This window comes from Hakea prostrata, chromosome 11 (assembly GCF_041222555.1).
Source record: "Hakea prostrata isolate BN-2017 chromosome 11, UWA_Hpros_2, whole genome shotgun sequence".
NCBI lineage: Eukaryota > Viridiplantae > Streptophyta > Magnoliopsida > Proteales > Proteaceae > Hakea > Hakea prostrata.
This window is the reverse complement of record NC_142610.1, coordinates 19,294,773-19,365,847: the sequence shown is the minus strand read 5'-3', so window position 1 is coordinate 19,365,847 and position 71,075 is coordinate 19,294,773. Positions and strand designations below refer to the sequence as shown.

General features: G+C 35.9%; 9 protein-coding genes and 1 pseudogene across 9 annotated transcripts in view; 5 read left to right on the top strand and 5 right to left on the bottom strand.

The window, feature by feature from the left end:
* The window catches only part of LOC149000641 (Rubisco methyltransferase family protein), a 3,214-nt gene extending 1,814 nt beyond the window's left edge, over positions 1–1,400 (bottom strand). The window contains exon 1 of the mRNA XM_089141003.1: positions 967–1,400. Coding sequence (XP_088997129.1) covers positions 967–1,360 — 394 coding nt within the window. The 5' untranslated portion in view covers positions 1,361–1,400. The remainder of the gene's footprint in view (positions 1–966) is intronic.
* Positions 1,401–2,195: 795 nt separating this feature from the next.
* EMB2656 (ARM repeat superfamily protein) lies at positions 2,196–8,303 on the bottom strand. The gene is given in 13 exon segments (XM_089140833.1): positions 2,196–2,889; positions 3,145–3,406; positions 3,630–3,914; positions 4,033–4,093; positions 4,192–4,706; positions 4,874–5,037; positions 5,040–5,312; positions 5,404–5,551; positions 6,027–6,115; positions 6,625–6,893; positions 7,117–7,262; positions 7,411–7,614; positions 7,815–8,303. Coding segments are annotated over 13 exon segments (3,147 nt in total). The 5' UTR covers positions 8,205–8,303; the 3' UTR covers positions 2,196–2,548.
* Positions 8,304–20,886: 12,583 nt separating this feature from the next.
* On the bottom strand, positions 20,887–22,718 carry LOC149000639 (EF hand calcium-binding protein family). Its single transcript, XM_089140157.1, has one exon. The coding sequence runs from the start codon at positions 22,441–22,443 to the stop codon at positions 21,880–21,882; it is 564 nt and encodes a 187-aa protein (XP_088996283.1). The 5' UTR covers positions 22,444–22,718; the 3' UTR covers positions 20,887–21,879.
* Positions 22,719–32,635: 9,917 nt separating this feature from the next.
* Positions 32,636–33,067, top strand: LOC149000638 (uncharacterized). Its single transcript, XM_089139199.1, has one exon. It carries the CDS (start codon positions 32,636–32,638, stop codon positions 33,065–33,067), a length of 432 nt encoding a protein of 143 aa, XP_088995325.1.
* Positions 33,068–40,568: 7,501 nt separating this feature from the next.
* LOC149000637 (nudix hydrolase 18, mitochondrial-like) lies at positions 40,569–42,341 on the top strand. Its single transcript, XM_089140964.1, has 5 exons — positions 40,569–40,876; positions 41,110–41,239; positions 41,347–41,430; positions 41,520–41,648; positions 41,748–42,341. Exons 1-5 carry the CDS (start codon positions 40,806–40,808, stop codon positions 41,958–41,960), a joined length of 627 nt encoding a protein of 208 aa, XP_088997090.1. The 5' UTR covers positions 40,569–40,805; the 3' UTR covers positions 41,961–42,341.
* A 6,401-nt stretch (positions 42,342–48,742) lies between these two features.
* On the top strand, positions 48,743–49,396 carry LOC149000636 (zinc-finger homeodomain protein 9-like). Its single transcript, XM_089139198.1, has one exon. It carries the CDS (start codon positions 48,743–48,745, stop codon positions 49,394–49,396), a length of 654 nt encoding a protein of 217 aa, XP_088995324.1.
* A 3,162-nt stretch (positions 49,397–52,558) lies between these two features.
* LOC149000635 (uncharacterized) lies at positions 52,559–54,523 on the top strand. The gene is made up of 8 exons (XM_089140931.1): positions 52,559–52,689; positions 52,793–53,033; positions 53,140–53,344; positions 53,531–53,601; positions 53,692–53,769; positions 53,893–53,980; positions 54,088–54,143; positions 54,259–54,523. Exons 1-8 carry the CDS (start codon positions 52,624–52,626, stop codon positions 54,336–54,338), a joined length of 885 nt encoding a protein of 294 aa, XP_088997057.1. The 5' UTR covers positions 52,559–52,623; the 3' UTR covers positions 54,339–54,523.
* A 38-nt stretch (positions 54,524–54,561) lies between these two features.
* Positions 54,562–56,893, bottom strand: LOC149000634 (1-aminocyclopropane-1-carboxylate oxidase homolog 6-like). The gene is made up of 2 exons (XM_089140930.1): positions 55,974–56,893; positions 54,562–54,963 (listed from the first exon to the last, which is right to left on the bottom strand). The coding sequence occupies exons 1-2, from the start codon at positions 56,832–56,834 to the stop codon at positions 54,715–54,717; spliced, it is 1,110 nt and encodes a 369-aa protein (XP_088997056.1). The 5' UTR covers positions 56,835–56,893; the 3' UTR covers positions 54,562–54,714.
* Positions 56,894–60,882: 3,989 nt separating this feature from the next.
* On the bottom strand, positions 60,883–62,807 carry LOC149000633 (1-aminocyclopropane-1-carboxylate oxidase homolog 3 pseudogene; annotated as a pseudogene).
* A 4,578-nt stretch (positions 62,808–67,385) lies between these two features.
* Positions 67,386–67,948, top strand: LOC149000632 (endochitinase-like). The gene is made up of 2 exons (XM_089139197.1): positions 67,386–67,396; positions 67,561–67,948. Exons 1-2 carry the CDS (start codon positions 67,386–67,388, stop codon positions 67,946–67,948), a joined length of 399 nt encoding a protein of 132 aa, XP_088995323.1.
* The last annotated feature ends 3,127 nt before the right edge of the window (positions 67,949–71,075 follow it).

The window sequence follows — 71,075 nt, the reverse complement described above, 5'->3', positions numbered from 1 at the left end:
TGATAAAGAAACACAAATGCTATTTGCTGAAACCCAAGGACCATCTGTATTTAGCAAAATTAATGTACCTTTTATTGAAGATGTATTAGAGTTTAACACTTCTTTACTTTTTTAGTAACACCAAGAGGAGTTCATAGCAGCATTTGATGCTATTTGTTGAAGCCTGAAGACCATTTGAATTTAGCAAAGACAAATGTTACTTTTAATGAAGAATTTGGTGTATCACATGTTAACACTTATTTATTTTGTTAGTAACAACCAAGAAAGGCTCATGGTAGCACATCTTGCAATTGTTGATCAGAAGTGCTCCAAATCTAATATATGAGATTTTTTTTCTTATAAGTTGCTCTACTGAATTCTGTTAGGAAACTCTGAATTTAATCAGGTAGAATTCAAGTTCTACCTATCCTGCCCACTTTTCCCTAGTGGTCCTAGCAGTAGTTCATCTATTTGGTTTTAGATTTCTGGGACTCTCTGTTGACTGATAGCATCCATCATACAGGCCTCTCAACCTGATTTCAAGTCTGGCTGATGCTTCAACTTAAAGTCAGAAATTTTCACTGTTTGTTCTCTTTACTCGAAAATTTTTCCTCTTTTTGCATTTTGTCCTGTTAGTTTCCCTATCCCCTCCCTTGATTCCTTATTTGAATTCAAGATATCTACCCTGATAACTAAATAAAAAATAACACATTTAGAGAACATGCGTAGCTCAGATAAAGATAATGAATGTATAAGCAGTAGGTTCCAATGTCAAATGCTTGTTTTCGGGCACTCCTGAGTCTATTGGTGTAGTTCCATTGCACTATGATGGTTGTATGGTTTAGGCCTCTTCTGATGTTTGGGCACTTCCACTGTTTGAATTTTGAAATACCCAGCTAGTGGAATCTCGCAAAAATGCAAGTTACCCAGAAAGAAAACGATAAAAACAAAAACTAGGTTTATAAGAAAAGATTTGAAAGACTATACCAGGAACATGATGAGCTAATTCAGCTAAAACGGGCTCAAGACCATCTCTTCCTCCTCCATCTGAATCAATTGAGCGAAAACGAAGTGGCAAATGATTGGGAAGACCGATAAGGTCAGACCCTTTAGGAATATCTTCAGCAGCCACCACACCGAGGCCATAGGAATCTTCATTTGCAATTTTCAACCCATTGTGAACAAAACCCCCTTCCCTCTTGACCCAACTGATCAAATCAGGTGGGTAAGGCACTATTCGAGCCGGATGAAAGGCAGTAGCAGAAGCAGTAGGAGAGGAAGCGTAGGTTAGAGGACGAAACTGGATCAAATGGGTCGATGAGCTGACAAATTCTCTTGCCCTTGACGCCATTAACATCTTAGAAGCAGCAAAGTTAACCATCTTCTTCTTCTTCAGAGTTTCAGGGTAGCGGCTTTGCTTTTAGTGGTAGATGAAACAAGTATTCACCTAAATCTGAACTCACCATAATACCCTTTACATTGATGGTTTACAGCGAGAAGGTTATCGAAGATAGCAAGGCTATTCCTGTAATTATGTCACACCTAAAAAATTAAATTGAAAGGGTAAACCCTTCCCTTACCTTAACCCCTGAAATCGAAACAGAATAACAAAAGGAAAATTTTTTAATTCAAATAGAATAATAATGGGAAATTTTCACCACCTCCCCTTGAATTATCCTCTAAAATAAATGGTATCTTGAGTTATCAATTCAACAGTAAAACATGTTTGAAAGAATTTTTTTTAATAGATATTTTTATATAATTATAGGGGGGAAAAAAAAAAAAAAAAAAAAAAAAAAAAAAGGAGGGGGGGGGGGGGGGGGGGGGGGGGGGGGGGTTTTTTTTTTTTGGGGGTGTAAGGATGAGAATAATATATACCACGGGAAGAGGACAAAGGAGAGGTTAAGCAAACAAAATATCCATGAAACAGAAATCGTGTAAAAAATGAAACAATGAAAGTAAAATACTAATTACAAACAATAGAGGAAGGCAAAAACAAGTTGGATAGGGTTTTTCATTAAAGGGTGTTATTGTCTTTTTGAAATTTTAATTTGGTTACATCCGCGTGCTTTTCAACGGCAAGGCATGTCATTTATATATTTTCTCATAAGAGGTTTAAGATTGATAAATTGAATAACTCAATGAGTGACACTAATTTCACCAAAAGAGATTTTCGTTTCACCTAGTGTGGTAATTCTACATGTCTGCATAGACCACAATGACCAGACAATGTTTGTTCTCCCCTTATCTTTAGGATCGAGTTGCCTATCCTTTTCGAGTTGCAGAAAATGCATATAACACATTGGCAAGCTCTGCTATTCTGATTCATGGGCTCTGAACATTCAGGGCTGAAAGCTACAAGGTAAGGAAATCTAATTGAGGAATCATACCAATACAACCATTTCATGAACAAAAGGTGATCAATCAAACTAGATACAAATAAGACTGCTCCTATCAGAAATAGGATCAGTTACATACTCAAGACAGCTTCATGGTTTTATATGATCCAAATGATTCCCCCAGATTACTGAATGGACAAAGATTAGATGCATTGTTCAAGCAGACCCACTCATTCACTAAACTCATCAGATTCATCTGAAGCCTCTTCAGCTATCACACCAGACCCTTCATCATCGTCTTCATCTTCAATCTCCTGGATCTTTTCTGTTCTTATAGCCATCATCTTATTGAGGGCAGCTGTCTTGCTTGCTCTCTGCGATCGAGAACTTAACATAGAAGGAGTTGGTGGAACAACAGAAGTGGCTGAAGTTACTTCTTCATCAGAAGAAACATCTTCACGCCTAACTTGTTTCCTTGATCGGTGAGGTCTGTTTGAACGTGTTGTTGCCGGTGTTGATGGCATGGAATTTACAGGATCCAAGCCAATGTTGAGGTCCACTTCTAACCTTCCTGAAATAATAGAGAAGTCCAACACCATCATCAATCATCATTATGATACTGGAGAGTACACATTATATGAAGTATTAGCACTGACTATGGTTTTTTAGGTATCATCCATTGCATACACTTGACTGCAATCAAGTTATTGCTAACACTGATATACTACTGGTTCACAAGCTAGTCCTAAGTCTGATGACCATGTTAGGTGACATATTGGTGTCTCTCTTTTATGAAATATATACATCCAAGCAGTCAAAATCTTACCCAGAATTAGATGTGCTTGGTCTTGTGACAAGTCTTCATCTGGATACTCATCCAAACCTTTAAGTTGTGCTCCCATCCGCTTTAAATCCTTCAGTAGCTCTTTATCTGTTGAAACGCATTCGGCCATGCGATTCAGAAATCCTCGCATGCATTTAATTGCCCCCTGTTCTGATGACCGGAAATTGAGCAAAAGAACTATTCTACACAGTGCTGACACGTATGATTTCTCAGCAGCTGTCTTCTTGATGGGGAAGCTCACCATCTCAAAAAAAATCCAAATAAGAAATTAGTAAAATCCCAACATTTTAAAACACCTGCAACTTTGCTCAGGAAAGAATTGCTATGGCATGCAGACATAATAAAATGTAAAGTCAAATAACGGCAAAAGCATAAAATTGTGACCAAAATGCTTGTATTACAAGAGAAAATACTGCCAGAGTCACAAGTCAACTATGTCAAATCAAACATTAATCTAGAAGGACTACCTCTGTAGCAATACGAATTGCAAGCCCTTCCTCCCCACAGTCGAATTCAACTGATGGTGGTTCAGAACCATTGGGGGTTCCTTGTGACTTTCTCCTGCCATTTTCATCCTCCACTTTACTTTCTTTAGGGTACAGTGGAGTTTGCATCATTTGCAGCAAGAAACGTGATGCTTTTGTTGCATGTTTTCTCAAGTTTGACACTACAACAGGATTACCCCCTGTATTTCCATAAATTCCTGGCCACATTGAACGCATGACCGGTATAAAAGCCTGGGAGATGCATTTCTACACATGAAGAAAATGATTTTCAATTAGTATATAGGGAAATCTATAGCCAAGTATTAAGTTGTCTTCACAAAAAAAAAAAAAAAAGAAACTCACACTAGGAAGAGATTTCACTTGCCTTGTGATCAGGTGAGAGAGCAGGGTAGTGCTCAAAGAAGACAGATAAGCATTGCTTCAAACTGGCAAACAGAAACAAAAAATAAAATAAGATTAAATAACTAGTTCAAAAGAAGTATTCAATTTGTGCAAATACAATGCTAGTAAAATGGTAAATCACCTCTGCAACTCTTTTGCTTCATCACTGAAATAAAGGTTGATTAGCTTGGCAAATACTAATGGATGTAATGAAACAGATAAACGTGCATAGTTCTCACTGAGAAGAAGAATCTTTGCAAATCCTTTTCCAAGAACAGCTTGAACTGATTCATGGTCATCTGTTTCTGAGGATTCACCCCAGTCACTCCTGTCAAGTCCAGCATATAGGAGATCAAGTAACTCAATACTTGAATCGGCATTCAGTTCGCAGAAATTAACAGGAGCAAAAGTTCTCTTATCTTCCCGGGATACTGATAACAGATCCTGGCATATGGATTTGTCAACTTCCTGAGGACCGTGCCGCATCCAAAGATCAACAAGTGCTTTACTGGCCATGACACTAACTAGAGTGGGACCTTTAACAAAAGAATGCCTCAACTGCTTTACTATATCTTCACTTGGTTTCCTCTCTGACAAACCGAAAAGACCCAGACATCTTACAGCAATCCTCTGTACATCAAAGTTGACATGCTTTGCCTGCACTTCATAAGAATGCAAAAGACAGTAAGACTCTTCTGGAAATATTGAAACTTGAAAGACAAAGTTGAGACATAACACAGGCTCTAGTATAGGACAATAAGTTAATAAACAAATACTAAGAAATTAAAAAATAAACCCAGAAAACCTTCTGCTTAAATCTTTACCCCAGGAAGCAGTAGAGACTGTAAAAGTTCAACAGGTTCAATAGCCTTCTTTTGCAACAAATGGAAGGACTTCACATTTTCCAAGAGAAGACCGGTTACAGCAAGGCAGTGCATCCACTGCATATAATCAGCAGTTCTCTCCCTGCAAGGCCAAGCAAGTTCTCTACAATCCCAAGAACAACTTCTTCAAATTCCCCAACAGAAGCATGCACCTTCCTTGCCAACTCCGAAACTGCTGTGGCCCACTCCCTGTCACCACCAAGATTGATGCCATCTCCAATGACCACCTTGTTTCCATCATCATCAATTTCATGCTCAAGAGGCAAGTGCAGTAATTCCTGCACGAGGGCAGCACCAGCCTTCCTGTTTGTAGCATCAGAAAAGTCCAGGACGACTCCTAGCAGCAGCAATTGTCGAGATACAAACCGATAATTTGATCCTGCAATGCTAAACACATGCTTCAGCAAATTCAGCCAAATCCACAAGTATTGTCTGTTCTAAGTTAGTAACTACCAAGAATCTTGTCCCACCTGCAGCTAGATGTGCTTTGACTAACTGAATGTAATCAGAAACTGTTGCAGGAAGGATTTGTTCAAGGAGGTCATTGTTATCTGAAGCTTCCGCTGCATACACCACAGCCTCAGTGCCCATTGTAGCTGCAGCATCAGTACCTTTCTCCTATATGACAGTACATCAAACTCAGACAATTAAACAAGGAAAGCTCAGGGTCGAGGAAATCTTAGCAGAAATTACTTGACATGCATTGTCAATGAAAGAATATGAGATGTTGGCATTAAGGAACTAAATAAGATGTTCAGTCATAAACATTGCAAGTTGAAGTTTAGAGATGCATGATGTATCTGATTTGAAAGTGAGTTTTACACTTGGAGAAGAAATTTGCACGTTAAAATAACAGAAACGACTAAGAACATGCAAAACAAAAACCCAGAGAAAAGAAACATATAGTTTTTAGGCCTATGAAAGTAGTCATGGTGCAGTGGAACAACATAATATCTATATTCATTTGCTCTTCAATAACAAAATTACAATGACATACGATCAATACAAGGAAGCTTCCCTCGAAATACTTGTCTCTTAATGGAAAAGAATATACAGAGCTAAGATTTTTAGAATAAACAGTGGCATTACTTACTTGTGCTTCATTCTGCAGATGTCTGCATAAGGTTCTCCAATAAAGAGCAACCTCTGCTTCCATTAGCTGATTGCTTGGAGTGCATTGTCCTGACATAATATACCAAAGAAAATGGTAAGAATGCAAAAAGAAGAGCATCAACAAGAAATAGTAATCCCAGAGAATTTAAATTCAATGAGCAAGCTTTCACAAATCACATATTCCATTTGGTATAAACAGTGAGGTATTTACTTCGTAGTCTAAATTTTTTTTAGGAGCACCAAATCTGGAATTTAATCATCTGCTTTCAGGTGGCAAGTACAGATCATCTACATTAAGTGCCTTCCAAATGGATTTATAAATTATTCAACTAATAAGAAATCATTGCTCAACAGTAGATACTTTTTGGACAAGTCCCTCGATCCAAGTCTTCCAAACAAATGCTGGATCATACTTCTGAGTCCAAAATCTAAGCAACATTCTAACAAGCATATGCTTTCACTAGTTTTCACATAAAAAGTACAATATCACATCAGAAAGAATCTTAACAGAGAAGGTTCCACCTATCAAAATATCTTTAAGTAAGAAGAAAGTAATTTTCTGTACCCTTTCTACCAACCTTCGTTTGTGTCAGAAGTTTTTACAAAGAATTGCCTCATTCTTTGACCATCCTGCACATTAATAATTCCAGCCTTTAAAAGGATCCCCATTACAGCCTCTCCAACTGATTCATAAGTTTCTACATCAAGAAACTTAAGCAGGACTATAGGATCCCCATTGCAACACTTAACAAGCCACTCTTCTTTCAACATCTTCAGACAGTCCTTTTTGACAGACTCAGATCTGTCAGTGAGTCCCCTCTTAAGGATGATGGTCCTAAGCTTGATGCTGAAATATCAAATGAGAGAAAAGGCCAGTTTAGTAAATTAACCATATGAGTGCAAGCTCAGGTTACCATATTTGGTTTCTGGTTGATGATGAAACAATTAACATATTGCCCACGTTACATATGGTTGGAACCTTTACAACTTTACTTAATGTAGATTCAAAAGCAATATCATTTGGTATAATGCTGAAAGGAGGAAAATGAAGTCAGCAAAGTAAGAATTACCTAAGGCTTTGAAGGGGATATTTACTCCCCAAAACAAGGTATGCAGCTCTTCGCACCGACTCACTTACATCAAGCGTACATCCAATGACTGCTACCGATGTTGTATTGGAAGGAGGCAAAGATATAACAATTGTCTTACGAACCTCCTGCACATACTTTAACAGTTAGTCCACAAACAAGGGTGTTCCATTACTTATTTGATAACTAATGCAACATTCAACTAGGGAAAAATAGTTTAAAATCAACTTGAACTACAATACACAACAAATTGTCAAATTGGATATATGCACTTACAGGGTTCTGTTCGAGTGGTAAAGTTTGAACGAACAACTCAACGATATCAGTATTCTCCAAATCATTTGCAAACCGTGCAAGTGCTCTAACTGCAAATGTCCGAACTGCTGGGATCCTATCCCCTACCCTGAGCTTCATGCAATCTATCACCTCATCCCAGAGTTCATTGCTCACTTCTGCATCATCTGGCAACCGCATTATGATCTACAACGTCAAACAACATGTTCAATCAACAGCTGCATACACATTTCTCCCCAAACCAAATAGAAAACAAGAATTAAGATGCTGTCGAAATTCATAAAGTTACCTTCTCTAGTAAATACTACTCTTAATCGAAAATTAAGCAATGATTTGAGCAAAAAGCTAAAATGTAAATTTTAGTCACAGGAAGTAAGAAAAATTACTTCTGAGACTATCTGGCAGGATCGGAACCTGGCGGTCTTGTTGGAGGCAACAGCGGCGATCATAAGGAACCGTAAGAACTCTTCCAGGAAGGAATCACACTCGGAAATGTGCTTGTCATCACGGTAAGCCGAAAATACAGCGACGAAACGAACAATTCGTTCTGCAGAGGCTGATTTTCTTTGGAAACCGAATATAGGATTTAGGGTTTTGGTAAACGCCGGGAAAAAGCATTGATTAGAAGACGAACGTAGGGCTAAGAGCTCTTTCAACTTTCTTGGGTGGATGGCATACGAAGATCGACATTCGTCAAGAACCCTAGCAATCTTCTCCATCAGAAGTTTCTCTTCGCTGTCTTCCATCCAAGTACCTCTCTCTCCCGCCACTGTCATCTCTCTTTACCACTCTCTCCCTCAAATCTCAGCAGATCTGCAAACTCACGAAACGCCTCTCTCTCTCTTTCTCTCTCGCTCTTCTCTCTCTGCAAAATGTTTTTCTTTTCGTTTGAAATTGGGAGGGAAATTTGTCGTTAAAGTTAACGTCACCAGTTTTTTTTTTTTTTTCTTTTAAATTGAATAATTTTTATCTGGGTCCTCTTGAGCTAACCCGAGTTATCTTTAGTCTAAATTAGGTCGAGATAAGGTTAGTAGACTTATTAATGAGATTGGTTCTTTACTTGGTGGTATGGATTGCATCCGATGTATTTATGTGAGACGTGATGTGAATAAGGTTGTCGATTGGATGTCTAAGGTGTTTCTTGATCTTCTATGATAATATATTTAATAATATCCATTCCCTATTATTCATAAATTAATATAATATATTTCTAAAAAATAAGAATACAAATTGCAATAAACTTCTTTGGATCTATGAAAGGGATTGACAAGGCATCATCAATGGTTTCACAAGTCGTGGCAGTGGAGGCATTGGAGCTACATCGAAGCCATAACCCCCCTTTCATTTCCCGTCTTCTAACCCTCTGAAGTATCAGAACTTTGCTCGATCTAAAAAAGAAATTTCAACAAGTCAGCTTACACTTACTTTGTCTACAAAATGAATGGATAGAGCATATATAACCAAAAATTCAATTAATAGAAGATCTTATGGTTGTGTTCTTATTTTAGTAGGGTCTAAATTTAAACTTACAGTCTTCACCATAGGTTAAACTTTTCAATAAAAAAATTAACACTCAAGATTGTGATTTTCTTTCTCATGTTATTAAAGATTGAAAAGGTCTGGTTGATGATGATCATAAAAAATTAAACATTGAATTAGTGGGACTCATTTCTACCATGATAATTTTTTTTAACTGAGATTTGTCCAAGTCAGCTCACACATACTTTGACAACATCTTCAAGTAACTTTATGCATAATTAATAAAATATATGCTTGTGTGGCCAAAAAAATTTCAAATAGAGGAGGTAAGGTAATAAATCTCATATATATGACTTGGTGATTAATTAGTTTGCAAATTTGTGTACTCAATTGCAAATATATCTCATAGTCCTTTGTTTATAATTCACGTAGAATTCAAAAAATTGATATTACTTGTCAAAATTTGATTGAACTAGTTCTCAACCGAACAAACTCATTCAAATCGTACTCATAATTAGTTATAAGGTTGTTGGATATCTCATAAATGCAAATAATATTTTGAACTACAATGTGAAGTGTGAATAAAAATGAAATTATGTCAGCACAAAAAATTTTTAAAATTGTGATGATTATTAAAAATGTGAATCATGTGAGGTTTTTAAAGAGCATTTAATTTATTTTTATTTTTATTTTTTTGGCTAGTGAATTAGAACTACTTTGTTCATTAGCATGGTATGATTATGCATGACTAAAAACAATAAATAATCATACAAAATTCACATAAATAATTGGAAGTGTTAGTGACTGTTGTTATTTTTTTTTTATAGTTATGTTTTTCTTTATCTCTTTTTAAAAAATAATTTTGAGATACTGGAGGTAATTAAAAAGCCGCTCCAATAGGACATATCCCTCCTCAAACGTGTACATGGCAAAAAAATTGTCTTTTTGCAGAGGGTTCAGGCGAATTCATTCGGTTGTATGCATAAGTACACTTTGTCTTTATGGTACAATTTGGTAACCATTTGCACATCATTGTCCTATACATGGTTCGTTTCATCTCTTGGCGGACCTACTCCACGTAAACAAAATTTCATGAAACCAAGTTTGTGCATATTGGAAGTGGGGGGAAAAGATGGACTTAGTCCCATCAAACATGTCATATACACAGAAAGAAACAGCTAAATACATGAGAAATTGGTTAATCAACAAAGGAAAGACGATTGGAGTGAATGTTTTATATTTGGGATGATGCTTTCCAGTAGGCAATAGCCATAATTGGCATCAGATAAACTTTAAGGAAAGCTTGTATGAGGTTTTAAAAAACTTATATAGTATTCAAATTGGTTTTGCTTGCTGGGCTATTATTAAATCAAAACCTTGAATTGTTCTACACCATGATCAAGTGGTATAATTATTTCAACTAATGAAGTCTTAACAACTACTGTGAACAAGAACAGAGCATTCATATAAAGAACACTGACTGATAAAAAATATTCCCATATAAATCTTACTTCTTCAAACTACATGGCTCCAACCTTTCATTCTCTTCCTCAGCTTCCTCCCATTTTATTGTATTCAGATTCTTCATCAAGAATGGATTGCTGAGTGGACCAACTTAACCTTACATCAGCCGCTAGATTCCAATTTTTGCCACCAGGGTTTCGCACATTCTTTCCTACCAAAAACCTTTGGATTTTCTTCATATTCTTTTCATTTTTTTGGTTGAGAAAATTTTGTACACAACTCAGAGATTAGCATTAATTTTAGGGGATAAGTCAAGGGGTGACGTAAAAAATTTCCCTTAAATTTATTTTGCAAGGCCTTCTTAGTTCTAAGCATCACGACCATCGTGAATCATAGTTATTAACAACTTGCACCATTTGAAATTACTACACTTTCCCCATTTGATCAAAAGGACTCGAAGGACTTTTTTTTGTGGGGGGGGGGGCAAAAATATACATCTCAATGAATGGTTTAGATTCTATATTTGTTCTATTAAAATGTAAAATAAATCTTAAGGGAAAAAAAAGAGGAAGCTCAATTCAAAGTAAGCAAAGTTGTTCACAATCTAATTAAAATTTGAGACAAGTAATGGAATTGATATTTTCTGCCCTCATGTCGGACCACATCGCCTCAAGTCTGCCCTTGTTAGATTGGGCAGTGTGGTCTCCACACTCGTGTAAATGTGGGGGAAGGGGGCACGGTTAGTTTGGGGGGCATAGGATATGAACTCCAAAGAACATTACATGGTTACATGTGTGCCATAGAAGATCCCTTATGTTGAAGAGCAAACTATGCAAAATGATTATCAAACCTCATGGATGGGTATAACTTTCACTTCTACAACTAGGTTTTTGTTTTTTTTTCTTTCTTTGGTACATTATATGTCTATGACTCTATTGGCACTCATAATGTCTTTTAAGTAGAGATGAACTTTTTTTTTATTGGCAAAATTTTATATATTGAAGATGGGGGTATTAGATAATATATCATCCAAGGATTGCTCGGTTGATAAGACCAATACCTCTTAGCACAAGGATCGTATTTGTTAGAGCGTGACCAATGCAATGAGTTTGAAATATACATGTGAACAATCCAAGTAGAGAGGGATGCAAGATGTCTTACACACAATGCAACAAACATGGCTCTCCTAGCAAGAGAGTCGGCTACACTATTAGTCGCTCTCTAAGCAAAACTCACACTGCAACTAACACACCCTAAACCTATATGATATTTTGAACTACATGAAGAATAGCAAAAGGGGGAAGGGAGTCTGCATCATTAACCAACCAAACTAGCATCATTAACCACCAAACTAACTCCATAGAGTTAGACTCGACCACTAAGTTTTGGGTTTCTTCCTCTAAAAACAGACACAGTCCATCCCTAAGAGCAAGTGCTGTTAGATCTTATAGGGTTTTCCTCAAAACCATAATCAATAATAAAACCATGCAATAACTAGAATACGATATGATATTTAGAAAGTATTGGACATACCTTACACCAGATGTATGTTGAAGAAGATTAATCCAAACCTTAAAGGCCAAATTTGCAGAGTTACGAAGCCTTCTCCAATCTCCTCGTCTTTCTATGGTACTTTTTTCTTGTGGAGAGAGAAGAGAACAAAAGAATTTAAGTGATTGGAGGGGCCCCCTTTTTGTTTTTTTTAAAAGCAATCACCAACCCAGCCACTCCACAAAGGAGACCTGGTCCATCTTATAGTTATTTATAATAGCAATCCCAAACCCTGCTTAGGAATAAACATAATAAACACATCTCCTTGAAGAATGAAGGAGAACTCTAGTGGGTCAAATATGGTCTATAAACACAATCCATTATGGGGGTGTCAATTTGCAAATCAAACTGTTAAAACCGAACCGAACTAGTCCGTCATAGCCTGAACTGGCCCAAACCGAATCTTAATGGGTTGTGTTTGGGCTGAAGGAGCAAAGCCCGAATAGTTTGGGCTGGTTTGGGCCAGCTTGTTACCTTGCTAGTTTTACTAAGATGTAGTTTTGAAGAGGTTTTAGTAGACTAATTCTATTAAGCCTGTTAGTTTTTCCTTTGGAGATCTAGATCTTAGTTTTCTATTAAGAGATATTTTTGGAGACATAGTTTTATATTTAATAGTATCCATATTTATGAAATATTCATAGGTTCAATTTTGGGTTTCACTTCTCCAATATATTTCAAGTTTAACTTATATCCAATGCCATAGAAGTACATTTGCTTCAAATGCTCTCTATTTTCTACTCAAAATCTATTGTTGAGAGTGACTAACAATAATGCAAAAAGGGCTATAACGGTTTGACAATGTGTTGGTAATGGTCTCAAAACCACCCCAACCCGAATTCAAACCGTTGGCATAAACCGTTAGCTAACCAGAACCCAAACTGCACCAACCAACTTTGTTGATTTCTCATTTGAAGAGCTGCAAAAGGTTGGGAATCAAGGTCTGTGTTTTTGGATTACCATCTTATATATCAATTCTAAATTTATCACACGCATTCTAGACTTAACTCTTGTTTGTTTACTTTATTCCATTTTGTTTTTGAGTGATTCTGTTATTCAAATGTTGATATCATGCCATAGTGTTATGGAGTTATTTATGTGCTTCAGCCACAATCATGACCTCCCACCCTAATCTCTTCCCTCCCCTTAAAAACAAGAAAAAAGAGGTGAATGGATAGAGAGCATGCTCTCATGATTGTTATCTTATTTGGTAATGTTTAAATTTACAGTCTTCCCCCAAAGGGACACATCCCTCCTGAAATGTGTAAATGACAAAATTGCCGCTTGCCAAATGGATTCGGTTGAATTTAATTGGGGTGGTGTGCAAACTGGCACACTGCCTTTGTAGGACAATTCGGTGACCATCTGCACATCTTTGTCCTAAACATGACTCTTTCATCTGTTGCTGGGCCTGCTCCACATAAAAAAAAAACTAATGAAATCAAGTTTCTGCATACTTATTGGGAGTGGGGTGAAAAGATGGACTTAGTTCTATCAAACAATACTATATTCACTGAAAGAATTAACCAAATACATGAGAAATTTGGTTAATCAACAAAGGAAAGACGATTGAAGTGAAGGCTTTATATTTTCAGTGGGGAACATGATATGGTTTTCTATTCACTTTTTCTTGGCTTGTTTAATGACAAATTTTCTTCAGGCTGCGGTTTCAATGGCAGCCAAATTACATAGGGAAGAAACACCAAACAAAATATTAGAGTCATCAGACAGAAGAAAAATAAATAAATTGGATATAATCTGAGACAATAGATCAGCAGGGATTGATGAGCTAAATTAGCACATCCTCATCATAATGACCAGACAGTGTCCACTGATTGATTATGCATTGAGTTTTAATAAACTTCTTTAACTCTTTTGTATCTGATCATAACCATAATTGGCACAAGAACTTTAAGGAAAGCTTGTTTTTTTGGCTTAAAAAATAATTCTAGTATATAAATTGGTTTTGCATGTTGTGCTATTATTAAATCAAAACCTAAGTTGCCTATTCTACACCTTAATTAAGTGGTATAATTATTTCAACTAAGTGAAGTCTTAACAACTACTGCGAACAAGAACAAAGCATTCATATAAAGAAATTAACCTCTCTTTTTTTTAAATAAAAGCTAAGGACCTACCTTGACTCCTCCATCCACCACTAGAAAAATACTTTGTGTACTTCCAGTTATTGCCATATAAAACTATTTTCTATTTCAACAAATATTGTTGTCAGAATAGACAATGGCCAGCAGTTTTTCGTTACTGAGGAAAAGAGAAACAAAATTAAATTGCAAATATCCTTAATTGAATGGATAAGAGGAGAGGTAAGGTAGAATACCGGCATAAAGCTGATTAGAAGTCAACAGATATTGTGAAGAAACTTCTTGGCAGTGATCTTGCAGCTGTTCTTCTCCAGAAGCATCTACTGCAGGCTAGGGGAGAGACTATTTTTTACCGGTTATGTTGTCAATGCTCTGAAATGTTGCTGGAGACGGGAGCTAGCTGCTATTCCTGGGAAAGATCTCCAAGTTGTGAAAAATTGATACTAGCGAGCAACTCAAGAAAAAAATAAAAAATATCAGCCTCAATATTGTACAAATTGTCAAGTTGGCTAATTAGAAGGATAAACTTCTCTTAGACACGATGCACTGACATTAAGCTCCATATATCAGATGAATGGATAGAGAGCATAAAACTAAAAACTCAATTTTTCTTAGATGTAATGGCTGTGTTCTGACCATTTAATGTGTGGGTATGTTTTCTTTTTGGTTTGAGTGTTAGAGTGTTGTAGATTGAAAATGGGAATAAAATATAATGCCAAAATGGACTTTGACATTGCATTTTCTCGCACTTTCAGGTATGTTTCTCGCACTAAATGTTTTGATTGCAGAACCTTCATAGTATCATTCTTTTATCTTATGCTATGTTTTTAGGCATAATAATCAATATTTTTCAGCCGATTCTGTAATTATAAATGTCACACCAAAAGTGAATATCTTTCACGTCAAAAGCCACAATGCAAAAAACTTCTGTATAACTATACACAAGTAATATTAATAGTTTATTATGTTTACCTTTTTTATTGGTTTTCTCCCATGTCTCAATATCATCCAGCATAACCCTACATTCATAAATTTTAATGACATGTAACTGATAATTTCTGACTAATAAGACTCAATTCAACAAAAACTAATCGTGATAAAAATTAATCATCATTTTCTTATGCATCTAAACCTCATGCATGTCATGCATGATAAACATTCATAAATTCACACTTAAAAAAGAAAAAGAAAAAGAGACCACCACTCTATTTGAATAGGCACAAGAGAATAGAACATTGTTTTTATCCACTTAATATTTTTATCTTTACAATCTAAGTTTAAAAACATTGTCCATGACCCATTATCTCCTAAATTTTGTGAAGATTTATGATTGAAAAGAAGAAGAAGTCATGCACGATGGGGAAGGATCTAGTTGTATTTTACCGGCCAAAAAAACAGAGCCTTCCATCGTCTTCAATGGAGATTGAGGAAGAAGGAATTAGGTGGTAAGAAAGAAACCCAATATAGATTATTGCATAAGAACGACCCAAATCAACTGAAATCAAAAGGGTCAATGCCAATTCCAATCCAAATCTACTAAAATCAGCTTGATTCAAACAAGAAACAGAGCAGAATAGTCAGCAGATTCAGTTTTCCATGTTTAAACTTTTGAGTCTTTAGATGCTAAGCTACTTCTTCCCTAGAGAAATTACCTGAAATGCATTTATTTTTTGGAATATTAGTTGGGAAAGATGTGAAATCCATAGCTGAGAGTGATAAGAGTGATTATTCATCCGAAGTGGCTAGTGAAACAACTTGAGCTTATATGGTACTATGCTGTAATGTCACAATTGAGGTTTCTTCTATGAGAGATACTCATGGATTGGAGTGCTGGTGGAGGCCACAATCTTGGGCAGAGTTTGTTTTCTCGAAATAATATAGAAAGATAACAAGTTTTGGACAAATAGGCTCGTTGGTGGTGGTTTCTGTAGGGATGATCAAAAGTGGTAGAACGTGAATTTGCTGATATCTCATTTGAAGAGCTGCAGAAGGTTGGGCATCAAGGTCTTTGTTTTTGAGTGATTCTCTTATTCAAATGTTGATATCATGCGATCAGTGTTTGTGTTTTCCCCAACAAATCGGTTGGTTCATCATAAGTACATTGCTACAACTATGGATACACGATTATAATTGTAAATTATGTTAGTAGGTTTTTCAAAAATAAAAAATAAAAAATCATTAGAATCATTTGATATATGCTTCAGATGCCACAATCATCACCTCTCACCCTCCAAAAAAAAAAAAAAAAAAAAAAAAAAAACGTAAAGATTGGTGGTGTCTTCTATAACCTGGAGGGCGTATATTCATCGGAGGGGGGATTGTTCAACATGTCTTCATTGGCAGCATAATTGATGCAGAGATGAAGGCAATTTTTGAGGGTTTGAGGTTGGCGATGGAGAGGAGTTACTTGCCTCTACAGCTCAAATTTGATTCCCTCAAGGCCATCAACTTGTTGGATCCAAGTTGTGTAGATCAAGGTAAGGTTGATGGCAAATTGATGAGATTGGTTATTTCCTTGGTAGTATGGCTTGCATTCGATGTATCCATGTTAGACGTGATGTGAATAAGGTTGTCGATTGAATGTCTAAGGTGTTTCTTAATCCTCTATGATAATATATGTAATAATTTATATCCCATAAATTAATATAATAAATTTTAAAAAAATTAAAAAATAAAAATTGCAACAAGGATTGGAGTGCTAGGGGAGGCCACAATCCTGGGCAGAGTTCGTTTTCTCAAAATAATATAGAAAGATAATGAATTTGAGACAAATGGATAGAGAGCATATAAAAAAAAAAAAAAAGAATGGATAGAGAGCATATAACCAAAAATCCAATTCATAAAAGATCTCATGGGTTGTGATCTAATTTTAGTAGTGTGTAAATTTAAACTTACCGTATTTACGTCAATGCAGGGTTGGTAGGGTGGTAAAGTTCATACTTCTCAGTGAAGAGGTCATGGGTTCGACCCTTGCGGATGACAAGCATCCCCTGAGGATGTAATAAAAGTGCGCGCAAGCTGGCCCGAAAATAAGTAATAAATCTCATATATATGACTTGGTGATTAATTAGTTTGTAGAATTGGTATTAGTTGTCAAAATTATATTGGACCAGTTCTCAACCAAATAGACTCATCTCAAATCGTACCCGTAATTAATTATAAGGTTGTTGGATATTTCATAAATGCAATTAATATTTCCAACTACAATGTGAAGTGTGAATGAAAATGAAATTATGTGAGCACAATATATATTTTTTTAAATTGTGATGTTTATTAATAATGTGAATTATGTGAGGTTCTTTATTCATTAGCACATTAAATGACTGAAAACAATAAATAATCTTACAAGATCCACATAAATAATTAGAATTGTTTGTGGTTCTTGTCATTTCTTAATAGTTATGTTTATCTGGTTATCTCTCTTTAAAGAATAACTTTAAAATACTAGAGGAAATCTACTAACATGTAATAACATTGTAGTTTGATTTTGAGAATCTTGATGTTAAACCCTGAAATTATAAATCCAGTGCTTTAACAAAGATTTTTTTTTTTTTTTTTTTTGGTATAAGTGCTTTAACAAGGATTAAACCCTTAAAACAAAAATAAAAGAGTTCAAATAAAAGCTAAGGAGCTACCCTGACTACTCCATCCAGCTGGAAATATGTTGTTACTTGTCCCCAAAAACTTGTGTACTTCAAACTCTCACCCAAACAAGCATTTTCTATTTCAAGACTTCTGATTTGTTGCAGAAAAGGATTGGGCGCTACTCTTTCATTACCTAAGAAAAGAGAAAACAAAATTAAATTGCATAAAGATCTCCAAAATTAAATTGCATAAAGATCTCCATAATTGTGAAGAAGTTTCTTGGCAGTTATCTTGCTGATATTCTTCTCCAGGAGTTTTTGCTACAGGCGAGGGGGGAGACTTTTCTTGCCGGTAATGTTGCCAATGTTGCCAATGCTCTAAAGTTGCTGCTGGAGACGGGAGCTAACTTCTATTCATGGGAATCATGTTGCAGAGAACTCTGATGAACTTTCTTCTAAGGTGATGGGTGACTTGCTTTCATGTAATATGAGTTCACAAGAAGGGTTTAGAATGTACAACAGAAAAATTCAAGAAAATTACATGATTAACTGTATTTAGATTTTCATTTACAAAATTAGTCATTCAATGATTCACTTACTTGACAAAATTGGATAAAATTAAGTTCGAGTTTTCAAAACTAGCAAAAAAAAAGTGAATTTTCTTCCTTTTTAACAAGAAACCAAGAAATTCAACCTCTAGAAACAGAGGTGGAAGCACATTGGGGGACAGTTATTTAAATCGAAATGAAGGAAAGGAACATCAAATTTCTGGGTTTTTTTTTTTTCTTATACAAAATATTTTCAGGTCTTTTAGCATCACAAAGAACGCCTCTGTTACTGTTTTTCTCAAGATTCATTACTGTTTTTCTCAAGATTCAAGATGAAGATCTGCCCATCTGTAAAAAGCACCAGATTCAAATTTTGTATAATTTGATCTGTGTATCTTCCACTAGCTCCCATGCTCTATTAGATTATGGACAGCTAGTCCTACCATCCCACCTCCCCTTTTAGCTCACAACTTTAAAAGATGATAACGAGTGAAAATAATGTCAATTCTAGCTCCATTGGCATCTAGGTTTCCTCTTTCAACCAAGAAAACACCAATTTATTCTTGTCCTTTAGAGACATTTAATTAATATGTTTACATCAACATTAATTATGATTTCCTAACTATAAGGGTGGTTTTGATATATTCTTCACTTAAATAACTCAGAGATTAGCATTAATTTTAGGGAATAACTCAAGAGGTGGCAAATTTATCTTGCAAGTCATTTTTTGTTCTACGCGTCATTATTATCGTGAATCATAGTTATTAACTACTTGCACCATTTGGAATAACAACACTTTCCCCATTTGATCGAAAGGACTCCAAGGCCCTTTTTTTTTTTGAGGGGGGGGGGCAAAAATATACATCTCAACGAACAAGTTTAGATTCTACAGTTCAATTACTAAAATGTAAAATTAATGTTGAAGGGAAAAAAAAACTTAATTCAAAGTAAGCAAACAAAGTTGTTCAAAATCTAGTTCAAATTTGAGACAAAGAATGGAATTGATATTTTCTGCCCCTAAGTTGACCATGCCCTCATGTCAGACCACATTGCCTCAACTCTGTCCGTGTTAGAGTGGGAAGTGTGGTTTCCACACTCATGTAAATGTGGGGGAAGGGGGCACGGTTAGTTTGGGGGTAGAGGATTTGGACTCCAAAGAACTTTATACCTAGTTACATGTGTGGCATAGAAGATCCCTTGTGTTCAAGAGCAAACTATACAAAATGGTTATCAAACCTCATGGATGGGTAAATGATGGGTATCACTTTCACTTCTGCAGCCATCCCCCCCCCCCCCCCCCCTCTTTCCTTCTTTGGTACATTATATGTCTATGACTCTCATAATATCTTTTAAGTAAAGATGAACTATTTTTCTTTTTAATTGGCAAATTCTTATATATTGAGGATGCGGGTATTAGATAATATAGCATCCTAGGATTGCTTGGTTGATAAGACCAACACCTCTTAGCTCAGAAATCATATTTATTAGAGTGTGACCAACGCAACGAGTTTGAAATATACATGTGAAAGATCCAAGTAGAGAGCGATGCAAGATGTCTTACACGGAATGCAACATACATGGCTCTCCTAGCAAGAGAGTCAGGTACACTATTAGTCGCTCTCTAAGCAAAACTCACACTGCAACTAGCAAAAACACACCCCTAAACTATCTAATATTCTGAACTCCAAGAAGAATAGAAACAAGGGGAAGGGAGTCTGCATCATTAACCAACCAAACTAGCATCATTAACCACCAAGCTAACTCCATAGAGTTAGACTCGACCACCAAGTTTTGAGTTTCTTCCTCTAAAAACAGAAACTATCTATCCCTAAGAGCGACCACCTCTCCTTGAAGAATGAAGAGCACTCTAGTGGGTCAAATTTGGTCTACAAACACAATCCATTATGGGGTACCAATCAAACTGTTAAAATTGAATTGAACCAGTTCGTCATAGCCTGAACCAACCCAAACCAAATTTTAGTTTGTTGTGTTTGGGCTGAGGGAGCAAAGCCGGAATAGTTTGGATTGATTTGGGCCAGCCCGTTAGTTTTTCCTTTGGAGAGGTCTTAGTTTTCTATTGAGATATAGTTTTGGAGACATAGTTTTCTATTTAATAGTACCCATGTTTATGGAATATTCATAAGTTCAATTTTGTGTCTCACTTCTCTAATCTATTTCAAGTTTAACTTATATCCAATGCCACAAAATTGCATTTGCTTAAAATGCTCTATATTTTCTATGCAAAATCTATTGATGAGAGTGACTAACAATAATGCAAAAAGGACTATAACGGTTTGATAACGTGTTGGTAAATTAAAACTGTTGGCACAAATCGTTAGCCAACCCAAACCCAAACTGAACCAATCGAAACCAAATAACAACCGTTATTTTGCAAATGGGCTGTGTTTAGGCTTGGTGTTTTTCAGCCTAAAATCATTAAGCCTAGACCGAAATCGCCCCAAACCGCTCTGTTGACACCCGGAATCCATTCAATGCTCTTAGGATATACCCAATGCCCTTCTTTCCTTGGTTCAATGCCACATCCGTTTTGAGCTTGAAAGAGCCTGGCTGGTGGGTGATGCCTTAAGTGCAGGCCCTCCACAGAAAGTTGGGTGAGTTAGGTGGAGTTCTCTTTCCCTTCAAAGCTTTAATGAAAAGTAATCAAAAAACAAGATTCTTTTTTTTGGGGAAAAATCTACTTTGCTCATACGACAAGCGATCCATCTCTTGGTGCAGGTATCAGAGCGCAGAGGGAGAACACTAACAGAGCCAATACGGCTTAGGGATTCAGAATTGCCAAATTCCAAGGGAGAACAATAACAGAGTGTCATTAGTTTCCATCCCAGCTCTGCATTTCCAGAATTTGACGCAAGGGCAAAGAGAAATCAAATTGGTCACCGCCAATTCTGATCCAAATCGACTGAAATCAGCCAGAATCAAACGAAAAACAGAGCAGAATAATCATCCGATTCAGTTTCCATGTTTAAACCTCGAGTGTTTAGATGCGAAGCAGAAGGTCCATTGCTTCCCCTGTTCCAGCTCTCAACAGGTTCACACTAGTATTTCTTAGAAGACATTTCAAAGGGCATCAGGTAAAGCAGGGTTGAAATCCAAGCTGACCTTCATCTATGGATCGCCGAAGGAATAACCCTAAAACCAGACTACACTACTCTCTCCCTGGAGAAATTACTCGAAATGCTTTTACTTTTTGGAATTTTTTATTGGGGAAGATGCGACCAGGAAAAAAAAATCCACAACAAAGAAGAACAACAGCAATGCATGTCCATTTAAACAATAACTGATCGGGTCAGAAAGTTTAATTTTCCAGAGAATGATCCACCAAACATCACCAAATACTAAAATAATCGTCTAAATTTCTGGAGTTGGAAAGGATAATTGTTCATATATGAATCAGAAAGAGAAAATCCCAGTAAAACCTAAACCAATGATATTCGATTCATGTATACCCAGATCCTCAAATCAACCCAACAGGATAAAAAAACAGAAACAGAAGATTCTTGAATGGTGTTGAAAGCAAGAAAGGAAGAGCACCGGCTGCATTATATACAATTAACCACCAAGAAAATGTAATTTCCTTCGAACCCGGAGATAGTTAACCCTGACAAAGCAGATGAGATCAAGAAAAGTTGAAAGCAGAGGAAGAACATCATCCCAATCCCAGTGTTAGTCATCGCTCTTCACCATTATTTGGAAAAAAGAGATACCCTAACTAGAGCCCGTCATCATGATCTTGAATTCTTCAAAATTGATCAATCCATCGCCATCACAATCGACCCCACTGATCATTTTCTTGCATTCTGCAAGCGAGGTCTCTTCCCCCAGACTCCTCAACACTGTCTGCAATTCTTCAGGTGAAATTGACCCATTTCGATCGATGTCATATATGGAGAAAGCATCCTTCAAATCTTCAAGAACCTTCCCAGTATCTACCCCTTTCGTGTTCAACTCAATAAACTCATTCAGATCAATGAACCCATCTCCATCCGAGTCGACCTCCTTAATCATCTTCTCCAGTTCATCCTCTGTTGTAGGATGCCCGAGACTACCCATAATTGCACCAAGCTCAGACGAAGAAATCTTCCCATCTCCATTCACATCGAATTTCTGGAAAACGTTCTCAAGCTCCTCGATCTGGGTTTTCGCCTGCGTTAACGAAATCGGCCCAGATTCAAATGGGTTTCTTCGACTTCCATCGCTTGACCCTGAAGGCGAACCTGACTTGGAAGACGATGATTTCTTCCTCCGAGCAAGAAAAGATCTAATACCCATGGTTTTTCTTCTGGTTTCAAGTCTGAATAACCAAAGAATCTCGATAGATGCTGAAGATCAAAAAATGTAGCCACCATATGACAGAAATCTCTTTCTGTTGAAAGACTAAATAAAGGATCTCCGCGTGATTTGGAGTTTCCGTTAGAACTGGGGGTTCCCAAGTCCAAATTAGTTAGAAGTCACCAATCTTTAGCGATCTCAGACTCAAAATTCTCTTTAAACTCTCCAATAATTAGTCACAAAACAACATTTCTCAAAATCTGAAAAAGATTAAAAAGAGCTTTTAAAGCCACGAGAACAACGGCTACTTTTAATACTAAAGAAACTGTTGCGAAACTTCGCCAGAGACCTGTTCATTTCCAAGAACGTTTCCCGCGCTAATCAATACAGGTGGATTTATGACCGTTATGTTCTGTAGTAATGAACGATCAAGATTGATCAGTTGAGAAAACGCGTGACATCTGTATACAATCCGAACCGTTAATGTTGTCATTTGTGATCCACGCGACAGAAATTCCCTTTTTCGGCTACTTAATAATTAATTATTATTATTAAAATTCTTTTTGAGTTTTTATTTTAAATTAGGAAAGTTTCCAGCTTTTAGGCGTGAATGGAGGTGGAGATTGTTTGATAATGTTTAAGGGAGTATGGAATTAAAATACGACGAAGAATCAGAGAGTCATAAAAAACTGACGATGAGATGGATGGTAATGATGATGGTAGTGTAGGATAATATCCTGATATGAGATGCGTAGAAGAAAAGGCAATAACGATACTCGTGCCAAACGGTTACATTTCCGCGTTCTACCAAAACAGACGTGCCGCGTGATCGTATCTCCGTATCACGGAAGTTGATTAATGAATCCAACTAATTTTGGGGTGTGTGGTGGGCCACCCTCTTTTTGCATTTAACTTTTGAAATTAGCATGGACTGTCTGATCGGAATCATGATCAAGCTATGATTAAAAAACTGATTGTGGGTCCTACACGATTCGGATTTTGTCAATTCTCTCACCCGTGCTTCTCACATGGAGTCTGTTGGGTTTCATTCATACCTCTCGTGCGTGTGGAAAGGGCAACCTTTGCTAGTCTGACTTGAATGCTTTGCATTAAATGTGTATCTGCTGCCAACGGTTGAGATTAAAATCTCGCAATCTCAGTCCGTCTGTCTCGAATTGCTTGATTTGTCAAGAAACCCTCAATCTTGTGCATGTTAAAATGGTGTTGACATCTCAGAAAACACTATTTTTACATTTCTTCGTCATATATTCAAGAGGTAGGCCTACCTTTGAACACAAGTAAGGTATTCAAGAGAAAGGTCTGGCTTTGAACACAGGTAAGGTGAGACGTGAGGATAGTGTTGTCGAGGATAGAGCTTTTGAGTTGAGATTCTCTATCAATACGGTAGTCATTTGTACTCCCCTACACTTTCCATCACATAGTAGAAAGGGGACCTCTAACTTTAAACAAAACGAATTAGATGTGGGACCGCATGTGAATTTTGCTCCTAACGTGTGAGAATAGGGGAAAACACCTAGACTTAGAGCTTTTGGCCTGCAAAGCAAGATTCTCTTGCCATATATTCAAGAAGAATGTCCACTTTTGAAACATTGAACAAATGAAATGTGAGGATTGAGCTTCTGAGTTGGGATTCTCTATCTGTATTATTCTCACGCATCTCCATCATATATTAGTAGGGGGTAACAAGATGAATTAAAGGTGCGATAGTCTATAAAACCTCTACTAATGGGTGACGAAAAAATATAAGAACAGAATAGACTTCTACCTATTAGGATAAAAGATCTAGACTCAAAGCTTTTGTTCTATAAAGCATAATTCTCCTTCCATCATCTATCTCCATTGTTGATCATGCTTTTGGTTAATTTTCATGTTTAATTATGATTATTTTTGTCGATAATTTCATAAGTGTGTATAAAGGCAATGAGGAAATTTTTTGTTAGACATTGTAGTGAGATGAGGCCTAAGAAGCATTTAACTTTACAAACCAGATTGAATGGCCTATTTCCAGTCAGTGGTTATTAGAGCTTTACTCGGCACTCTTCATGTTTCTGAATAAAGTACTAATTATCAAAAAAAAAAAAAAAAAAAAAAAGAAGCAGGTAGACATGACACCGACCGTACCATATGAAGCAATGCTTTCCCACTAACTCATACTCCTAATTTTCTATTAATGCTGACCTTGTTTTCATAAAATAAATTCTTTATAAAAAAATTATTAATTAAAAAAAAAACTAATAAATAAAAAAATCACCATTATGTGCATGTGAGCACGTTCTTATAAAGTCAAATATAAAAAAGATAATCTTGAAGGTTGCCCAATTTATGATTTACATATCAAAGTGTGGATCAAGATGTTTTAGCTTTTGTTATTATTATTATTTTTTTTTTTAAAGAAGGTCACGTTTTTCTTCTAGTGAGCAGCTTTACTTTTTATATAAAGTAGTAATGAACATGAATGCTGCGCATTTAATGTGTAACACATGCTACCGACGTTTGAGATCACTACTTAATTTCTAGTTAAAAAGAACTTTTAAAAATTCTTGCCAATGCAGGGTTGATTCAATAGTAAAGACACATACTTCTTAGTGGATGCAAAAAATCTCTGGAGACTCGGACCCACCACACGGGGGCGCAGTCAAACCCCGGTTTATAAAACGGGGCCCTGCTTCTTAGTGGAAAAGTATTGGGTTCGACACTTGTGGACGGCATTATATTTCTAGTATTAAAAAAGCATCATTACAAAAAAAAAAAAAAAAAAAAAAAAAACTTTTAAAATGTTTTTTCAAGAAATTTTTAAAAAAAATAAGATCAAGAGTTACACGTGAGATTATAAAGATGAAGAATTTCATGGGAGTTTTTCATGATTTGAAGAGAAAGAAAAAAAAAAAAAACCCTATAGGGGTTAGAAAACGAAATTTGTTTGCTGAAGGATTTATTTGTGAATTGTGATACCCTGTTAATTTTTAGGGCTTGCTCGACGCTAGTTGGTTTTTCCATCCCTCTCATTTTCATAGCAATTAGGAGAAGCTTGTTTATAACATCCATAGCTTTACATCATGGTTAAATTAAAACTTCATTGTCTGCATTTTTTGAAATGATTTATGAAATTTAAGATTTGGTTAGCTTTTATTATTGTCCCCTGCTTTTAAGAACCTATTATTAACTGTTCATGTGGCAATGTTTCTATTTTTAAAAATGCCCAAACCAACCTTGAATGATGGTTAATATTGATTTACTTAAATTATTTTCTCACCTCTGGTAAATAATAGATAAAACATGTCTTACATTGTTACATAATCTGCAAAAGGTATTGTTCATACTCTATACTCATCCAAAGGATTTGTGTTTCTCAACCTTCAATGCAAAGATTTGCAGTTATTTCATCTTTGAAAAGCTCCAATCCACTCTGTTCGGGTTCATACCAGAGCAATATTCTTGGAAAAGACAAGCAATGAAGGAGGAGAAGAACCAGATTGTTGCTCTTGAACAATATGAGAACATTTGATTAATTTAAATTTTCCACAATGACAATGACGAAAGTTTTATAAATAAATTAGCATATATTTTTTAGTGCAATTGTAAAATCCTCATTAACAAGTATCACACATTCCTGATTATAATTAAATCGAAGATAGGATATTATCTCAACTGTCATCTACCGCAGCAGCTAGTATATCAAAACCGTAAACAAAACAAAACCAAACCAAAACCCAAAAACCACAATATCAGAATCAAGGTAGAAAGAGCAGAAAGTGAAGGAAGAAGAGAGAGCAATATATAGAAGAAAGAGCAGGAGAGCGAAAAGAGATTTCCTTGTCTGTCCACCACTCAAATATCTTTTTGGGCTTAACCATCCATCAAAGCTCGTCCAAGATTTTTTCACTCTGGTTTCCATAAAATTGGGCCAGACAGGTTGGCCCATCTTTGATCAGGGAAAATGGGCCTGGAGTTTTCTGTTTCTTCTCAGGCCCATTTGAAATCCATAAGAAGTGTAACATGTAACCCAAGCAAGAAAACTGAATAGAATCAATCAAATCCTAGCAAGGCTAAGCTCAAGTGGCAAGTGCCTTCCCAAAAGACAACCTCTATGGTGATTAAGCTCGTCCAAGTCCCTTGTGGTTCTTGGCTTCCATGTTTTGATATGTGTTTTGTACATGAATAAATATATATTTAGAATCGCGATTCCTCTACCCTCGATAATCTTATTTTGATGTTCTTTTTTTACACAACCAAAAAATGGGTCTATCTCTGAATACAAACACGGTAAACTCTTATAGTGGCGAGTGTTCAAGATATAACCGAGGACAGAAGAACTAGACTCTTCTATTGGGTACCCCATTGTTGGACTTACCAAAGCGTGCATGGTCGTTTGCAGATGAATAAAACCCCAAATATATATTTCTAACGGGATCATGACCAAGTATCTTGCCCTCTCCCACAAGTATGAACACAAATAAATACTTGGATTTGGGATCCTTCACCCTCGGAGTATCTCAAACTTTTGATGCTCTTTGTACCATATATTCAAGAAGAAAATTTACCTTTGAACACTAATAAAATAGACATCTATGATGACAGATTCAATATAAGATTAAAGATAGAGGAACTAGACTCTTCTCTTGGATACCCATTGTTGGACTTACCAAGGCGACATGCACCATGGTGGTTGCAGTTGATTGAGACCCATCATTTAAATTTCAAATGGGACCATACAACCAAGCATCTTGCCCTCTCCCCCCAAAAATTAGTTGCTCTACTTTCCAATAAATTTCCTTTTCTGATCAATTTGGTCCTCATAAGATTACATCAATGGAAAAATTAATCTGTCCATAGGTTAGAAAGTGAAGGGCACCCACAAGATAGGGAATAGACTTGTTCCATTCCTTGTCTCCACTCAAGCCTCTTTAATTTTATTTGTATGATTGTCTCTTTTCAAGTCAGTGGTAGATATTGGAAGCATATATGCATCAATATCTTATAGCTCTAGCAACTCTACTGAAGACAAAAGACAAGACAAAACATGCATGCTTTATGGAAATTTCTCAGTAGGTTTCCATGGTAGAGTGGGGGTTGGGGAGCTAAAGGTCCACTAATGTAAATTAAATATCCCTAATTAGTGCTCTTTTGTTGATTAATTTAGCAACTAAGGCATGACCTCAAAGTGAAGGGGGACCTGCCATGATCTTCAATAGGATTATATGTCTAAATTAGTTTAAGTTTCGTGGTAATTTCAATGAAATTTAGTCATATTATTCCCACTTAAACATGATATTGACATCACAAGAGTTTTAGGTAGTTAGGCAACTTTAATTTGTCTTCCATCTGTCAGATGATTTGATTTGGAACTAAGGTCGGTTTATGTTCACATAATGAATTAATCTTCAAGAAGGCAAGAGAAATCTCAGATTTGAGGAGATCAACAGTTCCTATCTTATAAGGAAATCAACCTAAAAGAACACGAAGATTGTTTGCGTATACATTTTCTTATTATCGGAGCATGATAAGTCGAAATTTTTAGATGAAATCATAAACAAATGTAACCCTAGAAGAACAAATGCATCTACAAAGTTTTTTCAAATCATGAATTCTAAGTACTATGATCATGGGATTCTTTTATCGCATGGAATCTCCTTCACATACATAGGACTTTAGAGACCCACTACACACATGAACCCCTTGCTTTATGCCAACCAAAATGACCTACATGGTGGGTCATTGGTCATTGGAAGATGATTGAAACCCAACATACTAATTTGCTAATGGAACCATTAAATATTTGGGTCCCACAAGCTGGTTAATGTGGTCCCTACAAAATCACATCAATGGTTATAGAAAGAAATTGTGGACCCCACCCCAAGTGCTAAGAGGTGGAGGTTACACAGTCTCTTCAATATAAGTAGAGAAGACGAGACAAGCTTGGTTTACACAAGCTTGCATACTATAAATAGCTTCTAGGAAGAAGTTAAGTGCCTTTATATCTGCCCACCATCCATGACATTGAGATAAATTAAGTAGAACTCGTAGAAATCGTAGAAATCCTGGAATACATATAAACTTTATATGTGGAAGAGTCAAATGCATTGATCAGCTCCTGTGGATTTTAATGGAAGAACACAAATGTTGAAAGCTCTTCCTAACGAATATTTGTTCTTGAACAGATACTACAAATGACTAATTCCAACTAATCTGACAGATACATGCACTGTTCTACAATACTCTCCCATAAGAGACATAGCAAACTTGTTCACTTGCTTGGAAAACTCACTCAGGAGTGAACTAAATCTCTCTCTTTCTCTAATATCTAATTTTTAACTTATAACTAAGAGGTGCTGTCTTTGACAAAACCAGGAAACCTTGCAAACCCAAATGGTAATTTTTTTCTTAACCAACCATTGCTGTTGCTTTTCCTATTTGGGTTTCACAAAATTATCTTTAAAGACCTTTGGAAAGTCAAGTTTTTTTTCTCTTTGTTTTTTTTTCTAAATTTCTTCTTTTCCTGCTTGAATTTAGTTTTCGGAATGGAACTCCAATGAAGAAAAATGATAATCATAGTGAATCTGAGAAGCAGTATAACAATGACTAGAGAATAGATTTAGGTATACTTTGCATCATGCGTATGTTGATGATGATTATTCTAGAACCACATACAAATGCATGACCACGATCTTGATCTAATTTTTTTGTAGTTTCCTACCTAACATGATTGTTTTTCTTTGCGAGCGACAAGATGAATAGTACTGGACCTTGACTAGAGGAACTCAAGACCACAAAATTTTATAATACTGCTCAACCCTAACCCTAATTCCATCTCACCATGTATATAATCGACCGATCTCCACCAGTGACGAATCAAATCGATTCATATACATAAACTCCTACCAAACTATACCAATGCGATAATACTAGTTAACCCCAAATAGCTGAAAATTTTGAACATTCTTCTTGTGAAGTTGGATGAGAATTTTGGGTCATATCCTAGGGGTGATTGGCATTAAAGAACAGTGGTAGCATATCTTTGAAGGGATACCCAAATCACCAAGTTTGGCCTTAGCTAGGGCAAAGCCAAGCCCATCAGATTTGAAAACATAGTATAGAATTGAGAAGAAAGACTTGGATGAAATTTTTATAATGAGTGGTGCAACATTCACTTGTTTGTTGGGTTTTTCCTTTGAGACACATCTGTGGTTAAATATTGGACCCTTGGTTGCTTTTAGACCCAATTTCAGGGTCAAAGGAGTACGGTACCTTTTGGTATCTCATTATAGGTTTTTTTTTCCAAGTCAATAAAAGGGTGTAAATCTTGGATCCGAGCTGATTATCTAATCGGGCCAGAATCGATCAAAATTGAACCGGACCAGTTAAAATCAATTATGAACCAGTTCTTGGGGTTATATATAGGTGGTCAATTAGGTTTTAAATTGATTATTCTCATTCTTTTTTAATTGTATGGCTTAAAAATTACTCATTTTTGGGTTGGGGGTACATTGGCATTAATAATGCTGCCTTTATTGAGATTCTTGGGATGATATGATTCCCATTGATGTATCATTAAGAAAAATGCTCTTTTATTTTTGTGGTTCAAAAAAAAAAAAAGATTCTATATATGAGCATATATTATTCTTTTGCGGTTCTAATTTTACGTACTATCAAGTCATTGTCTTAATTCTTATACGATATGTTTCGGTTTCGATTCAAACAGATTGTCACTTTATAATAAAGTTTTTAAAAAAAATCATAAGCGATTTAGACTTTGAATAATCAATAAACTTAGAAAAGGGTTTGATACATGATGAGCTAACCAAACAATTGAAATGGAATCGAGAATTATTCGACAAGATAACTAATTTGTGGTTACGGGAACACATCAAAGGGGACTAAGATTGCAACACTCCATATAATATCTTTAAGTGGACTTTGAACATGAAATCATTTAATGGACATTTTCCTTATCTTAAGTTTATTCTTTATTCGGTATTTGGAATTGAATTCCTTATTCAACGTGTAGTATAAGAGATAACACTTCTTTATGTCTACCTCTCTTCTCCTTTTTATGTATGACATGTAAATATTTGTTGTAGTAACAAGAAGCAAGATATTAGTACAAGGAGGTAATAACTATCGTTTCTATATTCGAAAATAGGACAATTGGATTTTCCTGTTCAGCCCTTAGTCGAATAATTTAATCTTATTCGAGTAGATCCTCCTACATGCCCGATTGTGATTACATGTGTTTTCTACATGACTAGACAATGATCTCTAGTTGTCCAATCCTTGTATGACGCAAAGCCAATGATATCATGGCATCTGTAGTAGAATCAATATGGATAAAATAATTGATTTTATGGAGGGTAGGTAGTAATTTCACCTACTTTTGTCATTTGTGTTAGGGCATGTGACATGTTTGTAGGTTGGGTACTGTATAAAACGAAAGGGACTCTTAACCATCTCTTGTATAAAATGAAAGGAACTCTTGAGTATTGTATTAATCAAGTGATTTTAAGAGACATATCGTTCTGTATCTAATATTGTATCGCTCTGACTAATGTATTTTAGAGTAATTCAATGGAGAGACGAGATGTAACGTATCAGTTTGGTCAAATATGGATACGTATCAACTATTATCGTATGGTATCGTGGAATACTTTAAACCTTGATCAAATGTCTCCATTGCGTATCATATATACAATAAGGCAGGTTAGAGAACATGATTTATTCAGTCCCCCTCGATTGCTTCACTATTCATGTTCTTTAAATTCCCAACCCATGCTACAAGCCTACAACACTCAAAGTTGTGCAAGCATTAGAAAGTCTTGGAGTCCACTTTGATCTTCTCTCTTGTTCTGTTCTTAAAATCTTTTCCGTATCAATCTTCGTTCTCATTTTTCTTTTGATGAATTTCATTTTTGTATTTGGTATCTGCAATGAAATTTGAAAAGAAAAAAAAAAATCTCATAATTCATTATAGACTAAAAGTCTATTGTGGATTAGTATCAATTTGAATGCAATCAAATTCTATTTTATTACATCGAATGATTAAAAAACATTTGGAAAAATTATACTTTACTCATTAGACATTTCTATCACGTTGTTCTTATGCCTGAGCATCATAAGAATTATCAAATAGAAAATTAGGAAATCATTTTAGTATTGCAAGTTTAACTTAAATTTCGCCTTGGATTTCACGTGGAATAGTTTTTAATTTATACTGATCGCACTTAGTTTGGAACTGAAAATAATTGGAGTAGCAAAAATTCTTTCACAGATGGTGATGTGATATTATGAGACTGTGACAGGAACCTCCTCCTCTACCCATCTCCTTAAGAAAAACTAATTTGATTCATAATTTCTGAAAATTTAATGTTTTCATCTCTTCTATTAGATTAATATAATATACGACCACCAAATGTTTAATCTAGCGTGGCAAAATCTTCTAAAATGGAGGGAGTGTCTTGAATTGGGGCTTATTTGGTCGATTGAAGATGGCTTTAATATTGACATATGAAAATCTAGATGGATTCCTGGTTTACCTAGATTTAAAATTTAGTCTCAAAAGCCTATTGGAGTTTAGGTATCTAATGTTTTAGAACTGATAAATAATGGAGAACCTACTTGGAATCATGGCCTCCTTAATCAGTTATTTTCTTCAAGAGAAGTGCATGCCATTTTGAATATCAAATTAAAGAGATTCCTTTCTAGGGATAAACTGATATAGGGTGAGTCAAAGAATGGTCAGTTTTTTGTTAAAAGCTCCTATCATCTTTTGTCCAATCAGCGAGATAACCAAATGAGTCTTAAAGCATTATCATCTAGATAGCATTATTGGATACAAATTCAGTCTCAGGGCTGGAGGACTATATGGAAAAACAAATGCCTACCAAAGGTTAAAGCGTTTGTTTGGAAAGCAGCAAATCAAGGTATCTCTACTGCAGATAATCTTCTACGGCGACAAATCAAGGTGGACCCCGGGTGTAAAAGACGTGGGTGTGATTGTGAAACAACTGATCACATGCTCTTTGATTGCCCATATACGAGAGCTATTTGGTTTGGATGTAATTTGGATGCAGTTGTTAGAGGGAATCATTTAGCAAATTTATTAGCTCTCCTAAACGGGTGGTGATTACTTACTCTACCTAATAACTCGGTAAAGGAGGATTTGTTGGGGTTGGCTTTCATGGTTTGTTGGTCTATCTGGCTTGCTCGCAATGAATTGATTTTCAAGGGTAATAATTGGGACCCAGGTATTGTTGTGGATAAAGCTTTGAAGGCTCATGTAGAGTTTACTAATGCTCAAACCAAAAAGTCTCCAGTGCCTTCTACAACTAGATTGAGATGTCAGTATTGGACTTTCCCTCCTATGGGTCAGCTGAAATTGAACTGTGATTTTTCTTGGCTTTCCAACGAATCTCGTGTGGGATGTGGTTGCATTGTTCGTGATTCTGGTGGTGCCCCTATTTTGGCTCTATCAGTTCCATGTCAGTCTCAATCAGTTTTGGTGGGCGAGGCTATTGCTGTCTTAGAAGGTTTGTTAGCTATGATGGCAAGTGGTTTTAGAGAAGTGCTTGTTGAGACAGATAATATGTCTCTTGCCCGCATGATTAATTGAAAAATCCCCCATTTCTTGAAGTGGGCCCACTCATTGAAGACATTCAATATATTTGCTCTCTTCATGTGGATTTGGTGGTTAAGTTTATTTCTAGGGAGGCTAATTCAATTGTTCATTCCCTAACAAGGATAGCTGTGTCTTCGTGTCTTTGGCAAACAAGACGTTTTTGCATATTTCCTCCCCTGGCTCCTTATCACTTTTGATGTTGCAGTTGAGATAAAGAATCAAAATGAAGATTCATTCAGTGTTGATATTTACAGAAGCCAAGATTGTGGCTGTCTTCTAAGGAGAAACCATCTTCAGTGAAGTTTAGAGCTCTCTCAGTGTTGATGTTTTGATAGATGCCATGTCCTTTTACGAAGACATTCAAGACACTCTGAAAACTAACTATATAGAACCCATCTTCGAATTTAAGATTACATTGGATTCCAAAGGTGTGGAGGATTTTTCTGGGTCGACATAATTTTCTAAGAGGACAAGAAATATGAAGACTATTTGAAGAAAAGACAAACCGACATAAATGACATCATTTAATACCCAAGGACCAATTAAGGCTTCTGCAATAGTCGGCAAAGAAGAAATCAAAATGAGAATTGGAAGAAAAACTAGCAAAGGTGCAAAGCTCACTGATCTCTCTACCTTTAATGACACTTTGCGAGTTCCACACGCCAAAGAGGCGTTTTTCCAAGCACAAATCATATATTTTGTCTAAACCCTTATCATATCGTTATCCATAGAAGCTCTAAAAGAGAGTGTGGGTTCCATGAGTAGTACTAAATCCATGCTAAAACCAAATGTTTCTGGCCAGTTTGTGCCTATTCGAGAAGTCTCCATGGAAGACAAAGGTTGGCTGGCTCATGGCTGGAATGCTGGACCCCATTTTAGAACTGGTATATTCTAATGAAAAGTGGGTCGGTTTTGATTCGGGTTGAATCAGTTGTTTTAATGTGATAAATTGGTGAATCCGAAACTTTTACGAAGTTCATTTTGATTTGGTTTGGTTTTGGGTAATGTTTCGGATTGAATTGGGCTAAAGATTTTAGATGAATGTAAACACTGGCCGGGTTTAATGTCATTTTCATTTTTGGAGTCAAGATCTCACTTTCATTGATAGCTTGATTGAGATTTCTGCAGTTGTTTCTGTTCAATCATGGAGTTCTATATGATTGGATTAATGGACCACCTTAGCTCTTAAGGTCTTTCTTTCGAGTCCAATCTAAAACCTATTTCACACTTGGCCAGTTTTGGTTCTCCCTCATGAATCAAGGCCAAGGAAACTTGCAAGTCAACTCTTGATATTTATTGTTATTTCACACTTGGCCATTTGACAACACCATATACTGCTTGGCCACCATGCATAATGTCACTTTATTTTAATGCTTTAATGAATGTCGGCCCCCCTGAACATGTTTTGGCAAATTTAAATCCCCAACACTACGGGACTTTTGTTGTAAATTAGCTATGTTTGACTACCACAGGCAATACTAAGTGAAACCAATATAGATTTATATCTTAATATGAATGTTTTATTTTTTATTAAAAATAAAAAAAAAAAAAACCTACCTACTCTTGATATTTATGTGACAAACGCCCAAGAAAGCATGCACGGCTAGCTAATGGACTAGCTAAATAAGTTAATTAGTAACCCAGTTTAAGGGTTAATTAGTTCCTCGATTGACCATATTGAGAAAATAGATTGTAATTAGTGACTGCATAAACATGGATTTAACCAAACTTAATTCCAATCAAAACCTTGGTTGGAAAGAGGGCTTTTACCCTTTCTCTGTGGTGGAAGTTCTACATATGAATCCTCCTCTCTGGCACCAGCAAGCCACGCCCCAAAATCTCCGGCCTGCCCCGTGCATTGACCTCCCCGGTCTTCTCTATTGTTTTGAGAATGTTGAATCGGTAGGACCAAAGCTTAATTCCCAATAAAAACCCCGGTTCCCGTGGTTATGGTATTTTTTTTTTTTGGTAGAATAGAAACCTAGTTAGTTAGATGAACTGATTCTTTTGGGACTATTTAAGAAGTTGGTTGGTACCGGTATTTTTAGAAAAATAGAGCAAAAGTGTATACATGTATATAAGACGAGATATATGATATACGTGGTTTACTTGAAGGTTACATCCATAGCATGTAGAGAGATGGTGATTCACTCTAAAAATAAGAACAGATACAATCCTAGCCATTTTTCTACCTTCCCCCTCTTCAATTAATTAAGAAGTTTTAAATAGTTACGGTGAAAAAAAAATCCTCCTTCAAATGAAAATGACCAAAATGCCCCTATACCCAAAAACACCAAAACAATAACATAGGATCTCTAGTTTGCAATTCACATAACCAATGATTTCGAAGGACTCGAAATTTTAATCAATACCCATGCCTATTTATTGGTGGTCAACATAGAAAAATAACCATCTGGACATGTTTAAGCTCCGAAATGAATCACAAAACATTTTATATGTTGAAAATTAGTCTTCTTCATCATAGGGTTGATTGGTTTTGACATCCATCATGTAATTTCCATCTATACCCGTGCTGTGTGAGATTACTGCTCAATGTCCATTAAATGAAAAGTCCAAGAGTAATTGGTTAAATGCTTCTACATGCATATATACCTATCCATATTATTTGGTTCTACATTTAATCTTTTGGTCTTTGAAATAAGTTGGCATTAATATATTATTATATCATTTTCTTTTCACCCAAAAAAAAATAATATCAGTATATCATTTTCAAATGTTATCATCTCCTATCGAAAATGACAAGATTATTTATACACGGCTTACAAATAAAACAAGTGTGAACAACGTATATAAGATTATAATTTTTTTAACTCACCTACCTACTTGATGATACAAGTTGCATTTATATAAATACATATCTAAACCATTAATGTATGATCAATAATGGTTAGGTGTTTGATTAATTTGTACCTTGCATGCATGTTCAAAAATGGCACACTTTGGAGGCGTGTTCACATTTGCAACATAGAGAAGAAGTTGCAGTGCAGTTGCTCACTCAAGCCTATTCTTCTCTATTATACTATTAATCACTACTGTAATATAAGTTTCAATTTAGAAAGACTTGACAAAAGTAATTAATCACCTTCCAATCATAAATATATAGTAACCCAAAATGGACTACAGAAGAAATGTTTTACTCATTAATGGCGGCTGGTCGGTCTATCAAGTTTCATTTTTTTCCACTTCACGTGAGTTTACTCAGACCATTTCAAAGGAATATAATGGAGAGTGACATGCTTTTCATTTGGATATATAATCCTTTTTCTTTTCTCTGTAAATTTCCTTGTAGAAGAGCCAAAACCCAAAAGAGATGAAGAGATGATGAGGTGAGCAAGCTTCGACTTGGAACTCTTATCCTTCAAACCCAAAACAAACAAACAAACAAACGCAAACCAAAACAATGTCTTCAAACCCATCACAGCCCATATAATATAAATATTGTATGGTGTGTACGTAATGAGGTATCTTGGACGGTGATTGGTCCACGTGGCATGGTCTCGGAATCTATGTTATTTTTATTTGCCATCAATCTGGACCACTTGATTCAAATGAGAATTGTTTTTCCAAATGTAAATTACGCGTTTGGAGACCATTCAAAAATAACATTTTGATTGTAAGATTCATTTTGATCGATATGGTTGAATATAAGTTACGAAAGATATATGAGACTATAAGCGTATATGTTAAGATGATGATGTAAAAGCGTGCATGCATGTGTAGAATTATAAGACAAATGCACGCATGAGATTATGAGACTAACAATCTTTCAAAGTCGAAGATTATGTCTCTTTGCATTTTACTTTTCCTTTGGCGTGGTGAATCTAAAGAAGCCATTGTTGTTTTTTCTTTGTGCTTCTTTAGATCGACAATATCTTTTTCTATCTTCGTAATCAAGTGATTATCAATTAAAAAAATAAATAAAAGGATTAGAGTCGTGAAGGATCAGATTCTAGTAAGGGAAGGTGTTATATATGTTCTATTTTTCTTTGTTCATTCATTAAAGAAAGACTTGGTTAACGGATTGACTTGGAATCTTCTACATGCAATAATAGAAAGAGACCCATCGATAGCATTATTATGTTTCTTTTAAATTATATTAAGTAACTTTAATGTGGCCCAAAATAGAGACATTGGCATTATTTATAAGAGATTATAATATAAGGGCCTGTTTGGTTACATAAATCTAGAGATTTCAAATCTTTGGATTCATGAATCAGAGAATTATACCCGTTTGGTTGTAAAAATCTCTAGATTCATGAATTCTATAGATTCACCTTTACACTAACGTGAATCTAGATTTATGGGTAGGGTGAAATCCAGTTTCAAAAAAGCTATCTTTGCCTTCCAAAATCACGTCGATCAAATATTTTTTAGGATGAATCCCGTTTTATTCCACCCAACACTTAATTTTATTTATGACTCCATGATTTGAGTCTATAGATTTGAAATCTCGATTTGATCTTTGCTCTGTCCCCTAGAGAGCATTGGTGGGAATCTTTGAGATTGAAATTGAGAAGAACGAACTCATTATTTTCATATGATAATTTTTAAATTTCGAGGCTTCATGTAATTTATCCATCTTAATCTCAAGAATTTGGTTTAATTGCACCTAAGTGTTTAGAAAATAGAAATAAATGGTGGGGGATATATCTTGAGTGGATTGTTGCAGGTATTAGTCTTTGTCGACTTGTGATGAAACAAGTTTATGAATGCCTACTTCTTTCAAATCCAAAACTTAACCTATTTTTGAAAAATCACTTTCAACTCAGTGACAAATCATGTATAGCTTATAGATAAGTGAAACATCATAAATAATCGTTATTAGATGCATAGTGCGAAAAAATCATCTGCTTGTGCACATCTCTTTGCTTTGCAAAGCAGTGAGCACCAAAGCACGACACATGTCTTATTTTAAATGTGTGGTTGAGATTAGAAGCCTGATTTTCAAGTCAAAGAGACCCATTTTGATGACTCGCTTTGGCCAAAACCCACCCATTTCTAAAATCCGGTTCTAAAACTTAGAGACTCATAATTAGTCCAATCTTTTTCCCTCACTTCATTTCCTTCTTCATCTCTCATTCTCTTGCTCCATCTTCCAGTTGTTCTATCTACTTCATAGGATATAAGACCAAAATGTGAAGCAGATGGAACAACCAGAAGATGTAACACCAAAAAGTGAAGTAGCGCTGAAACTGTTGCCTTCATTTTCTCTTCCAATCTCTCAAGAGACAACCGGAACACCTTTCGAGGGAATCCTATGCGAGAAAGGGATAAAGATGATGTTAGCTTTGGAATTACTGGAAATTTAGTATATATTTATAAGCCCAAGATAGGAAGGATTTTGGTTGAAATATCAAAGAAAAAAATGCAATAATTGAAAGACCACAATGAAATGTCATTCATGGTTCATTGACAAGCCGATGTCTATGTTCACAACATCACAGCTTTGCGTGGTTATAATCCTGTTTTTGACATTTCCCCCTTTCTTTTTGGGTAAAGGATTATTAGCATCCATGCTATGTAGCCAGACAAAATTTTGTTAGGTAGGTTGAGCAACGACAAAAAGAACTACCGTGAGAGCACAGTCGTTGTCAGATTAGAATCAATCTGCATAGACTGGAATATGCATGGGCCATTGATTTCCAATAAACCTCTTTCTTCTACTTGTATCAGCTCCTTGTACCATTTCTTAGTTTAAGGAAAGGAGGAGCGAGGAGAAGAAACTGAGAGGAAAAAAGATGGCACTAATTGTGGGTTCCAAAGTTTTAAAATCGGATTTTAGAAATGGGCGAGTTTTGGCCTAAATGGGTTATCAAATGGGTCTTGTTCACTTAAAAACCAAACTTCTAATCCCAATGATCTATTTAGAATAAGACATGTGTCGCACTTTGGTGTTGCACTGCTCTACAAAGCAAAGATGTGCAAAGCAGATGATTTTTTCTTTATGATTTGACGTTATGATTGAAATAAATGAATGACATTATTTTTATGATAAAAAAAAATGAATAGCATCGTTATCTTTCTTATCTTTTATCATTGAGCATTATTCATTAAAACGACTCAAGTTGTGGGTAAGAAGATTCTCTCTTCATGATGGGTTATGTAGAGTTGCAACCTTCACTCTCAATCCTCATAAACAAGGTTAAGATTAGAAATTAGAATTAATTAGTTAAGGGACTGATCTTTCACTGATTCTAGTTTGAATTGTCTATGATTTTATAATGAACAAGCTAGAATAAACTTAAATTGGTAGTTAACCCTAAACTCGATAGTTATGGTTTCCTATGATTTCCTGGTACTAGTGTACCACTATATTCCTTACCAACTCTTCTTATATTCTTAGAACTATTATAACACACTATAGCTCTTATCAGATGTAATCATAGGGTCTCACACACAATAATGATCGGATCAGCTCCTTGAACTAAAAGTGTTAATCGTAGTGGATGGGTTTCACTACTACAATTTGCGTAAGAAGTAGCCACAAAATAGTTATGTAGTCCAAGATAATTATTCCTCTATTTAGTTGAGTTTAAACAAGATTTTCTAATATTGCTTTCCTTCACTTAACTAAATCTAAATAAAATTTTAATTAAAGAATTAAAATTGAAAAAAAATATTATAAATAGAGAGATGAAATACCAAATAGATGACTAAAAAAAATAATCTCTTTTGCTTTGTGAATTCTCTGAAAAAGAGAAGTTATTACTAAACATCCATCAGTATAGTTCGTCAATTTAAAAGCATAAAAGATTATATTGAATTTTTATTTTTTATTCAAAGAATTTATATTGGGTTTGATACCTACCTTTTCCCTTATAAATAAGAATATCATCATGTCTAATATCAAAATATATCACTGACATAGATAATATATCACTGACATAGATAATTTTGTCAAATTTTTCTGCTGTAGCTCCATTCGAGATAACCCATCAAGAGATAGAGAGTTACGTGCAATAAAAAATAAGAATTAAAAATCGCCCTTACAATCCGAAGTCGGCCAGATTTCATAAATAGTTTTACCAAAAAGGCTTTCTCAAAAAAAAAATGATCTGGCATCATCAAAGCTGAGGTTAAAAGAAATATTTTTTAAAGAACATATACACAGAGGAGTGACTGCGACAGAAATAGAAATAAATAATTTTGATAAGAAATGACGGAGAAATGTGTGGGATCCCCCTAGGAAAAGCAATGCAACGCGTAATGGTATATGGTTTGATCGCATCCACGGCGCTTTGAAGTCCACTACTCGGATACTCGGTCCATAATCTCACCAAATCGTTTTCTATTTATTATTATTTATGTTCTTAAATTATTTTCTTTAATAAAGCAGGTTTAATGGACGGACGCAATCAGATGGAATCTCTCCTGGAGATGAGCATCTGGTTCTACCACGTGGATGGATCATCTCATCTGTTGCTTCTCGACGTTCGCCTACTAATCCTCAGCTGCTATTAATAGCGCGTCACCGCCATTCTCTCCCTTATCCATGTCAAGCACATCTCCACACTCCTCTCTCCACAAAATTTAGAGAAAAGAGGGCTTTTTTAAGCTTCTGATCTTCCAACAATAGAAGAGCCCATCTGGGTTTTGTTTTCTGTTCTCGTTTCCGCAAGAAATTGTTAATCTTTGCTTGGAAAAAAACCTTCATAGCAAAAGGGTTTCTGGGTTTCTTGCTTTCTTCTCCAGTTCGCAAATCTTAACGAAAATGGTTTCTTTGGTTTCTCGTACGGGAAGAACTATGCAGCGTTACAGAGAAGGTCGTCGCATAGTTGTTGGGTACGGACTGTTTCTTCAATTGTTAGGATCTGATTTTTTTAAAATTCTTTGAGAATTTGTTTGAACTTTAAAGAGGAGAAATTGCGAAATGGGTTTGGCTGGAATTGGTCAAATGGCTTCACACGTAGTGGATTTACTCAATTTCTCCCTTTAAACGTGTTTGACGTTCTAGAAATTTTAAGCATTTTCAACTATGGAACTTACTTCTTGGTGGGCATTTTCGATTTCTGCAGATGTATACCTTACAGATACAAAGATGGAAAACATCATATTTGTGATGACACTAATACTATCAACGATGAAGATGAATTGGAGATCCTTGTGATCACTTCACAAAAGGGTTACGGCTATTTGTTCCCTAAGGTACTAAATCTTCATTTTCCCTCTAATTATGAGAGAAACTAAAACTTAACACTCAACTTCTGGAAATGGTTTTACTCATGATATCATCTCTATTTTCTATTCATCAGGGAGGTTGGGAATCAGACGAGTCAATTGAAGAAGCAGCTTCAAGGGAGACAGAGGAAGAAGCTGGTGTAAGAGGCACAGTTCAGGTCAGTTTCAACTTCTTTTGAAACATTAATTGTTTATAGTTTTCTTTATTTGTATCTGGAATTGAATTTGTAAATCAAATGGTTTGCAGGGTAAACTGGGTGAATGGGGTTTCAGGAGCAAAAGATATAACACAATCTATGATGGTATCATGTACCCTTTGCTTGTTAAAGAACAACTTGATCATTGGCCTGAGAAGAATCGTCGAAAAAGGGAATGGGTGAGTACAATTAAATTAAATGAGCCTTAGATTTGCATCAAAGAAAAAATGAATTAGAACCTAATCCTGGGTTTCTTGATTTTTTTTTTTTTATTATAGATGTCTGTGGCTAAGGCTAGAGATGAGTGTCAACATTGGTGGATGAAGGAGGCACTAGATGTACTGGTTGGACGCTTGACCCAACAAAAAAAGGAAGATCTTGTAAGAACACCAAGTTCTTTAAGTGAGGAAGAGCTAGCTAGTGAGGAAGAGACAGCTCCTTGTGCTCTATTCCAAGAGAAGGATCTGGAGATAATGAAGGGACTCCTTTAGATTGTAGCTCTCTCTGCCTCTTGGAAGAAGAAGCCAGCTCATTTTCTGTGAAGATAGGAAGGCTCCATTGGAGTCAGAGCTGAGGTTGGTGCTGTTAAACAATTGATCGAGAAAGACAAAGAAAAGAGACTTGGAAATGAAGATGTAAGTCAAGGGTTTATGTCTTCATGAGCTCTTTGATCCATGTATAGAGAGAGGTTTTTGGCACCTTCTTGTAGTTTCCAATTGCTGTGCAGGTTAGAAATTTTTATCCCTGTATCTTTCTTGTAGTCTCTCTGATTCCTGGAAACCCACAAAGGGGGTTTGAACTAAACTGCAAGGTGTACATAAAGATCAATCGTGGTCGACTTTTTGTATCTAATAAAATGTTGGATTTTTCAATTCATGAGTTCTGTAACTTTGCAAATGTTTCTCAGCTTAGAGATTCAAGCAGGGTGAAATGATGATCAGAAATGAATGGCCAAGAATTGTTATCAACCAGAGCTTCTGGTTTTCCTATCTCAATTTGTCTTCTTAAAAGTCAAAATCGGAAATTGTATTTTCATCATCTTCATTTATATATATATATATATATATATATATAAAAAAATTTAAAGACTTACTGAACATATCATGTGCGGACTTTAAAAACCCATTTGTGTTTGCTGCTGAATGATGAGCACTGGGACCAGCATTTAACTGGGCTGGCCCATAACCCGGGGTTGTTGAGAGCCCAAGCCCATTAAAGCCCTGAGATATTGTCAAAAGTGGGCTCAACCCTATGGTTGTGGAGAAGAGTCCAAAGAGGTAGGACCACGGCTCCTATTAGCTAGATGTTGACATATCATTTTTATTCTAAAGCAATAATGCAAATGGGTCAATGTAGGATATTTATAAATTCTCTTTTTTTGGTGTCCCAAATTACTAGTTAATAAGGAAAATATGGGTAGTATTTACTTGGACCCTTGAGATTGACTTAGGGCCTGTTTGGTTACATGAATCCAGAGATTTCAAATCTTTGGATTCATGAATCCAAAGATTTATACCCGTTTGGTTGTAAAAATCTCAGATTCGAATCTGGATTCCCTTTTACCTAAAAATGTGATCGGTTTAGGGGGTGAAATCCGGTTTCAAAAAGCTTACTTTGCCATTCCATCCTTGTCATGTTTTTGGTGATCCTAGATTTCTTCCCCCCTCTTTTTTTTATCTCCTGTTTGATCTTTTTGAATCTCTGTTTGTCTCGGCTCTGCCCGCCCTTGTGTTTTTATCCAGAAAAAAAGTGATATTTTACATTTGGTTCCCACTAATGTGTACGAAAAAGATTAAGATACGCTATTAATGATCAAATGGTTTCTATGACAAAAATATCCCTTGTCTTTATTTAAGATTTTCAGTAATCAAGAGATGGGGAAGGGTGATTTTGGCAACAACAACAACAATAAGCATTGTCCCAACTAAATGGGGTTTACTACATGGATTCTTACATTTCAATCAGTTCTATTGGAAACCATGTTAGAATATAGGGCCTAAATCATGCATATCATTTTTCACAGCTTTTCTTAAGGTTATCTTAGGTCTACTTTTAGCTCTTATAGTTCCCTCAATCTAGATTATATCACTTCTCCGTATGAGGGCATTTATAGTCTCAGTTGAACATGGTCGTTCCACCTCAAACAACTTTCCTAAAGCTTATCACTTATGGGAGCAATTCCTAGACCAACTCTAATATGATCATTCATTATTTTATCCTTCATAGTTTTGTCATTCATCCATCTTAGCATTTTCATTTCTACTACATAGAATTTTACAATTTGCACCGTATATCATAGCTGGTCAAACGATGGTTCTATAGAATATTACTTTAAGCTTGAATGGAATATCTCGACAACACAAGACCCAGATGCACATCTCCACTTCATCCACCTTATTTTAATTATTTGGAAAACATCATCATCTATATCACCTCTTTTGTTTATGATTGAACCCAAAGTATATTACGTTGCCGAAATGTCATGACATTCCGGCGAAAAATCAGCATGTGGCTTAAGGGCTACATGAAGCCAAGCATTGAAATGACAACAACCAAAAGTTGCTCAAAAATCGTCGAAAAGTAGCTGAAAAATTTTCATACTCGCAAAATATCTGCAAAAAATTGAAACTATCGCTGCCAACGATATGAGTTCTACCGCAGGGTTGTTGAATGCCAGAAGAGAGGAAGAGAACCGTGGTTCGAAGCTTTCTCCTTCACCTTCTCCAGCTCCGACAACAGAAATGCCTCACAGCCCTCACTGCTGCAACTCTTCTCCACCATCGCGGGTCTGCAAGTACATCTAGAACCTATTTTATCCAGTATCTCTCTCTGTCTCTCCCACACTTTGCTCTCTCTCTCTCTCTCTCTCTCTCTCTCTCTCTCTCTCTCTCTCTCTAGTTTCAAGTGAAGCAACCGGCTAGTAGCAAGATTCTCGGCAATTTTATGGAGTTCCACCGTCATAAATCGCCGAAATATTGGCAAAATGTTGTTGTGTCGATGGTGTTGCTAGCCACAGACTAGCGATTTTTTGTTGATATTTCGAACCTTGATTGAACCTAGGTACCTAAAAAAAGCATTCTAAGGAATCTTCTTATCGTCAAGTTTCACCACTTCATCGTCTGCTTGATAATGACTAAAGTTACAAGCTAGATATTTTGTTTTCATTCTACTTAATTTAAAGTCTCTTAATTCCAAAGTTGTTCTTCATGATTTTAACTTTGGTGACAAATGAAATTATTTGTGGAATTGAGACACTAAAGATACAGAGTTCATAAGTCCAAAAGTAGATATAAGCTAAATCTTTTTTTTTTTTTTTGGTAATCAATATAAGCTAAATCTAACCGACAAAAAAAAACCTTCTAAAAGGATATAGAGATTTTTTCAAAGGCATTCACTTAAGTGGACTAAAATTATTAATTGTTCACTTAAATGAGAAATATTTTAAATTTTACATTCTATGCTTTTTAAAAAATTACAAGTTATTTACAGTTATTTTTTTGTTAACTTTAAAAATAAAATGACCATTTTACCAATGGGACGAATGAAAATATAAGTTTTTTTTTTTTTGTCAAATCTCATTTATTTTTTTCAAATTTACAAACAAACTCCCTCCCTGGGTAAGGGTTCAACATTGAAGTAGATGGGTAAAATTATTTGACCATTAGATACATGGAGGCACCCTTTGCTGTCCGCATGGTCTTCAGAAAAAACAACAATGGAGATTTTGAATTCTTGGATTATGTCCTGTAAGTATATGATCTCTTCTCCATGCCCCAGGTACGCATTGATTCCTCATCTTTTCAGATCTCTGCGAAGGAAACCAATGAAGTTCTGGCGAGTACCATCAAAGACAACCAATTACAACCCCTAGACGAGGTTCAGTTCACTCTACATCCATGGGAGGCACTGGGGCAGAAACCACTCTGCATTCATAACCCTTGTGCTGTTCTTGCTCCAATGTAGATTATAAACAGCAAACCCAATTTCTATATAATGGATTTTCCAATCTCCACAAGCCCACCTACTGATAAACAATCAAAACTCATCTTCAGATTGGCTTTTGTATTTCATCATTTTGAGTTCTTCACCTAGTCTCAATCTCGCTTTCCCTCTCCTGCCGGGCGAAAGCCTAAAATGGTCGCTTCCCGGTTGGGTATCTTCTCACTTTCTATAGCGATTATATTCGAGTTCGGAGTTACGACAATAGTTCCTCATTAAAAAATTGAAATACAAGTTTCATGTTTCAAAGGGGGAATTCTTTTAGGGTTGGGAAATGGTCAAGTGTGGCTTGTTCAAATTAGGGTGTTCTTCTTAGTGTCCGTCCATGTTTGATTCTAGTGTTTTATGGCATTTCATTTGTATTTCATCATTTTGAGTTACTAGTCTACTTTTCCCTTTCTATTTTTGTCTTTCATTATAGTTTTTTAAGAGCCCCCCCCCCCCTTTTGGGTTTGTTTGTTTGGTAAGAAATTACCAAAAGAAGAAGATTTTTTTGTTTCTAAACTTTTACAAGTTAAGAAAAAAATGATTTATGAGAAAGAAAAATAGAATAATTCTCACATTCCGAAGATCTTGATCTTTTCATCACCGGAAAAATCATGAATGCATCCTTAAATAACACTTAATTAAAGTTTAAGTTTACTTATCATTTTAGCATCTCTTAGACCATGAGGATTAGGGGTGGAATAAATATTGATAGCATGCATGGAAAGACAGTTAGAGGAAAATTTTGACAAGAAAATGAAGAAATTTTTAAAAAAAAAAAAATTGGGGGGGGGGGGTCGGGAGTGGGATTGACATCCAACCCTGATTAGGGTTTTCTCTCCATCAAAACCTAATTCGCTAAGTTTGGTACAATAAGGAAAGTTCTTGTTCTATTGTCTAAACCAAAGCTCACTTGGCCTATAGATCTAACATCATCATTATTTGGCTAAATGAATGCTTAAGAATTTATCAAAGAGAGCTTCTGGTTTTTGTGCAAGGACATATTTATCAAAATGAGGATTAGTTTTTGTACAAGGACATATTTTCCTTGCACTTTAGATATTCAGATTTTTTTTTTAATTTATAAAAGCTTTAAAGCTGGTTTTTATTTTATTTACCAACATGTTACAAGCTTTAAAGCTTATGCTGCCAAATGATTTATTGTGAATTATCTAAAATTGTTACGAATTAAGGTAATAAAGAAATTATTGACCATTTCGTCTAAATAAAAGTTTGTGCACAGAATCTGGGCCTTACCTGCGGCACCTAATTCAACCAATATATGGGTATGGGCGAGTCTGGATGGATATCTAAGTGGGCTTTAAATGGGCTTTAGATGGTTCAATCTCATATGTTATTGTCCTCCCAATTTTGATCAGATTCAATTTTCTTTTTTTTAAAAAAAATTCATTGATATCTTGTGTAGACAAAAATGGAAGATAAAAACAAAACAAATGAAAAAAAATGAGGTAGGCAACGTCAACCATGCAAAAAGACACATGATTAAGAGAGAGAGAAAAAAGAAAAGAAAAAAGAAAAGTTGCCTACCTCATTTCTTTTTATTTCTTTCTAAAAATAAAAAGGTAGATATTGATAGATTAATTGATACATGAGAGGCTGGATTAATTGAACTGGTTTGCATGTAGCAAATTTATACTGGTTGTAGACTTTTTTTAATGTTCAGTTGAAAGAGTAGCTCTTCTATGGTGCAAGACCACCCTGATGAATATTTTACACCATCATCAAGAGAAGAAGATAAATTATATTTTCTAATTTAGACGAGAGGTAGATGTTATTTTCTAAGTTGACCAAAAAAGAGGTAGATGTTATTTTTTCAAATGGAAAAAAAAAATGTCTGAAAAGAGCTTTGATCGATTGTGTTTTGCAATCGTAATACATGAAAATGTTGCAATGCAATCATAGGTCATCAAAGAGTTACGAGAAGAAAAAAAAAAGAGAGCCTTGATTAATTGGAGGTTGTGAATACCACACACATGACTATTAATTTAAAAAGAAAAACCGAACGTTATTGACGTTTGGAATAACGTTCGAATTTTTACAAATAAAAATATTACACATCGAGCAATCAGATGTCATTAGTGAATCTTGATTATCGATTGATACTTATAGCTACGACATATAAGATCAATATCGTGGAGCAATCATGTTTATATTCTCAACGTGCCTTGATATATTGACACGTGTGCATACAATAACAACGTATACAAATATTGTTAGAGTCTTGATTTTAGAGTCTTGATTGATTGACGTTTGCATTTACAATCGTTAAGGATGTTGTCGGAGTGCCTTCACAAGTTGACACGTCCGTACGTTAAAGAATATTCTAGAATAGTCGGATGTTGTCAAAGAGTCTTGATCGATAATTGGCATCTTTAATTACGAGATTTAACTACTTATACATGTCGTTAGAGTGTCCTGATAAATTGATATTTTCTTACTATTATGGTATGTTAGGATACTAGGAAATAGTCGATATTGACGTCAGATATTGACATAAGTAGGAATTGTGACGACCGATGCTTCATTGAAATAAGTATACTTTCAAGTCTAATTCTAATCATATACATGCAATAGATACACGTAAAAGGAATATCATGCTACGATCTTTTTTTTTCGGGGTCAAATATCATATTACAATCCAACGGTGTTTTAAAGAGTTATGATCAAGTCATCAATCTAATCGAACTAATTGGATACAAGTCTATGATGCATTGTAAAATTTCTCCATTCATGAATCTAGAAAAGGAGAAGAAAAAAAAAATCTTGAAATAAATGTTCCCTAAATATGGCATGTATAGGAACCTCATTATTACATAACTCATTAATACATAATTCACCAAATACACGTTTTATGATCAACTCAACCCCCTGAATCAAGACGAAGGGAAAAGAAAAAAAAACCTTGGCTACTACTGAGTAGTAGGAATGTCATTACGATCCTTATTTACAGCCAATGAAATGGAATAATTTAATTACATATAGTTCATGATGGTTTTTGTACTTTTAGAAAACCCCATTAGATTCCATTTCATTAGCTGCCAATAGGGTAGGGTAACAAGAAAATACTTGCTAGATATTACCAAGGTAGCAGCCAACCTTCCTCATCAAGAGGAAAATCCCATGCACCCCATGCAGCAGCTTCTCCTATAAAAAGCCCTTATTGTTTCATTTGTAACTCAGCAACTTAAATCTTCTTGACCCATATCCATCTTCGAGAGAAGATTTCTGAAGCTTTAAGAGAGTTAGAAAACAAGGAAGAGTTGAATTCATGGAGAAGGTATACTTTGGTCAGTGCATGAAGAACCATTCAGTCGCTCTTGGCCGCACTATATTAGATGGGTGTGGCGAGTTTCTTGCACCACTGAACTCACCAGACTCTCTAGTTTGCTCTGTTTGTGGCTGTCACCGCAATTATCACAAGAAAATTGCTTGTGCTCGTCTCTCTGAACGACCAGAACCACTGGCAGTTGTGCAGCAAGTGGGCTGTCCAGTTCAGTCTGTTGTGCCTCCTGCATTGGTCCAGCCACAGTTGGAGGCGCCAGAAGTAGTGTTGGCTTTGCCGGCAGCAAATACACCGGTGAAGAAGCGTGATGTGGAGCAATTACTATCGAAGGTTCAAGCAGGAGGAGGAGGAGAGTCGTCCAGAAGATTTCTTAAGAAGCCAAAAACGATTTTTGAAGATGCTCAGAAGGAGAAGATGTTTGCTTTTGCTGAATATCTTGGATGGAAAATGGACAGAGAGAGAAGCGCTGAAATTGATGATTTTTGCCATGAGATCATGGTGCCCAGGAACGTTTTCAGGGTGTGGTTGCATAACCACAAACCTGATTTTCCTATCAAGATGACTTCCATGGATCCAGCAGCGGGAGGAGCCTCTGTTGCTGAAAGCTGCGATAATGGCTCCTCAACCAAGTCTGATTAATGAAAGTCTGTGTTTTGTGTATGTAGAAGAGGAGAAATTGTAGTTTTAGAGTTTTTTTTTTTTTTTTTATTCGCAGTTCTAGTGTCCATGTTTGCGTCTTAAAGTTCAGCGTCTTAATGGTGTTCCATGTTTGTCTTGGTCACTTTGAGTTACTAGTTTAGCTTCTCCTCTCTATTTTTGTTTTTCTCTTATGGAATAATATAAGATAAGTTGTTTTTCTTAAATCTTTGCTTTTCAAAACTCTTTAGATTATGTTGGTTTGGTAAAAAATGAAAAAAAAAATTAAAATTTAAAAGAAAATGACTTATGAAAAAGAAAAATAGAATGATTTTAAAACTGGTGAGGGTTTTTTCATTCAAGTAATGAATGCAGAGAATAAATCCTTAAATACCAATTATAATTTAAGTTTTTGATCATTCTAGCCCTCATTAGAGAATAAGGATTTGTCCTAGAAACCATCAATGTGATATGAACATTCCATCCTCCCTGATCAAATTATTTGAATAGAAATGAACAAAAAATTAGACAATAAGACATTGGAGTGGATCCTTATCCTTAATCAAAATGCTAATTGCTTTTAATGAGATTTGCTTTTTCTATTTTTTATAAGAATTTAATTTCCTTTTTTAACTTCTACCCAAATATATGATCAAAATGTCTTTTTTCACCCTTAGCCATACATGAAATTAAAAAAAATATCAATTGTAGTTGCCGTTTTAATTTTTGCTTTTTCTTACCATAGTCGATAACCTAGCTAAGAGGGCTTTGTCTTTTGAGAGTACGATTCTGTCTATTTTAATTATGTAGATCAAAAATCTTTGTAATCTGGACTTCACGAGTTCCTCTCTTCAATAAAATTATTTCTTACTAAAAAAAGAAAAAAACTGAATATATGAGACCCACAATTCAGATTTGGTTACTGAACAAAGCGCCCTGTTTTTTCTTATTTTTGGTAAGAAAAATTCGTTTAGCAAGGGAAAAAAATGTAAATTATCAAAATAATTTTTAAATTTATGTATTATTATATTTACACCCCTTAAAAGCATAACTCACGAATGCAATGCATATCCAACAGCTAGAGTGGTTTCATGTGTTCTCAAAGTTGCTTTTAGCCATAGGATGTACACAGGAGAAGTTTTTTTTTATTTTCCTCTCTTTTGGGTGGGTTTCTTGGAGGGCAAGGTATCACACAATTCACAAGCCCTTAATGCAAGGCAAAAATACAAAAGTCATTCACCAAAAACTCGTTTTTACAGCGTGAGAGAACCGTTGATACCTGTGAAGAAGCTGGGTAGAAGATTGTGAAGCTTGAAGAGAGTAAGGAATGGAAGAAAGAAAAGACTCATCCATGGAGTCGGCGGTGGCTAATGAGGAGATGAAGAGAAGTCAGGAAAATGAGACAATAGTGTTGGCTTTACCGGCTGTGAATGCACCTCCGGTGGTGGCGAAGCCACTGGAGGTGATTGATGCAGTGGAGAGCAGAGAAGTGTCAGAACGCAACCCTACTTCCACCTCCATTGTGGCTTCCATGGCTTCTTTACCTGTTGGACCTGATGATGATGACTTGGGCGAGATTGTTTCCACTCGTTAGTACTGATAGATGATGGGTTTTCTTTTTCATGGATCGGGTTCTTCCCAATTAGTTTTGTTGAATTCTTTTTCTTCTGCTGAACTAATGTTTAATGTTCTACGCTTGCATCTGAAGTTTCAGGATTAATTGTTAGGTTTTCATTTTCTGCTTCAATTCAAGTACTATTTGTAAAATATGAAGTTTATGACAATGCTGAATTAAAGACATGAATGGGTTGTGTAGGGTTACCCTAAACCCAATCCTATCCTAGAGACTAGAGACGTAAATCTTTTAACTCAAATTCTACTTACCCCTCCTAGGGTTTGAGACGCCCAAAACGTGAGAGTCTAGAGATTACCATAAAAAAGGGGGGGAAAAGAAGAAAAAGACTATTAAAGAGTCCGATCACTTCCTCGCTAGGGAGAACATTGTGTTTCTCTAATGGCTTTAACTGCATAATAGGGGGTGGAATAATCGTGAGATTCATTGTGGGTTCGTATTTTTCATTATCTTTTATATTTACATACTATTATGTGCTGGAGATTACCATAAAAAGGGGGGAAAGAAGAAAAAGACTACTAAAGAGTCCGGATCACCTCCTCGTCAGGGAGAACATTGTGTTTCTCTAATGGTTTTAACTCCATAATAGGGGGTGGGATCAACGTGAGATCCATTAGAAGTTCGTACTTTTTATTATTTTTTATATTTACATGCTATGTGCTAAAAAATCATCATGAGAGTATATTGTTCTTCCTTAATGGAGAAGTGATTTAAACTCCAAACTTAAATCTTACACTATTAGGTTTCTTCTAAGTTCAACTCGCGTTGATTGATTCTGATAAGATCAAGTTAATTTTTTTAAAAATTTAAATGAATTAGCCTAAAGTCACCTTTCAGCTAAAAAAAGTCAAGTTGGGCTTAACTTAATATCAAGAAAGATTTGAGATGCTTCTAAACAATGGAGTTTTATTGACACCCTCTACTCATCCCTTTGGAAATACTGGTTTATAAGTAAAAGAATAGTATTGGGAGTCAATGGGAGGGTAAAGATAGGATATATACCTGAGTCCGGATCAGCGACCCCGTCGGGGAGCACAAAATACAGGGGGGCCAGGGGTGGTGATGGGAGTGTTTTTTTTTTATTATTATTACTATTTTCAGTTGTAGGGGCCACCGTTTTTGTGGTGGAAAAACCGTCGGAAAGCACAGAGTGCTCCCCGTCAAAGGTAATGATCCGGGCTATACACCTGGCAAGAAAACAAAAATAAAAGGTCTCTTTTGAAAGAGTGTGAGGCATGATTGTCATAAAATGACTTCTACCCAAAACTTCAACAAAAAAAACATCTATAATAAATAAAAAAAATTTAAAAAACAAACAAATTGGTAATAAAAGGATTTCCTATCTAGAGCCGGACTCATTTTGGAAGGCCATGGATCATCGTGATTTTTTACCAAAAAAAAAAAAGGGTCATCATGATTCACATCGAGCGGTCATTTTTCAAATATAAACTTGAAGATATCCGGTTAGAGCCGTTAAATATATAGCCGTTGAAAACCCAAATGGTATTGGAATTCGCGAACTGTGTGAAAAAAGCTGTAACATCTTAATTAAGAGTAGCTAAGCATCAATGTAGCTTCTCGTTTCGCCATTGAAACCATGGGAAGACTTGCAGCGTCGTGTCATTACGAAAGTCTCAGAAATGCTCGAATCTCAGAGAACCAGGTGCGAATCTCTCAAAAGTTCCTACCAGAATCCTTTTCTTACAATCACGAATAGAGAGTGATAAATATTTCTAACGATTTTGTTTTCTTGGGTTGATGAGTAGGCTCGATTGGCATCTCTAGGACTGGCAAAAACGATCTCTGAGCTCCGAACGATAGCTTCCCCTGCAAAATCTGAGAAGACTCCTGTTAGGAAGTACTGTAAGCGAGTCTCTGAATGCACGTCTCTTCGGCGTTCTGATCGATTGAAGGGAATATCTGTAGACGAATTATCTAACTCACATTCTTTGCGATATTCTGAAAGACTAAGAGCAAAATCTGGAAATTATGTTGCGTCTCCCAAAAGTATCAATCTGAGTTCTTACTCAATATATGAACCCTTTGAAGTTTTTGAATCATTTGTTCATTTGGGTCTATTTTGATGTACTACTGATGCTTTTTTCCCTCACAGTTTTAAGTACACAAAAGCTAAATGGAAGACTTGTTAGTTATGGAGAAGGAGAAGACGATGAAAAGAGACCAGCAAATGCTCCTCTGCTAAACGTGGACACTACAAAGCTGCGACCCTCTCCTGATGTTCTGTCTCGGCGTTGTGATAGCAAGGACAGAGGCAGTGTCTATGACCCCATTTTTGGGATTTGCTGCCATTTCTGCAGGTTCTTTCCTCCTCCTCTGTAGTACCCTTTTCGAATGACTAGCTGAAGTTGATAGTATCATCAGCCTTGGTGATTCTGTGAATGCCCAGTTTTGCTCAATGTGATTGTAGATATCTTATCTTAGTGTTCTGTTTACAAAGACAGAAGCTTTTTCTACTTACTTAAATGGTGAAAGTGTCAAAGCAGACAGAAGAAACTATGTGGAGAAGAAGACTGCAAGCGCTGTGGAGATCTTAATATGGATGAGCCTTGCTTAGGTAGTTAGGTTTGGGAAGCTAGTTCCTTCTTTTGCATTATATATTTCAGTTGAATACTGCATTTGAACATTTCAAGTATTTTCCTAGCAGGAAAGACTGATTGCTCTGTATGTCATTCAACTAATGGTGTTCTTTGTCGTGGTTGTCTCAAGGTTAGGTATGGTGAAGGTAAGCCTATGTGAAAGAATATCTAGAATGATGAGTAGAAAAAAAAAAATAGGAGGCAATAACATACTTGTATCATTATCTACCGAGTCAGTTTTAATTCTTGTTTTGTATAACCTGTGATAGAAATGGAGGAGGTGAGAGAGAACAAGGAGTGGATGTGCCCACATTGCATAGAGGAGAAAGGCATAAACCCATATTGGATATGTAATAGGTAATACTTTGTCTTCTGCAGAATCCATTTAGGACCTTAAGAGTTGTTCTTAAATAAGTTGTTTTAGAGGATGAACACCATTTTTGTTTTGATTATGTTGTGGACAGTTCATTGTGTTTGAAGAAGAGAAAGATGGTGCCCACTGGTATAGCCATTTACAGAGGTTGAGAGAGAATACTAATCATATATCACACTTCCTTTTTCATTTTGTTCCTTTTGATCTTTCCTCTTATTCACTAATGAATCCTGGTTGTTTCTTGACTCAAATGGATTAAAAGCTCGGGAGGAAGGTTACAAGTCAGTAGCACATTCACTCATGGACAAGCTTCAAAATGCAGCAAAGCGCAGCAAAGGATGATGAAATTTATGTCTAATGCTTTCCCCTTGATTTCTGATATTATAACTAATCTAGAGTACTCTGTAGCAGAAAGGGACTTAACTCCACCTAAAGCACAATTGATTATATGAATTGCTGTCAAATTCATTCCCATCCTCTGCATTTGAAGAATACTCTTAATCATGAATTCCATTTCCTGCATTTGAAGTAGTTCACAGCAAGTGGGTATCTATAATATGAGTTCAGTAGCTTGGGTTTTATGCAGGAAAGGCCGTGCGTGATATATTTACCCAATCTCTAATAAGAATCATATGATGTTTTTATTAACTGAAAAAGCATTTGCAAGTCTGATCTGAATACAGAGTGAAGCGCATCTATTGCACTGGTCATGAATCTTTCACAGACGAAAATATTTTATCAAAGGTTTATCACCAAAATCTGTTTTTAGAAACATCGTTAAGAATTCTAACAACGTAAATGATCGATAAAGGGCTGGTTTATCTGGTGATATCAGTTCTGGAAGTGGTCCATAACTATCCTCCCTCTTACTTGGATTGAAGAAAGCACCAACTGAGATGCGCGGTTTGTGAAGATTATTGGCTAACACTCGGTGCTCCACACTCTTATATGTCTCATTTGAAATTATCTGAAAATATAACAATTCCCACATATCAAACATCTGAATATAGAGAGTCAATTCTGAAAAATAAACAAAAAGTGCAAGCTTGGCTTGGCCTGGTGGATCTGATTTGCACTAAATCGTTCTGAGCTTAAACATGGCTTAAACCGTAGGAATTTGGCCCCAAGGGCTGCTGGCTGGGTAGGGCCAAGAGTGTGGGTGTAAAATTAGTGTTTATCCAACCCATTACTTATTTTTTGGCCTTAAACTTAACACTATTCTAAATGGACAAAGATTCAAGTGTCAAAGAGATTGGTTACAAAAATATAAAAAAATAAATCAAAGAAATCAAAGAAATTCAGAAAGGAATCATTCACATAATGCAACTTTGTTTTAGGGCTTAATGTTGTTTACATCTGCATTTTCTTCTACATTCAAACAATTGATCTTTTATTTTAGATTTACTAGGGTCAGGATTAGGGGTTCCGTCGTTAGGAATAGGGCTAATCAAGAAAGTAGATGGGGCCAATCAAGAATAGCGACATAGAAAGGGCTCGCCCATGCCTAGTCCAATGGGGACAATTAGGTCTAGATTGGGCTTGGTTTAGCTCATCTAGGCTTAGGGTAGAGGATAAGAAGTTTAGGCCCTAAATTATAGTCAACATAAAAATAGTCTTTAACTAGGAGCATTTAAGGCTAAGATTGAATTTTAAAAAGTCTGGCTCAACTTATCCCTATTGCAGGCTTACATCCATATTTATATTTTGAGTTTGGATCATTTACCTGTCAGTATAGGGGTTTGTATTCCTCTCACACTTTTCTACTATACAATAATTGGTGGACATACGTTTAAGTATTGACAAATTGAACTAGATGATAATACTATAATGGGTCCCACCCCTACTTTATGGTGAAAAAGTGTGAGAGGAGCACCGATGGGTGGAAGATCGGGACTCATACTTTTCTGGTTTAATGATAATATTCGTCTAACCCAGTTCAACCATCCGGTTCAGATAAAAAGAATGAACCAGGTTTACCTGCAGAACATCCCCGATGTTAACCACGAAAGCACCACGTAGTGGCGGAACATCCAGCCATTGATCTCCATGCTTCACCTGCAACCCTCCGATCTGGTCCTGCAGCAGCACAGTCAACGCTGCTGCGTCCGTGTGAGATTGAAATCCATACGTCCGATCCGGCTCTGGACAATGGGGATAGTAGTTAGCCAACGTTCTCTTCCCTTCCGTGAAACTCAACGCCTTCAATCTCCCACTCTCTACACCCAACCCTTCCGACAAAATCTCCATCAACGTCTCTCCCAGCCGTTGGATATGCCGGTCCCACTCCACAAATTCACTTCGACAGATCTCCGGTATTTCACCGGTATCAAAATCTGGGTCCCACTTTATTATAAAAGAATCCCTCCACGTGGCAGCCTTTGATCTCAAAAGATCGAAGTTGGAGCAAAATGATACTCTGCGCGCCATGTCGCGAGTGTAGTGTAGCGCTTTGATCGGCGTTGGTTGGTCGTGGAAAGCCATGGCGGCGGCGATCGTACGGTCCAAAACCTCCAATGGGATTCCGTGGTTGACGACCTGGAAGAAACCCAGGGTACAAGAGGCGTCTCTGATTTGATCTACGATGCTTGATCTACGGTCTGAATTAACGCCGGTGAGATCGACGGTGGGGACACGAGGAGCTGCGACAGAGGTGGTGGTGGGGAGAGAATCGGATGAGTCCGGGTGGATGAAGAAACGAGGTATGGAAGTGATGCCCGAGTCAACGAGTCCCTTCACACCGATTTTTGAATTGTCGAATAGCTTCACCTCCTTTGCTCGATCATATCTTTCATGTTCTTGTTCTTCTTCTTCAATTCCTCTACTTTGCATTTTCTGCATTTTGGTTCTCTCAATCTCTTCCTTCTGTTTCTCTTCTCTCACAGTTGTTGTTTTGTAGACTCAGAAATTCAAACTTGGAGATGAAGCAAAAATGGAAGTGATTTATTTATTAATATTCGGTGGCCATGCACATGAACGTGGTCTGCTTCGAGGAATTTGTATCGGATATCGTTCCAATACCGATTCTTGTTATCGACCTAGGGTACTGGATCAATTTTAAAAACATAATCAAATTCATTTCATTGAAACTTAAAGAATTAATTATATATTAATATGGTCTCACAAAGAATTTTCTACCTAGGTGCTTGGGTTACCAAAAGAAGTAAACTTCACTGCTCCAGCATCTCTATTTGTGAAAACCTATTAGGTGTTTTTTGGGTTTTTATAAGAGAAAATTGTTCTTTTATTTTAAGGGCACGTTGCGGAGACAAAACTTTGTTTGTAAATCGATCTATTATAAGAGAGGTATGAATAATTGAGAGCACAGTCAACTCAAACACCGTGCATTGAATTTATAGGGATGCAACAATTGGAGATTTGATAGCTCATTTAATCTGGAAGATCTGAATCTAACTTGAAAAGATTTTGACATTTTTTTGAGATACAACAATTATTTTACCTCTTAATAATTCATTTGCATTTGATCATGACATCATGAATGATGCAATCTTTCATATGAAACTGCTTTCTTTTTCTTTTTCCTTTTAATTGGTTAAATAAAGGAAAAGTATTGAGTTGAGTACGTATTATTGAAGATCATGTAATTCCATCTTTGGATTTTGTGGTTCATCTGCGTGAATAGCTTCGAATATGTCATATTATACAAAGTCATGCTTGTGAATCTAGATAAATATTTCTTCCCTGCTTCATGATGTCAGATTGAGTTTCTTTTGTTTTCTGTCATTTTGGATTTTGTTGAAAGAGAGTGCAAAATCGCAAATTATCTAACTAGGAAGGCACTATAGATCTCAGTCATTTAATTGAGGCGTTGGTCTTACACCAGCCGGATGCGTTAGATGTACAAGACACTGGGTTTGAGATGAGAAAAATCCTTAAAAGTAGTAAGATTGAAATTTTTTTTCTTCTTTCTTTTAAATAGTCATCACAGGATTGCTTAGTTAACAATAAAGAACACTTTTTAGAGAAGAACTAGTGAATTCAATTCTCCCTGATGATATACACGATAGTTCTTTTGTCTTAATATAAAACCTTTTATAGACTAATAGAAGTGAGTTACACAAATTGGAAATCCAAGGTGAGGAAATTATCAAAGACTTGTCACCCAACTCTTATAATTCACTCTTATATGCATCATTGGAAATAACTTTTGAAAGCATATCAAATCTCACAAATTAATTAAACATATAAATATATGAATCCAGGGGATTTGCCGTCCAATATTATGATAGTAAGGAATTCATAATTAATCAAACTGAATATGGATCCATGGATGGGGACAATCAAGGCCTTACATGGTCCTCCATGAATAATGAACCCGAAACTTACGCAAGTGAGTTTGAAATTGGGAAAATGGTTGTCAAATTAAAATTGAAAATTTAGAAATTATTTAATTTGAATACATGTTTAATATTACATGATTGCAACTAAATTACAATTAAAGACCTAGCATCATTGATATTTAATTAGATGATGTGCTTTAGTTCTTCCAAACCATAACCTCACATACAATGAGTCATATCATCTATTAGTTATCTTTAACTTCTATGATATTTCAGTTGAATTCATTCCGGGTTCACAGGAATCTCGACTGAACAGACGCTGGGTTGACACAGATTGGAAATCCAAGGTAAGGAACATTATCATTGGGTCTTTTCACCACATCCTTTCTGATACATTCACATGTTCAGTGATTATAATGCACCATAGGACATAACTTTTGAGAAAGCATCTCAAATGTTCGCTCACAAATTAATTAAACATATAAATATATGAATCCAATTTTTCTTCCAATATTATGACAGAAGAATTTCGATTTCACACATGAATATTGGATCATGGATGGGGACAAATAAAAACCAATTCGTATGACATCCAGTGAATCTAATGAGATCCGGTGAAACCCCCCCTACTATGGGATTCCTCATGGCTAATGGATGGAATCGCTTGGTTGGAATTGAAAATGAAAGAATTTTAACAAAAAAAAATAAAACCTCAAGAACAAGAAAAAAGGTTGGAATTGAAGATGAAAGGTTAGTCATGAACTAAAAAGAAAATTGGATGACAAAGTATGAGATCTAATCCTGTACTTGAGATTATTCTTATTATTGGTTCCTTTATGTCTTGTATGCCTTGGACATATTACAACTAACATATTATTTGTTGTCTTTTGTTTAATTACCATGAAAATGTCAATGCAATGGTAGGGGTACTTCTCCCTGCTCTTTAATGGAGTCAGAAATTCAAACTTGGAGCTGAAGCAAAATGGGAGTAATTTAATTTATTTATTAATATTCGGTGGCCATGCACATGAATGTGATCTGCTTCGAGGATTCTGTATTGGATATTGTTCCAATATTGATTCTTGTTATCGATCTAGGGTACTAATCAATTTTTAAAACATAAACCAACTTCATTTAATAAAATTTAAAGTTATAATATGGCCTCACTAGGAATTTTCCACCTAGGTGCTAGGGTTACCAAAACAAGCAAACTTCACTTCTATCCAGATCCTCTTTTTGTGGAAACCCATTGGATTTTTTTTCTTTTTTTTTTTTAATATAATGTAATTAGATGGAACAAATGGTCCTTTTATTATATGGGGGCAAGTTGGGATAAGTCTTTGTTTATAAGTCTTTGTTTATAACTCTATTAGCAGGAAGGTATGGTCTTAATTTTGAGTATATTAGAGACCATTGAGAGTACAAATAACAAAAACATCGTTTGATTTAATTTATTAGGGGTGCGATGACTATAAATTATATAGCGCATTTTGTGAAAGTTTTAAAACAAAAGATCTGAATCTAACCTAGACAAGATTTTGGCATTTTCTTGAGGATAGAAAAATTCTTTTACCTCTTAATAAGTCATCTACATTTGATCATGACTTCATGGATGATGCAATCTCCCATATGAAATTAGTTTTTTTCATATTTTTTATTGGTTGAATATAGGAAAAAGTTGAGTTGAGTAGGTATTTTTGGAGATGATATGGTTCCATCTTGGGGTTTTGTGGTTCATCTATGTGAACAGTTTTGCATGTGCCATATTATATAAAGTCATTTGGGTGGTGGAAGTCATATTATATAAAGTCATGCTTGTGAATCTATACAAATATGCTCAAGTCGTGAATGATTCAATCTATATATACAGATCTGTATGGTCAATGCATTCATGGGTGGGGTGCATAGGAGATAGGACAATTAAAACCTTAAGATGATAAAAACCTCAAATATGGTAAAAATCTCTAACTTTAAAAAAAAAGACCATTTTAGGGTTTTTTTTTCCTTTGTCCAAACATCATAGGATTGTTTAGTAGGCAATAATGATGTAATAATATATTTTTTTGAGAGTTTAGGTTCATCCAAGCCAACTTATGCGCTCCTCGACTAGATGTTCAAGGGAGACGCCTTGTTGAGAGTTGAACTCACAACCTCTCCATTAAAAAGCGTGGGTCTTAGTGTCTTACAACTAGAGCAACTTTGCGTTGGCGAATATATATAATAATTTTTATACTCTAATATAAAAAATACTACTTTCTAAATATTTAAAAAATATATAATAAAAAATAAAAGATGTATGAGAAAAATGGATGCATGCGAGACATGTTCTACATTAAATGATAAGTCTCAAAATTTGACAAAAGATTAAAGATGGATAAGCATTAAGGGGACATATGGAATCAAAGAAAGCCCAAACATCAAATGGCATGGTCCTCCCATTATGGGCGGTGAACTTACAAGGATTTAATATGGAAAAGATTAGCTGTCAAATTAAATTGAATATTTAAACATTATTATTATTATTATTATTTGGGTAGAAATTTAAATATTATTATTTAATTAATACAATGTTTATTGTTTAACATTTTTCATCTTGTTCTTCTTGTCCAACAAATTCGATAGTAGGCTATCAAGGACTTGTCACCCAACTCTTTGGTGAAAAACCTTGTTAGGTATTCTGATAATGTAAAATCTCTATAATGGGCTGATTTATTTGATGAAATCAGCTCAGGAAGAGGTCCATATACGTCTTCTCTCTTGCTTGGATTAAAGAAAGTAGCAATTGAGATGCATGGTTGGGGAACATGATTGGCCAAGACTCTATGCTCCACACTCTTGTATGAGTTGTATCCATTATTGGAAATAATCTGAAAATATACTAAATCTCACAAATTAATCAAACGTATAAATATATGAATCAAATCTTTTTCCAAATATTTGAACGAAAAATATATTTTCTTCAAATATTATGATAGAGGAATTTGATTTGCAGATGCAACAAAATGAAAACCATGTTCATACTAGGGTTGCAACAAGGCCGGGCTGGGTCAAATTATTTGTATTCCCAAGCTCAACCTTATACATTCTAGTCTAAGCTCATTCATGTCTTGATTGAGGGCCAATGATTATTATCACTGACCCTTTGCCCTACAGGCCAAGTCAAACCCATTCATGTCCTGATTAACTCGTCCTTTGGCCCTGATTGGCCTTGTCTCTAGTCGTAGCCCTAAAAGCTATATACTTGGCCTTGGCCTTATCCCTATTCCTAATTGATTGAGATCAAGTATCAAAAATAAAATTAGGGCCAGAATCAAGGCTAAGGTTAGCGCAACAAATCAGAGATGGCTGGGAACAGGGTCAAAATGTAATCCTAGGCCCGCCCTTGGCCTTAATCTACCCTTGGGGACAAAATCTTGAGCCCAAGCCCTATTCAGAGCTCAAGGAGGGCTTAGGGGCAGGTCAAAGCCAAACTTGCACCACTAGTTCATACCCATGAACTAACGAGTCTAAATCCTCTATCGGTCGAGGTAGAGGTTTGTGATTTCTTTATACTCTTCCATTGTATAATAAGAATGGGGTTCATGTGGTCTCTACTGTAGGTTCTATATCTGATTCATTTTGACAGCGCTCAAAAGTAGGTCCCACTTCTATTGTAAAGAAAGCACATAGTCAAGGACCATTAGCTTTGGTAGAGGATCTTAGACTCCGAATTAAAACCCTAAGTATGGTCGTAACTGTCCGAGTCTGATTAAAAGAAAAGAAATAACCTGGAGAATATCGCCGATGTTGACGACGAGAGAATCAGGTACCGGTTGAACATCCACTGCAATCCTCCGATCTGGTCCAGGAGCGCTGAATGGGTCTGTGTGAGGCGCAATTCCAAGCGTCAGATCTGGTTGTGGACAAAACGGATAGTAGTGGGCCACCATCCTTTTCCCTTTCGTACAGCATGACTCCTTCAATCTCCCACCGTCCAATGCCAATCCTTCTGACAACATCTCCATCAACGTCTCACCCAATCTTTGCACGTGATGGTCCCACTCCAAAATCTCACCGCGACAGATCTCCGGAATCTCGTTGGTATCAGGAGTGGGTCCCCAACTCAATGAAATCGTGTCCCTCCAACTGGCAGCTTTCGAATGGTAGAGATCGAAATTGGAGCAGAATAATACGTTGCGTCCTGCATCACGGTGGTAGTATTGTGCTTTGATCTCCGTTGGTAGCTCGTTGAACGCTCTGATGCAAGCGATCGTACGGTTGATGACTTCGGGAGGTATGCCATGGTTGATGACTTAGAAGAATCCCAGACTATGGGAAGCATCTCTGATTTGAAGCCAGAGAGATCGACGGTGGGTACGAGATTAGATGCAGGTGTAGGGGTTCCGATGGCAGTACCGGGAAGAGAATCGGATGGATGGATAGAGAATCGGGGGATGGAGGTGATGCCCAAGTCGATGAGTCCCTTCACTCCGATCTTGGAGTCATCAAATTGCTTCACTTCCATTTCTTCCATTTCTTCCATTCTCCATCTTCGCTTTCTTAATCGCCTCTTTCTCTTTATTCCTATTTCAATTTTGTTTTATTGTGTGAATCTAAATTTCAAACAAATGTGAAGGCTTAACCTTCTTCTGCTCATCAAACCTAAGTGGTCCAAAATATCGACTAATGGATTTATCATACCATACCTTATCATTAACAAAATGAGTAGGTGTACCAAAATGTTTTCGAAAATCCAATGAAAAAAAAAATCGATTAGTAGACAATAAAATATATTTTTTTTATTAATAAATATGATCAAATTTGAGGAATGACAACTATATTTCATTTGTTACGAAGTTTCCATCACCAGTTGATTTTACACTTTTTTTTTATAAAAAAAAAAAATAGAGTGAAAAAAAAACTTGAATTTCTCCATTTTTTCCCCCTTTTTTGAGCTTTTCAAATGTTCTTGTTTCATTCTTTTCTTGAAAATAGACTTGAATTTTATTATTTGTTTTCTTCCATTTTCTTCTTAACTTCATATGTTTGTCATTGGAGAATAGATCAAAAACACTAAAGAATAGTTTGAAACATAATTACTAGGCTTCTCCATTATTTTATCTCCGGCCATCATTTTCAAAAGACAAGTAGAACAACAAAATCATTAAAGATTCCTCTACATCAATTGTAAAAATCACTTCAACATGTTTAGAACAGACATGTAAAAATAAGGACGTCTTTGCTTTTGAACCAACACTTTTTCTGACAAAGATACACAAGAATAACAGTAAAACTACTTAAAAGATTTCATAATTATGATAAATATATCTTCAGTACCTAATTTGTGGTTGGGATTTCTTGTAATAACTTGTGTGACGGAGGTGTAGCAGAAAGACAAGGGGTTGAAACATTATATCTTTACAATTGATGAAACACTTTATCCACAAATCCAAAGATTTCCAATGAAAAAGGTAATTGAAATGAGCTTTTCAAACAAGAGAAAGGGAACAGAACCAGAAAGTTCATTGTAGAACACATCGAAAGATATTAGGCTAGTCAGATTAGTAAGAGAAGCTAGAATGTCTCTTGTAAATCTATTTTGTGATAAAATCAATTTTTTAGAGAAGTAATTATGATTTCAATGGGTATGGTTCCATCTATCTGATTTTGACTAAGAGAAATTTATTCTACTAAATCAACTTGATCAAAGACACAGGTGTCGAATTGGAGAAGTAATTAGGATCAAGAGTTAAATTCTAAAGTTTATAAGATCTACCATCTATGATAACTCCCCAATTATCAGGAATAGAACGGGAAAAATTATTATATTGGATAGCCATGAAAGTCATAGAGGAGGAATTAGCGATAACAGGTGATAAGTTGATTTCATGCATATTATTTTATATGATTAATTAACTATATTTCCATGTATTTACAATTGTTTTATATCAATTTACCCTAATATGATATGAAAATGAATATGTTGCACAATTTCCTTTAATTTCTATAATTTTGGTGATTTTATATATTTCCTAACAATTTATAATCAAGATTTATTACTTTTACGTGTAGGAAATTATCAATCAAATCTAGGTATTATTGTAAGAGTCCTACCTCAAGTAAAAAAACATAGAAAGAATGAGTCCTTGCATACTTCTATGTTTTATTTCCTATTTAGGATTTGATCAAAGAAGGGAAAAGAGGAAAAAGAATCCAATTCAAATAAGAAAGATAGAAGAATCCCGTTTTTGAGTGTCTCTATCTAGTTTTGATCAAGATCTTCATCGGATGGTCATATGGTGTCCGATCTAGCTGATTTTTGGAGGAGAGCTTCACGACGTTTTGGTCTTCAAATCCAACGGTGGGATTATGCATTGAAGATCTCTAAGTTAGTCCGATTTATATATCAAAACACTCATTGGTTAAGTCAGATAAGAACTCTGAGTTTGATTCAAACTCTGAGTTTAATTAATCTATAAAAATATAGCAAAGCCAAGGAAGAGGGGGAGGACGTTTTTGGAGCTTTGGAGGAGTGGAGAGATCGAACCAGGAGACGTTGGTTGGCTTTGGAGATCTGAATCTTGGGAATAAGTTTTTTTTTATCTTCTTTCAATGTTCTTGAACTCCTCTGTAATGTTTTTAGTTTCTAATATGAACTAATTTAGTTTTTATCTAGGGATTAGATGTAGCTTATCTTTGAATTCCCACTCTTGAATTCATCAATATAATTTTGAATATTGTTTCCTTTGATTGTGTTTTTACTTCTATTCTTCATGCTTTGGATTAATTGGCCACTAATCAATTGATTTGTTAATCATAATGATCTGAGAGGGGATTTATGTGTCTAGTTCATTGGAGTAAAAGCCATGAATTACAAGTAAAATAGAGATATACTTACATGGTTTGTGTAGTTGTTACATGAGAATCCATAGATTTTAATGATTTCTCAATTGTTGTAACCCACATAGAAATAATATAGTGAGTTAGCAATTGAGGGAATTTCTATTAGTACTCGAGAGAGACTAGTAGATAGGGAAGGGAATCTCGACTATCAATCAGGAAAATATTTCTCAAATTATAAAGAGGGATAAGAGGGTGGGAATGCTTAGTTATGGTGAAATATGACCCCTAGGTCTTTAGCAATTAATAATCTCAAATTAACTTTCAATTTGCAATATAGTCTAGAATAATTATCTTCCTTATTATTTGTTCAAATAAAATTGGTGTAATTAATTTGGTACTTAATCTATAGTCTTGTAATGATTGATCTTTTATCATTATATTACTTGTTACGACAGCGTACACTTGCGTTGTACTTTTTCACAATAACAGGAGGTAGGGAATCTGTGAGAGAATTGAAGAGTTGGCAAAACTAGTTGAGATTGCACCACTAGGTTTATTCTAACATCAAGAATCTTAAGTCTCAAACGAAGAATAAGTAATCTCCAATATGAAGTTGATCCAAGCTCTATGCAAATGGTTTTTTCAGCTAAGAATCTATCGATCCGAGTATTTGATGTAACCAACAATTTTCATCCATATAAATTTTAATTAGTTTACTCCAACATCCCAATTTTTTTTATTGTTTTGGTCTCAGACTTGGATTCATTCTTCGAGAAACAACAATGACAGATAGCCATTTTCAAAGAATATGGGGAAATTAATCCTTGGAGTTATTCACAAAAAAGTTATTGCTCTCCCCCCACAATGATTTGCATGATGTATAACCATTTCTAAGAAAACTAAATGGCGATTTCATGTGCTCGTCAACAAAATTATTTATTTTCATTCTTCTTAGATTATTAAGAGTTAAGTAGGTTTGCAACTTGTCTTTAGGTTTTTAGTCCTTACAGTTATAAGCTAAAATTTAACGCATCTGAATCCCATATAGTCATCTATCTATTAGAATTTGGAATCCCAAAACCAATTATATATGAAGAAATCATGTTTTTAAACTCAACATGGAAATTTGATGTTTTTACAATTTGAGTCACATCATGTAAACTTCTAAAGCCCAAATCATTAGGTAAATACATAAATTTAGTCTTGAGATTTTGTTCAATCTAAGCGTCACATTTTCTTTCCAATGCCACCAAAGCTTCATATTTCTGAGAAAAAAAATAGTACGAAAGGTTAGTTCATATGTAATGCCCACATAGGATTAATTTTATGAGAATAAAGAAAAGAAATAATAGAGGAAAACATCAGATATTTTATATACTTTATATTGTTGTTGAGGCCTTGTAGTCCAAGCTTCTGAAATCAAACTAGTCGATAAGCTTAGATAAACTAGTCTCATTAGAGTGAGACTTGCCTATAGCCTATTGCACTTACTTGGCCCCTCACTGTTTTTATCTTGAGCAATTGCTCTACCTATTTCTTGAATTTGAGCATTCATCCTCAAGCAACAACCATTGCCCTTCTCTTCAAATTTTAGAAGAGATCTTTGAATTAATCTCTTTATTGCTTGCTTTAGGATGAAAGCCCTGTTCTCCAGATTATAATAGCATCACTTTTTTTTTCCAATGCCACCAAAGCTTCATATTTCTGAAAAAACAGTAGAAAAGGTTACTTCATATGTAATATTGCCCACAGAGGACATATTAATTTTATGAGAATAAAGAAAAGAAATAAGATCCAGTGTTAAGCCAGCTGAAGCATCAAGAGAGAGTATTTACAGAACGAGACGGAACCATAACAAGTTAGTCTTACTAAGCTGCTGCAAACAAACTAGTCATGCATAGAAGAAATTAACCAAACAACCAGAGGTTAAGCCCTAATTAATTTCACTCCAATAGATCCGAACATGAATCATAAATTACATAAATAAGCACCTTGGATTCTCCCACGTAGACATCTATCTTATACTAAATATAATAATAAGAAATTTGTAAAAAAATTATTTTAAGGACTTATCGCCATTAAAACATCAACACAGAGTTTGGTTCATCTCCTTAAAACAGAAATTTGTTTATAGATACACACTATATAAACAAAGCAAAGCAAAGCAATAAACCTGCAAGGCAGTGATATTTTGCCTTATATGACAAATTAACCATACAAATCAGTTGTAACGATACTTAACTCTTTTGAGAATGCGAGTGCTTGCTTAATGAAGATACAGTATAAATAAAGGATTAATATATATCTGATCTATCTATCCAGAGTTGTTTCTCCAACAAAAAGGTGATCCAAACTCATCAAATACTACCAAAGAAAAAGAAAAAAAATAGATTATTTATAAAGTGGTATTGACCAGAAAAGCTATGGTGACTTTGAATTTCCAGCAACTGCAACTATGGACCAGCAGGAGCAAATATAAGCAAGGACCTTCTCAGCAATCCTGACCTTGTTGCAACCGATCCACTCATTTCATTTGAGACAGCATTGTGGTTCTGGATGACACCGCAACCTCCAAAACCTTCATGTCATGATGTTATCACAGGAAAATGGACGCCGACCGCTGCCGACATCGCAGCAAACCGTCTTCCTGGCTATGGAACTATTACGAATGTCATCAATGGAGGACTTGAATGTGGTCACGGCTATGATGATAGGGTGAATGATCGCATTGGATTTTATAAGAGGTACTGTGATATCTTTGGAATTAGCTATGGTGACAACCTTGATTGCTACAACCAAACGTCTTTTGCTCATGGTCACTTTGCATCTTAATCCTTCAAGCCTTATTTAGGATTAAGGCACGTATCCTAATGTAAGCTACTATACTTCTGTTGTTGGGCAACCCGATTAATAATAATATAATAAATTTCCATCTATGATTATATCCTAAAACCAGTGAAGCTAGCGCATATTACTTTTTAGTTTCCCATAGATGGAATAGCAGCCATGGGACTCTAGCCCTTTCTAGTAAAATGAAATGGGTTTGAGTTTTCTTCGCCTATGGTTTCATAAAAATCCTATCTCAGCGGAATGTTTTAATGAACTCTCTTACAACTAATACATTTGAATTTGGATTTGCTATCCGACCGAAATTCGGTGAGTTCGTCAAGGATCGAAATAAAAAACAGGCAAAACCGATAAGAGATCAAAAGACTTTATTTATAGAAAAAAAAAAAAAAAAAAAAAAAAAAAAAAGAAAAAAAAAAAAAGGGGGGGGGGGGGGGGGGAAAGGGGGGGGGAATTTAAAAAAAGGGGGGGGAAGTAGAAAAAAAAAAAAGGGGGGAAATCCCATAAACTATACCAACTGCTTTATACAATAAAACGACAGTCTAGACCTTATAAAAAATTATAAAGACAATTTTGTCCTTAATATCATAAAGACAATTTAGTCCTTAATAATTCAAATTACTGATCCGCGCGTTTTTTCACACACTATACTTTGATAGTTTTATGGATCGATTGATATTTCGTGGAAACGATGGGGTTCGTGGGCTCAACTGTCGGGACTTTGATGGACAAATAGCAGCAGTGGTTCAGCATCAAAGGGGTACGGTATGGTACGGTACTGGAGGAAGCGTGACGGTTCGTTCACATTTCAGGGGGGGGGGGGGGGGGGGGGGGGGGGGGGCCCCCCCCGGGGGGGGGGGGGGGGGTGGGGGGGGGGGGGGGGGGGGGGGGGGGTGTGGTGTTTTTTTTTTTTTTTTGGGGGTTGGTTTTTTTTCCTTTTGGGGGTTTTTTTCCTCTTCCCCCGTTAAAAAGGTGTTCTATCATAGTACCTAGGATACTCCCCCACACATCCCATGTGCTTACTACTGTTGCTTTGCTTTGCGATGATGCTCTTCGTTCTTAGGGGGCCACTGGTCCCCTCCCCAATGACCACCCATCCGCTTTGACGCATGTGTTCCAATTGCGGCTGCGGCAAATAAAAATCCAAAAAAAATCTATGAATAACCTCGCATATCCAGTTGATTTTTAGATCGAAATTTTGTATTGCATTGTGAGCAGCATCTATAAGAAATTGATGCGTCGACATGTCTAGTCGTCCATCCATTATAAGTTGTATGATTGTCCATACAATTAATGCACAGTAGGACGGAATTGTATTCTATGTTTTGCTTTAAAGTAGTCAGACCACCCTTTTGTGAATACAAAAACAAAATCCATAAATTGTAACCCAACAAGATTAGATTGTTTGTAGGTATCGAGTTAGATTCCTTTCCCTGTTTGTTTCTTCATTTGAATGATGAATTGGATCTATCCGTGTCTATTATATTATCAATGTAAAATAAAATGACAGTTCATATTTTATATAAAAAAAAAAAAAAAAAAAAAAAACAAAAACAAATGATAGTGCTTACTGTTGGGTCCGGCCCATGAAGTCCATGTGGGCCCAGCATATAGCAAGTGAAGCAATAGAGTTCTCTTTTTGCAAAATTTTTCAAATCCGAATCTGGCCAGCTCATAAAAAATTCACTAGATTTTCCTTTCCCAGCCTTTTCTTCCTTTGGTCGTTTTTCACTTTTGTCAGTCTTTGGTTCATCTCCTTTCGAATCACATGATGGCACAATTATTATGTACACGTTTGTCGGGGGAATCATCTATTCTTTCTCCGTGTCTTTCTAATTTCCCCAGGCCCACCTACTGAGTGTTGTCCGCACCCCTTTAACAAATTGAAAACTTTTTACGAAACACATCAACACGAGTCGGGATCAGCTCCTTCGTTGGTGCTCACCGACGAGGCCGGATCAGCGATCCGTACGGGGAGCACAAAAGTGCTCCCCCCACGCTTCCTGACCACACGCATCAGTGGGGCCCACGGTGAAAAACACTTTTTGGAAAAAATTAAAAAAAAAAAAAATTCACCAGTGGGACCCACTGATGTTTGTGGTCAGGAAGCCATGGGGGAGCACAGATCCGCCGACGGGGAGAAGATCAGGATTCCTCACCGACTACTTCTCAACCACAAAAGCCAGTGGTTTCCATTGATGAAAAAATATATCTTGAAATTTTTTTTTTTATTTTTTCACCTGTGGAACCCATTGATTTCGGTAATTGAAAAGCTATCAGGACTCAGAGCACTCTGTGTTCCTCCAACGGGAGCTGAGATTCTTGAAACTTGCTTCAGTCACAGTTAGAGTTATCTTCAAGGACGTAGACTAGAGAGTCAAGTCGTTGCACCCCCGGTTAGATTCCTTTCCTTGCTTCTTCATTTAAATGATGATCGAATCTTCTACTCTCTTTTTTTCTCAATCTGAGCTGCTAGTGGATTACTGTTGTTGATGATTGAGGGATCTGCACCGCACACCAGAACTATTGTTGTAATCACAATACTCCTTTAGAGCTGAAACGTACATGAAGTACTTTCTTTAAGGTATTTAGACACCCCGAATTGTGCAATACGGGTTCTAAAAGTGTCTTCACCACAAGATCAGTCAGCTCAAACCTTTAAGGTTGCACCCCAGAAAGGTTTACTCAAGGTATAATCAAGTTATGTTCACTGCTTAACAGAATAACAGGGAGAGAGAGAGAGAGAGAGAGAGAGAGGAGGAGGAGGAATTCTGTGTGTCAAGAATGAGCACGAAATTGAGTTTATATAGAGCCCCAAAGGCTGTGAGGGTACCTTTCAACTCAACTCTCTTCAGCAAGGTACCTCCACTTGACCTTTCCTATAGGAGAGTGCCACTAAAATGGCATCTCCACGTATTCACCCAGTAGTGGGCTTTCCAGAATAGGGCCCATGACGAACTGGGCCTTCTGGATCAAGCCCACGACCCATATAATCATGGCAGGATCACTATAGGGTTCAAGTAAATTAATAATACCTGTAGGGCTCTTACTATATAAAAACCATATAATCAGATCCTCTCCACCCGATGTGGGACTAAATAAAACCATGGAT

What these genes read in the sequence shown, in the direction of transcription:
- LOC149000639 (XM_089140157.1), bottom strand. Translation starts at nt 22,443, where the DNA reads ATGGGTATTAGATCTTTTCTTGCTCGGAGGAAGAAATCATCGTCTTCC.
- LOC149000638 (XM_089139199.1), top strand. Translation starts at nt 32,636, where the DNA reads ATGGTTTGTTGGTCTATCTGGCTTGCTCGCAATGAATTGATTTTCAAG.
- LOC149000637 (XM_089140964.1), top strand. Translation starts at nt 40,806, where the DNA reads ATGGTTTCTTTGGTTTCTCGTACGGGAAGAACTATGCAGCGTTACAGA. An exon ending in GGTCGTCGCATAGTTGTTGG is followed by an intron (nt 40,877 to 41,109) that starts GTACGGACTGTT and finishes CGATTTCTGCAG; the next exon opens with ATGTATACCTTACAGATACA. An exon ending in GTGTAAGAGGCACAGTTCAG is followed by an intron (nt 41,431 to 41,519) that starts GTCAGTTTCAAC and finishes AATGGTTTGCAG; the next exon opens with GGTAAACTGGGTGAATGGGG.
- LOC149000636 (XM_089139198.1), top strand. Translation starts at nt 48,743, where the DNA reads ATGGAGAAGGTATACTTTGGTCAGTGCATGAAGAACCATTCAGTCGCT.
- LOC149000635 (XM_089140931.1), top strand. Translation starts at nt 52,624, where the DNA reads ATGGGAAGACTTGCAGCGTCGTGTCATTACGAAAGTCTCAGAAATGCT. An exon ending in CTCGAATCTCAGAGAACCAG is followed by an intron (nt 52,690 to 52,792) that starts GTGCGAATCTCT and finishes GTTGATGAGTAG; the next exon opens with GCTCGATTGGCATCTCTAGG. An exon ending in CCATATTGGATATGTAATAG is followed by an intron (nt 53,981 to 54,087) that starts GTAATACTTTGT and finishes TGTTGTGGACAG; the next exon opens with TTCATTGTGTTTGAAGAAGA.
- LOC149000634 (XM_089140930.1), bottom strand. Translation starts at nt 56,834, where the DNA reads ATGCAGAAAATGCAAAGTAGAGGAATTGAAGAAGAAGAACAAGAACAT. An exon ending in ACATCGGGGATGTTCTGCAG is followed by an intron (nt 54,964 to 55,973) that starts GTAAACCTGGTT and finishes TTATATTTTCAG; the next exon opens with ATAATTTCAAATGAGACATA.